Source organism: Antedon bifida, chromosome 11 (assembly GCF_963402885.1).
Source record: "Antedon bifida chromosome 11, ecAntBifi1.1, whole genome shotgun sequence".
In the NCBI taxonomy this organism is placed as follows: Eukaryota; Metazoa; Echinodermata; class Crinoidea; order Comatulida; family Antedonidae; genus Antedon; species Antedon bifida.
The window spans coordinates 11,374,286-11,446,374 of NC_136236.1; positions in this window are offsets into that span (position 1 = coordinate 11,374,286).

Consider the following 72,089-nt stretch of genomic DNA (forward strand, 5'->3'; position numbering starts at 1 on the left):
TTTATGCACATATATTGTGGTAACATCATCTTATAGAGCCATAGTAACTAGTTGTGTAAAAAAATAAAAAGGTCTAAATTTTGCTATTTTTCGAAAATTTCACTGCGGGGGACCAAAGGAATTTTTTCGAAAAATGGCAAAAATGTCCACTTTTTAAAATTCGATAATTATGCTATAATATTGTCATTTATTCACATTTCGTTGGTTAACATCATCTTATAGAGCCATAATAACTAGTTATGTCAAAATATAAAAGGGTCAAAATTTGGCAAATTTTCGAAAATTTCACTGCGTGGGGACTGAAGGAATTTTTGCGAAAAATGTTCAAAATTGAAACTTTTTAATCTTCAATAATAATGCTATAATATTGTCATTTATGCACATATATTTTGTTAACATCATCTTATAGAGTCATAATAACAAGTTATGTCAAAAAGCAAAAGGGTCAAAATTTGGCCGTTTTTCGAAAATTACACAGCGGGGGACCGAAGGAATTTTTTTCGAAAAATGTCAAAAATTTCAACTTTTTAAATTTCGATAATTATGCTATAATATTGCCATTTATGCACATATACTGTGTTAACATCATCTTATAGAGCTGTTAGTAACTAGTTATGTCAAAAAATAAAAGGGTCGAAATTTGACCATTTTTTGAAAATTACACTGCGGGGGACCAAAGAAATTTTGTAGAAAAATGTAAAAAATGTCGACTTTTTAAATTTCAATAATTATGCTATAATATTGCAATCTATGCACATATATTGTGTTAACATCATCTTATGGAGCCATAAAAACTAATTATGTCAAAAAATAAATGGGTCAGAATTTAATCATTTTTCGAAAATTTCACTGCGGGGGACCGAAGAAATTTTTTTTAAAAATGTCAAAAATTTCCAATTTTTAAACTTCAATAATTATGCTATAATATTGCCATTTATTCACATATTTTGTGGTAACATCATCTTATACAGCCATAGTAACTAGTTGTGCAAAAAAATAAAAAGGTCTAAATTTTGCTATTTTTCGAAAATTTCAACTTTTTAAATTTCGATAATTATGCTATAATATTGCCATTTATGCACATATATTGTGTTAACATCATCTTATAGAGCTGTAGTAACTAGTTATGTCAAAAAATAAAAGGTTCGAAATTTGACAATTTTTTGAAAATTACACTGCAGGGGACCAAAGAAATTTTGTAGAAAAATGTCAAAAATGTCGACTTTTTAAACTTCAATAATTATGCTATAATATTGTCATTTATGCACATATATTTTGTTAACATCATCTTATAGAGCCATAATAACTAGTTATGTCAAAAAATAGGGTCAAAATTTGGCAATTTTTCGAAAATTACACTGCGGGGGACCAAAGGAATTTTTTCGAAAAATGTCAAAAATTTCCACTTTTTTAATTTCGATAATTATGCTATAATATTGCCATTTATGCACATATATTGTGGTAACATCATCTTATAGAGCCATAGTAACTAGTTGTGTAAAAAAATAAAAAGGTCTAAATTTTGCTATTTTTCGAAAATTTCACTGCGGGGGACCAAAAGAATTTTTTCAAAAAATGGCAAAAATTTCCACTTTTTAAAATTCGATAATTATGCTATAATATTGTCATTTATTCACATTTATTCACATTTATTCACATTTATTTGGTTAACATCATCTTATAGAGCCATAATAACTAGTTATGTCAAAAAATAAAAGAGTCGAAATTTGGCAAATTTTCGAAAATATCACTAAGGAATTTTTTCGAAAAATGTTCAAAATTTCCCTTTTTAAACTTCAATAATTATGCTATAATATTGTCATTTATGCACATATATTTTGTTAACATCATCTTATAGAGCCATAATAACTAGTTATGTCAAAAAATAAAAGGGTCAAAATTTGGCAATTTTTCGAAAATTACACTACGGGGGACCAAAGGAATTTTTTCGAAAAATGTCAAAAATTTCCACTTTTTTAATTTCGATAATTATGCTATAATATTGCCATTTATGCACATATATACTGTTAACATCATCTTATAGAGCTGTAGTAACTAGTTATGTCAAAAAATAAATGGGTCAGAATTTGATCATTTTCTAAAATTTCACTGCGGGGGACCGAAGAAAATTTTTTTTTAAATGTCAAAAATTTCCACTTTTTAAACTTCAATAATTATGCTATAATATTGCCATTTATGCACATATATTGTGGTAACATCATCTTATAGAGCCATAGTAACTAGTTGTGTAAAAAAATAAAAAGGTCTAAATTTTGCTATTTTTCGAAAATTTCACTGCGGGGGACCAAAAGAATTTTTTCAAAAAATGGCAAAAATGACCACTTTTTAAAATTCGATAATTATGCTATAATATTGTCATTTATTCACATTTATTTGGTTAACATCATCTTATAGAGCCATAATAACTAGTTATATCAAAAAATAAAAGGGTCGAAATTTGGCAAATTTTCGAAAATTTTACTGCGGGGGGACTGAAGGAATTTTTGCGAAAAATGTTCAAAATTTAAACTTTTTAAACTTCAATAATAATGCTATAATATTGTCATTTATGCACATACATTTTGTTAACGTCATCTTATAGAGCCATAATAACTAGTTATGTCAAAAAATAAAAGGGTCGAAATTTGGCCATTTTTCGAAAATTACACTGCGGGGGACCGAAACAATTTTTTCGAAAAGTGTCAACAATTTTCACTTTTTAAATTTCGATTATTATGCTATAATATTGCCATTTATGCACATATATTGTGTTAACATCATCTTATAGAGCTGTAGTAACTAGTTATGTCAAAAAATGAAAGGGTCGAAATTTGACCATTTTTTGAAAATTACACTGCGAGGAACCAAAGAAATTTTGTAGAAAAATTGCAAAAATGTCGACTTTTTAAAATTCAATAATTATGTTATAATATTGCAATTTATGCACATATATTGTATTAACATCATCTTATGGAGCCATAATAACTAGTCGAAATTTGGGCATTTTTCGAAAATTACACTGCAGGGGACCGAAGGAATTTTTTCGAAAAATGTCAAAAATTTCCACTTTTTAAACTTTAATAATTGTGCTATAATATTACCATGTATGCACATATATTGTGGTAACATCATCTTATAGAGCCATAGTAACTAGTTGTGTAAAAAAAATAAAAAGGTCTAAATTTTGCTATTTTTCTAAAATTTCACTGCGGGGGACCAAAGGAATTTTTTCGAAAAATGGCAAAAATGTCCACTTTTTAAAATTCGATAATTATGCTATAATATTGTCATTTATTCACATTTCGTTGGTTAACATCATCTTATAGAGCCATAATAACTAGTTATGTCAAAATATAAAAGGGTCAAAATTTGGCAAATTTTCGAAAATTACACTGCGGGGGACCAAAGGAATTTTTTCGAAAAATGTCAAAAATTTCCACTTTTTTAATTTCGATAATTATGCTATAATATTGTCATTTATTCACATTTATTTGGTTAACATCATCTTATAGAGCCATAATAACTAGTTATGTTAAAAAATAAAAGGGTCGAAAATTGGCCATTTTTCGAAAATTGAACTGCGGGGGACCGAAGAAATTTTTTTTTAAAATGTCAAAAAATTTCACTTTTTAAACTTCAATAATTATGCTATAATATTGCCATTTATGCACATAAATTGTGTTAACATAATCTTATGAAGCCATAAAAACTAGTTATGTCAAAAAATAAAAGGGTCAGAATTTGACCATTTTTCGAAAATTTCACTGCGGGGGACAGAAGGAATTTTTTCCAAAAATGTCAAAAAATTTCCACTTTTTGAACTTCAATAATTATGCTATAATATTGCCATTTATGCACATAAATTGTAGTAACATCATCTTATAGAGCCATAGTAGTAACTAGTTGTGTAAAAAAATAAAAAGGTCTAAATTTTGACATTTTTCGAAAATTTCACTGCGGGGGAGAAAAGGAATTTTTTCGAAAAATGTCAAAAATTTCCACTTTATAAAATTCAATAATTATGCTATAATATTGCAATTCATGCACATATATTGTGTTAACATAATCTTATGAAGCCATAAAAACTAGTTATGTTAAAAAATAAAAGGGTCAGAATTTGACCATTTTTCGAAAATTTCACTGCGGGGGACCAAAGGAATTTTTTCAAAAAATGTCAAAAATTTCCACTTTTAAAAATTCCATAATTATGCTATAATTTTGTCATTTATGCATATTTATTTGGTTAATATCATCTTATAGAGCCATAAAAACTAGTTATGTCAAAAAATAAAAGGGTCGAAATTTGGCAATTTTTAGAAAATTTCACAAAAATTTCCACTTTTTTAATTTCGATAATTATGCTATAATATTGCCATTTATGCACATATATACTGTTAACATCATCTTATAGACCGAAGGAATTTTTTCGAAAAACGTCCAAAATTTCCACTTTTTAAACTTCAATAATTATTCTATAATATTGTCATTTATGCACATATATTGTCGTAACGTGTAAATATCATCTTATAGAACCAGAGTAACTAGTTATGTTAAAAAATAAATGGGTCGACATTTGTTCTATTTTTCGAAAATTTCACTGCGGGGGACCAAAGGAATTTTTTCAAAAAATGTCAAAAATTTCCACTTTTAAAAATTCCATAATTATGCCATAATTTTGTCATTTATGCATATTTATTTGGTTAATATCATCTTATAGAGCCATAAAAACTAGTTATGTCAAAAAATAAAGGGGTCGAAATTTGGCAATTTTTAGAAAATTTCACTGCCGGTGGGACCGAAGGAATTTTTTCGAAAAACGTCCAAAATTTCCACTTTTTAAACTTCAATAATTATTCTATAATATTGTCATTTATGCACATATATTGTCGTAACGTGTAAATATCATCTTATAGAACCAGAGTAACTAGTTATGTTAAAAAATAAATGGGTCGACATTTGTTCTATTTTTCGAAAATTTCACGGCAGGAGACCCTAGGAATTGTTCAAAAAATTTCCAAGATTTCCACTTTTTAAACTTCAAGAATTATGCTATAATATTGCAATTTATGCACATATATTGTGGTAACATCATCTTATAGAGCCATTGTAACTAGTTATTACAAAAAATAAAAGGGTCGAAATTTGGCCATTTTACGAAAATTTTACTGCGGGGGACCAAAGGAATTTTTTCGAAAAATGTAAAAAATTTCCACTTTTTTAATTTCGATAATTATGCTATAATATTGCCATTTATGCACATATATACTGTTAACATCATCTTATAGACCCGTAGTAACTAGTTATGTCAAAAAATAAATGGGTCAGAATTTGATCATTTTGTAAAATTTCACTGCGGGGGACCGAAGAAAATTTTTTTTTAAATGTCAAAAATTTCCACTTTTTAAACTTCAATAATTATGCTATAATATTGCCATTTATGCACATAAATTGTAGTAACATCATCTTATAGAGCCATAGTAGTAACTAGTTGTGTAAAAAAATAAAAAGGTCTAAATTTTGACATTTTTCGAAAATTTCACTGTGGGGGAAAAAAGGAATTTTTTCGAAAAATGTCAAAAATTTCCACTTTTTAAATTTCAATAATTATGCTATAATATTGCAATTCATGCACATATATTGTGTTAACATAATCTTATGAAGCCATAAAAACTAGTTATGTTATAAAATAAAAGGGTCAGAATTTGACCATTTTTCGAAAATTTTACTGCGGGGGACCGAAGGAATTTTTTCAAAAAATGTCAACAATTTCCACTTTTAAAAATTCCATAATTATGCTATAATTTTTTCATTGATGCATATTTATTTGGTTAATATCATCTTATAGAGCCATAAAAACTAGTTATGTCAAAAAATAAAAGGGTCGAAATTTGGCAATTTTTAGAAAATTTCACTGCCGGTGGGACCGAAGGAATTTTTTCGAAAAACGTCCAAAATTTCCACTTTTTAAACTTCAATAATTATTCTATAATATTGTCATTTATGCACATATATTGTCGTAACGTGTAAATATCATCTTATAGAACCAGAGTAACTAGTTATGTTAAAAAATAAATGGGTCTACATTTGTTCAATTTTTCGAAAATTTCAAGGCAGGAAACCCTAGGAATTGTTCAAAAAATGTCCAAAATTTCCACTTTTTAAACTTCAAGAATTATGCTATAATATTGCCATTTATGCACATATATTGTGGTAACATCATCTTATAGAGCCATATTAACTAGTTATTACAAAAAATAAAAGGGTCGAAATTTGGCCATTTTACGAAAATTTTACTGCGGGGGACCAAAGGAATTTTTTCGAAAAATGTCAAAAATTTCCACTTTTTTAATTTCGATAATTATGCTATAATATTGCCATTTATGCACATATATACTGTTAACATCATCTTATAGAGCCGTAGTAACTAGTTATGTCAAAAAATAAATGGGTCAGAATTTGATCATTTTGTAAAATTTCACTGCGGGGGACCGAAGAAAATTTTTTTTTAAATGTCAAAAATTTTCACTTTTTAAACTTCAATAATTATGCTATAATATTGCCATTTATGCACATATATTGTGGTAACATCATCTTATAGAGCCATAGTAACTAGTTGTGTAAAAAAATAAAAAGGTCTAAATTTTGCTATTTTTCGAAAATTTCACTGCGGGGGACCAAAGGAATTTTTTCGAAAAATGGCAAAAATGTCCACTTTTTTAAATTCGATAATTATGCTATAATATCGTCATTTACTCACATTTATTTGGTTAACATCATCTTATAGAGCCATAATAACTAGTTATGTTAAAAAATAAAAGGGTCGAAATTTGGCCATTTTTCGAAAATTAAACTGCGGGGGACCGAAGAAATTTTTTTTTAAAATGTCAAACAATTTCACTTTTTAAACTTCAATAATTATGCTATAATATTGCCATTTATGCACATAAATTGTGTTAACATAATCTTATGAAGCCATAAAAACTAGTTATGTCAAAAAATAAAAGGGTCAGAATTTGACCATTTTTCGAAAATTTCACTGCGGGGGACAGAAGGAATTTTTTCCAAAAATGTCAAAAATTTCCACTTTTTAAATTTCGATAATTATGCTATAGTATTGCCATTTATGCACATATATACTGTTAAAATCATCTTATAGAGCCGTAGTAACTAGTTATGTCAAAAAATAAAAGGGTCGAAATTTAACCATTTTAAAAAAAAAATTACACTGCGGGGGACCAAAGAAATTTTGTAGAAAAATTGCAAAAATGTCCACTTTTCAAAATTCAATAATTATGCTATAATATTGCAATTTATGCACATATATTGTGTTAACATCATCTTATGGAGCCATAAAAACTAGTTATGTCAAAAAATAAATGGGTCAGAATTTGATCATTTTTCAAAAATTTCACTGCGGGGGACCGAAGAAATTTTTTAAAAAAATGTCAAAAATTTCCACTTTTTAAACTTCAATAATTATGCTATAATATTGCCATTTATGCACATATATTGTGGTAACATCATCTTATAGAGCCATAGTAACTAGTTGTGTAAAAAAATAAAAAGGTCTAAATTTTGCTATTTTTCGAAAATTTCACTGCGGGGGACCAAAGGAATTTTTTCGAAAAATGGCAAAAATGTCCACTTTTTAAAATTCGATAATTATGCTATAATATTGTCATTTATTCACATTTCGTTGGTTAACATCATCTTATAGAGCCATAATAACTAGTTATGTCAAAATATAAAAGGGTCAAAATTTGGCAAATTTTCGAAAATTTCACTGCGTGGGGACTGAAGGAATTTTTGCGAAAAATGTTCAAAATTGAAACTTTTTAATCTTCAATAATAATGCTATAATATTGTCATTTATGCACATATATTTTGTTAACATCATCTTATAGAGTCATAATAACAAGTTATGTCAAAAAGCAAAAGGGTCAAAATTTGGCCGTTTTTCGAAAATTACACAGCGGGGGACCGAAGGAATTTTTTTCGAAAAATGTCAAAAATTTCAACTTTTTAAATTTCGATAATTATGCTATAATATTGCCATTTATGCACATATACTGTGTTAACATCATCTTATAGAGCTGTTAGTAACTAGTTATGTCAAAAAATAAAAGGGTCGAAATTTGACCATTTTTTGAAAATTACACTGCGGGGGACCAAAGAAATTTTGTAGAAAAATGTAAAAAATGTCGACTTTTTAAATTTCAATAATTATGCTATAATATTGCAATCTATGCACATATATTGTGTTAACATCATCTTATGGAGCCATAAAAACTAATTATGTCAAAAAATAAATGGGTCAGAATTTAATCATTTTTCGAAAATTTCACTGCGGGGGACCGAAGAAATTTTTTTTAAAAATGTCAAAAATTTCCAATTTTTAAACTTCAATAATTATGCTATAATATTGCCATTTATTCACATATTTTGTGGTAACATCATCTTATACAGCCATAGTAACTAGTTGTGCAAAAAAATAAAAAGGTCTAAATTTTGCTATTTTTCGAAAATTTCAACTTTTTAAATTTCGATAATTATGCTATAATATTGCCATTTATGCACATATATTGTGTTAACATCATCTTATAGAGCTGTAGTAACTAGTTATGTCAAAAAATAAAAGGTTCGAAATTTGACAATTTTTTGAAAATTACACTGCAGGGGACCAAAGAAATTTTGTAGAAAAATGTCAAAAATGTCGACTTTTTAAACTTCAATAATTATGCTATAATATTGTCATTTATGCACATATATTTTGTTAACATCATCTTATAGAGCCATAATAACTAGTTATGTCAAAAAATAGGGTCAAAATTTGGCAATTTTTCGAAAATTACACTGCGGGGGACCAAAGGAATTTTTTCGAAAAATGTCAAAAATTTCCACTTTTTTAATTTCGATAATTATGCTATAATATTGCCATTTATGCACATATATTGTGGTAACATCATCTTATAGAGCCATAGTAACTAGTTGTGTAAAAAAATAAAAAGGTCTAAATTTTGCTATTTTTCGAAAATTTCACTGCGGGGGACCAAAAGAATTTTTTCAAAAAATGGCAAAAATTTCCACTTTTTAAAATTCGATAATTATGCTATAATATTGTCATTTATTCACATTTATTCACATTTATTCACATTTATTTGGTTAACATCATCTTATAGAGCCATAATAACTAGTTATGTCAAAAAATAAAAGAGTCGAAATTTGGCAAATTTTCGAAAATATCACTAAGGAATTTTTTCGAAAAATGTTCAAAATTTCCCTTTTTAAACTTCAATAATTATGCTATAATATTGTCATTTATGCACATATATTTTGTTAACATCATCTTATAGAGCCATAATAACTAGTTATGTCAAAAAATAAAAGGGTCAAAATTTGGCAATTTTTCGAAAATTACACTACGGGGGACCAAAGGAATTTTTTCGAAAAATGTCAAAAATTTCCACTTTTTTAATTTCGATAATTATGCTATAATATTGCCATTTATGCACATATATACTGTTAACATCATCTTATAGAGCTGTAGTAACTAGTTATGTCAAAAAATAAATGGGTCAGAATTTGATCATTTTCTAAAATTTCACTGCGGGGGACCGAAGAAAATTTTTTTTTAAATGTCAAAAATTTCCACTTTTTAAACTTCAATAATTATGCTATAATATTGCCATTTATGCACATATATTGTGGTAACATCATCTTATAGAGCCATAGTAACTAGTTGTGTAAAAAAATAAAAAGGTCTAAATTTTGCTATTTTTCGAAAATTTCACTGCGGGGGACCAAAAGAATTTTTTCAAAAAATGGCAAAAATGACCACTTTTTAAAATTCGATAATTATGCTATAATATTGTCATTTATTCACATTTATTTGGTTAACATCATCTTATAGAGCCATAATAACTAGTTATATCAAAAAATAAAAGGGTCGAAATTTGGCAAATTTTCGAAAATTTTACTGCGGGGGGACTGAAGGAATTTTTGCGAAAAATGTTCAAAATTTAAACTTTTTAAACTTCAATAATAATGCTATAATATTGTCATTTATGCACATACATTTTGTTAACGTCATCTTATAGAGCCGTAATAACTAGTTATGTCAAAAAATAAAAGGGTCGAAATTTGGCCATTTTTCGAAAATTACACTGCGGGGGACCGAAACAATTTTTTCGAAAAGTGTCAACAATTTTCACTTTTTAAATTTCGATTATTATGCTATAATATTGCCATTTATGCACATATATTGTGTTAACATCATCTTATAGAGCTGTAGTAACTAGTTATGTCAAAAAATGAAAGGGTCGAAATTTGACCATTTTTTGAAAATTACACTGCGAGGAACCAAAGAAATTTTGTAGAAAAATTGCAAAAATGTCGACTTTTTAAAATTCAATAATTATGTTATAATATTGCAATTTATGCACATATATTGTATTAACATCATCTTATGGAGCCATAATAACTAGTCGAAATTTGGGCATTTTTCGAAAATTACACTGCAGGGGACCGAACGAATTTTTTCGAAAAATGTCAAAAATTTCCACTTTTTAAACTTTAATAATTGTGCTATAATATTACCATGTATGCACATATATTGTGGTAACATCATCTTATAGAGCCATAGTAACTAGTTGTGTAAAAAAAATAAAAAGGTCTAAATTTTGCTATTTTTCTAAAATTTCACTGCGGGGGACCAAAGGAATTTTTTCGAAAAATGGCAAAAATGTCCACTTTTTAAAATTCGATAATTATGCTATAATATTGTCATTTATTCACATTTCGTTGGTTAACATCATCTTATAGAGCCATAATAACTAGTTATGTCAAAATATAAAAGGGTCAAAATTTGGCAAATTTTCGAAAATTACACTGCGGGGGACCAAAGGAATTTTTTCGAAAAATGTCAAAAATTTCCACTTTTTTAATTTCGATAATTATGCTATAATATTGCCATTTATGCACATATATACTGTTAACATCATCTTATAGAGCTGTAGTAACTAGTTATGTCAAAAAATAAATGGGTCAGAATTTGATCATTTTCTAAAATTTCACTGCGGGGGACCGAAGAAAATTTTTTTTAAATGTCAAAAATTTCCACTTTTTAAACTTCAATAATTATGCTATAATATTACCATTTATGCACATATATTGTGGTAACATCATCTTATAGAGCCATAGTAACTAGTTGTGTAAAAAAATAAAAAGGTCTAAATTTTGCTATTTTTCGAAAATTTCACTGCGGGGGACCAAAAGAATTTTTTCAAAAAATGGCAAAAATGTCCACTTTTTAAAATCTTATGGAGCCATAAAAACTAATTATGTCAAAAAATAAATGGGTCAGAATTTAATCATTTTTCGAAAATTTCACTGCGGGGGACCGAAGAAATTTTTTTTTAAAATGTCAAAAATTTCCAATTTTTAAACTTCAATAATTATGCTATAATATTGCCATTTATTCACATATTTTGTGGTAACATCATCTTATAGAGCAATAGTAACTAGTTGTGCAAAAAAATAAAAGGTCTAAATTTTGCTATTTTTCGAAAATTTCAACTTTTTAAATTTCGATAATTATGCTATAATATTGTCATTTATTCACATTTATTTGGTTAACATCATCTTATAGAGCCATAATAACTAGTTATATCAAAAAATAAAAGGGTCGAAATTTGGCAAATTTTCGAAAATTTTACTGCGGGGGGACTGAAGGAATTTTTGCGAAAAATGTTTAAAATTTAAACTTTTTAAACTTCAATAATTATGCTATAATATTGCCATTTATGCACATATATTGTGGTAACATCATCTTATAGAGCCATAGTAACTAGTTGTGTAAAAAAATAAAAAGGTCTAAATTTTGCTGTTTTTCGAAAATTTCACTGCGGGGGACCAAAAGAATTTTTTCGAAAAATGGCAAAAATGACCACTTTTTAAAATTCGATAATTATGCTATAATATTGTCATTTATGCACATTTATTTGGTTAACATCATCTTATAGAGCCATAATAACTAGTTATGTCAAAAAATAAAAGAGTCGAAATTTGGCAAATTTTCGAAAATATCACTAAGGAATTTTTTCGAAAAATGTTCAAAATTTCCTATTTTAAACTTCAATAATTATGCTATAATATTGTCATTTATGCACATATATTTTGTTAACATCATCTTATAGAGCCATAATAACTAGTTATGTCAAAAAATAAAAGGGTCAAAATTTGGCAATTTTTCGAAAATTACACTGCGGGGGACCAAAGGAATTTTTTCGAAAAATGTCAAAAATTTCCACTTTTTTAATTTCGATAATTATGCTATAATATTGCCATTTATGCACATATAATAACTGTTAACATCATCTTATAGAGCTGTAGTAACTAGTTATGTCAAAAAATAAATGGGTCAGAATTTGATCATTTTCTAAAATTTCACTGCGGGGGACCGAAGAAAATTTTTTTTTAAATGTCAAAAATTTCCACTTTTTAAACTTCAATAATTATGCTATAATATTGCCATTTATGCACATATATTGTGGTAACATCATCTTATAGAGCCATAGTAACTAGTTGTGTAAAAAAATAAAAAGGTCTAAATTTTGCTATTTTTCTAAAATTTCACTGCGGGGGACCAAAAGAATTTTTTCGAAAAATGGCAAAAATGTCCACTTTTTAAAATTCGATAATTATAATATAATATTGTCATTTATTCACATTTATTTGGTTAACATTATCTTATAGAGCCATAATAACTAGTTATGTCAAAAAATAAAAGGGTCGAAATTTGGCCATTTTTCGAAAATTACACTGCAGGGGACCGAAGGAATTTTTTCGAAAAATGTCAAAAATTTCCACTTTTTAAACTTTAATAATTGTGCTATAATATTGCCATTTATGCACATATATTGTGGTAACATCATCTTATAGAGCCATAGTAACTAGTTGTGTAAAAAAAATAAAAAGGTTTAAATTTTGCTATTTTTCTAAAATTTCACTGCGGGGGACCAAAGGAATTTTTTCGAAAAATGGCAAAAATGTCCACTTTTTAAAATTCTATAATTATGCTATAATATTGTCATTTATTCACATTTCGTTGGTTAACATCATCTTATAGAGCCATAATAACTAGTTATGTTAAAATATAAAAGGGTCAAAATTTGGCAAATTTTCGAAAATTTCACTGCGTGGGGACTGAAGGAAATTTTGCGAAAATTGTTCAAAATTGAAACTTTTTAATCTTCAATAATAATGCTATAATATTGTCATTTATGTACATATATTGTGTTAACATCATCTTATAGAGTCATAATAACAAGTTATGTCAAAAAGCAAATGGGTCAAAAATTGGCCGTTTTTCGAAAATTACACAGCGGGGGACCGAAGGAATTTTTTCGAAAAATTTCAAAAATTTCAACTTTTTAAATTTCGATAATTATGCTATAATATTGCCATTTATGCACATATATTGTGTTAACATCATCTTATAGAGCTGTAGTAACTAGTTATGTCAAAAAATAAAAGGGTCGAAATTTGACCATTTTTTGAAAATTACACTGCGGGGGACCAAAGAAATTTTGTAGAAAAATGTCAAAAATGTAGACTTTTTAAAATTCAATAATTATGCTATAATATTGCAATTTATGCACATATATTGTGTTAACATCATCTTATGGAGCCATAAAAACTAATTATGTCAAAAAATAAATGGGTCAGAATTTAATCATTTTTCGAAAATTTCACTGCGTGGGACCGAAGAAATTTTTTTTTAAATGTCAAAAATTTCCAATTTTTAAACTACAATAATTATGCTATAATATTGCCATTTATTCACATATATTGTGGTAAAATCATCTTATAGAGCCATAGTAACTAGTTGTGTAAAAAAATAAAAAGGTCTAAATTTTGGTATTTTTCGAAAATTTCAACTTTTTAAATTTCGATAATTATGCTATAATATTGCCATTTATGCACATATATTGTGTTAACATCATCTTATAGAGCTGTAGTAACTAGTTCTGTCAAAAAATAAAAGGTTCGAAATTTGACCATTTTTTGAAAATTACACTGCGGGGGACCAAAGAAATTTTGTAGAAAAATGTCAAAAATGTCGACTTTTTAAAATTCAATAATTATGCTATAATATTGCAATTTATGCACATATATTGTGTTAACATCATCTTATGGAGCCATAAAAATTAATTATGTCAAAAAATAAATGGGTCAGAATTTAATCATTTTTCGAAAATTTCACTGCGGGGGACCGAAAAATTTTTTTTTTTTAAATTTCAAAAATTTCCACTTTTTAAACTTCAATAATTATGCTATAATATTGCCATTTATGCTTATATATTGTGGTAACATCATCTTATAGAGCCATAGTAACTAGTTGTGTAAAAAAATAAAAAGGTCTAAATTTTGCTGTTTTTCGAAAATTTCACTGCGGGGGACCAAAGGGATTTTTTCGAAAAATGGCAAAAATGACCACTTTTTAAAATTCGATAATTATGCTATAATATTGTCATTTATGCACATTTATTTGGTTAACATCATCTTATAGAGCCATAATAACTAGTTATGTCAAAAAATAAAAGAGTCGAAATTTGGCAAATTTTCGAAAATATCACTAAGGAATTTTTTCGAAAAATGTTCAAAATTTCCCTTTTTGAACTTCAATAATTATGCTATAATATTGTCATTTATGCACATATATTTTGTTAACATCATCTGATAGAGCCATAATAACTAGTTATGTCAAAAAATAAAAGGGTCAAAATTTGGCCATTTATCGAAAATTACACTGCGCGGGACCGAAGGAATTTTTTCGAAAAATATCAAAAATGTCCACTTTTTTAAATTTCGATAATTATGCTATAATATTGCCATTTATGCACATATATACTGTTAAAATCATCTTATAGAGCCGTAGTAACTAGTTATGTCAAAAAATAAAATGGTCAAAACTTGACCATTTTTTTGAAAATTACACTGCGGGTGGCTAAAGAAATTTTGTAGAAAAATTGCAAAAATGTCCACTTTTTAAAATTCAATAATTATGCTATAATATTGCAATTTATGCACATATGTGACCCGATCTGGCAAAACTCTACATTTGTCGGAAATTTTAATTTTGTATTTTTTTTATATATATTTGAATCATAAGCTTTGTAGTGGTTTTTATTTCATAAAAATTGAGTAAATATTTAAAAAGTTATTACATTTTAAAAACTTACAAATCATTCAATTAGTTTACGAGAAAATCGCGTTTGAAGTTTGCAATGAAATTCTTTTTGATACGCGCTGAAAACTCACTCCGTTGCAACGCGGTATTTTTGTCTAAGGCACAATGACGTCATACCAGGAAGTGTGTGCGGTATAATAGCAGCGTGCACATCATAGTCAATTTGACCGATTTCAGACGCCGTTTTAACCTATTTAGTCACTCGAATTAACTGTTTTGCAATATTGAAAAGCAGCATTATAACGTCAAGCTTATTTTAACTGGTTTCGGAGGTGTTTACGATATTAACAGCGAAAAACCAAGCAGGCCTAGGCCTAGCTAGGCCTATTCAGATTTTCGCCGTCATCGCCTGTAAGACCTACTGTCACTGATGCCATGGGTGTTCATCTGTTCATCAGGCCGTGTATGGCAGCGGTGCATCGACATTGGGGCTGGCGTTAGTAGTCAACTAGCCTAGACAAGTTTGGCGCCTTGCAGAGTCACAGCTTGCTAGCTACTAACATTGTATTGACGATTTAATACATTTGTTTTTTTTTTATAACGTGGAAGATTCGCTGTAATGTTTGGACTTGAATCCAATGAGTTTAAAAAACATTTAAGATGAAAGGACTGGACAATAAATTAAATAAATAATTAAGAGTCGATTGGATATATAAAATGTATAAAGAAAACTATTTATTGACAATAAAGCTAGGCCCAGTAGTAGTAGGCCTACAACCATAATAAAATTAAGACCTAGCCCAAAAAATTATAGAAAATACAATTGAATTTATGACGTGAATTGTTTTTGACTTTTACTATGGAATAAACAAATACAGGCTACAGCTATTGCAGAACACGCCGAACACTTTACTTTGAATATTAAAATTGTTTTTATTCCAATTTACGACATGCTGTGTGTAAAATGAAAATAACTTTTTACTTCCGCGCGTAGAGCGTATAACATCTAGCGCGTTGACCAATAACGTTTGTTATTGCGATGATGCGCCATAGCAACACACGCAGTTCGCTGTTCCAGAAACTTCGAAGAACCGAATTTTCTGAAATTATGTCATAGTAAATCAAAGTTTTCATTGGTTCCTTCTTTAAACTCCGCCCTAAAACTTCCATATTTGGAATGTCAAATGGATGAGCTTTATTTTGATGTGTGACCTTTCAACATTGTGCAGCGAACTGGCGATCAAAATGTCGTCAAACTCGGCAACTTTCAACTGAATTTACGCAAAATTTTAGCGTAGATCGATAAATTGTTAGGCTTGAGGAAAATAAATATTTTTAAAACACTCTTTTATCATAATTTTAATTAAATTTCGGGAGTTTAAATCAGGTAGACGTATTCTTAAATACTGAAATATTTCGAAAATGCAAAAACATGTAATCTGCCAGGGTTTTGGACGTATTTTGACTGATTACGTGAATTTTGAATTTCCGACAAAGAGAGGGTTTTGCGAGATGGGGTCACATATATTGTGTTAACATCATCTTATGGAGCCATAAAAACTAGTTATGTAAAAAAATAAATGGGTCAGAATTTAATCATTTTTCGAAAATTTCACTGTGGGGGCCCAAAGAAATTTTTCGAAAAATGGCAATTTATATATTATGTTAACATAATCTTATGAAGCCATAAAAACTAGTTATGCCAAAAAAAAAAGGGTCAGAATTTGACCATTTTTCGAAAATTTTACTGCGGGGGGACTGAAGGAATTTTTTCAAAAAATGTCAAAAATTTCCACCTTTTAAACTTCAATAATTATGCTATAATATTGCAATTTATGCACATATATTGTGTTAACATAATCTTATGAAGCCATAAAAACTAGTTATGTCAAAAAATAAAAGGGTCGAAATTTTGACATTTTTCGAAAATTACACTGCGGGGGACCAAAGATTTTTTTTAGAAAAATTGCAAAAATTTCCACTTTTTAAAATTCAATAATTATGCTATAATATTGCGAATGATGCACATATATAGTGTTAACATCATCTTATAGAGCCATAGTAACTAGTTACTTCAAAAAATTTCCACTTTTTATTATACTATAATATTGCCATTTATGCACATAAATTTTAGTAACATCATCTTATAGAGCATTAGTTACTACTTGTGTAAAAAAATAAAAAGGTCTAAATTTTGACATTTTTCGAAAAATTCACTGCGGGGGACCAAAGAAATTTTTTTTAAAAATGGCAAAGATTTCCACTTTTTAAAATTCAATAATTATGCTATAATATTGCAATTTATGCACATATATTGTGTTAACATAATCTTATAAAGCCATAGTAACTAGTTGTGTAAAAAAATAAAAAGGTCTAAATTTTGAGATTTTTCGAAAAATTCACTGCGGGGGACCAAGAGAATTTTTTAGAAAAATGGCAAAAATTTCCACTTTTTAAAATTCAATAATTATGCTATAATATTGCAATTTATGCACATATATTGTATTAACATAATCTTATGAAGCCATAAAAACTAGTTATGTCAAAAAATAAAAGGGTCGAAATTTTGACATTTTTCGAAAATTACACTGCAGGAGACCGAAGGAATTTATTCGAAAAATGTCCAAAATTTCAGCTTTTTAAAATTCGATAATTATACTATAATATTACCATTTATGCACATATATTGTGTTAATATCATCTTATAGAGCCAGAGTAACTAGTTGTGTAAAAAAAGAAAAAGGTCTAAATTTTGACATTTTTCGAAAAATTCACTGCGGGGGACCAAAGGAATTTTTTCAAAAAATGTCAAAAATTTCCACCTTTTAAACTTCAATAATTATGCTATAATATTGCAATTTATGTACATATATTGTGTTAACATAATCTTATGAAGCCATAAAAACTAGTTATATCAAAAAATAAAAGGGTCAACATTTTGACATTTTTCGAAAATTACACTGCAGGGGACCGAATGAATTTTTTCGAAAAATGTCCAAAATTTCCCCTTTTTAAAATTCGATAATTATGGTATAATATTACCATTTATGCACATATATTGTGTTAATATCATATTATAGAGCCAGAGTAACTAGTTATGTCAAAAAATAAAAGGGTCGAAATTTTGACATTTTTCGAAAATTACACTGCAGGGGACCGAAGGAATTTTTTCGAAAAATGTCCAAAATTTCAGCTTTTTAAAATTCGATAATTATACTATAATATTACCATTTATGCACATATATTGGGTTAATATCATATTATAGAGCCAGAGTAACTAGTTATGTTAAAAAATAAAATGGTCGAAATTTGACCATTTTTTGAAAATTACACTGCGAGGGACCAAAGAATTTTTTTAGAAAAATGGCAAAAATTTCCACTTTTTAACTTTCGATAATTATGCTATAATATTGCGAATGATGCACATATATAGTGTTAACATCATCTTATAGAGCCATAGTAACTAGTTATGTCAAAAAATAAAAGGGTCGAAATTTGGCCATTTTACGAAAATTTTTCGGCGGGGGACCAAAGAAATTTTGTAGAAATATTACAAAAATGTCCACTTTTTAAAATTCAATAATTAAGCTATAATATTGCAATTTATGCACATATATTGTGTTGACATTCTCTTAAGGAGCCATAAAAACTAGTTATGTCAAAAAATAAAAGGGTCAGAATTTGACCATTTTTCGAAAATTTCACTGCGGGGGACCGAAGGAATTTTTTTTTTAAATGTCAAAAATTTCCACTTTTTAAACTTCAATAATTATGCTATAATATTGCCATTTATGCACATAAATTGTAGTAACATCATCTCATAGAGTCATAGTAACTAGTTGTGTAAAAAAATAAAAAGGTCTAAATTTTGACATTTTTCGAAAAATTCACTGCGGGGGACCAATGAAATTTTTTCAAAAAATGTCAAAAATTTCCACTTTTTAAAATTCAATAATTATGCTATAATATTGCAATTTATGCACATATATTGTGTTAACATAATCTTATTAACCCATAATACCTAGTTGTGTAAAAAAATAAAAAGGTCTAATTTTTGACATTTTTCGAAAAATTCACTGCGGGGGACCAAAGGAATTTTTTAGAAAAATGGCAAAAATTTCCACTTTTTAAAATTCAATAATTATGCTATAATATTGCAATTTATGCACATATATTGTGTTAACATTCTCTTATGTAGCCATAAAAACTAGTTATGTCAAAAAATAAAAGGGTCAGAATTTGACCATTTTTCGAAAATTTCACTGCGGGGGACAGAAGGAATTTTTTCCAAAAATGTCAAAAATTCCACTTTTTAAACTTCAATAATTATGCTATAATATTGTTATTTATGCACATAAATTGTAGTAACATTATCTTATAGAGCCATAGTAACTAGTTGTGTAAAAAAATAAAAAGGTCTAAATTTTGACATTTTTCGAAAAATTCACTGCGGGGGACCAAAGGAACTTTTTCGAAAAATGGCAAAAATTTCCACTTTTTAAAATTCAATGATTATGCTATAATATTGCAATTTATGCACATATATTGTGTTAACATAATCTTATAAAGCCATAAAAACTAGTTATGTCAAAAAATATAATGGTCAGAATTTGACCATTTTTCGAAAATTTCACTGCGGGGGACCCAAGGAATTTTTTCAAAAAATTTCAAAAATTTTCACTTTTAAAACTTCAATAATTATGCTATAATATTGCCATTTATGCACATAAATTGTAGTAACGTCTTCTTATAGAGCCATAGTAAGTAGTTGTGTAATAAAAAAAAAAGGTCTAAATTTTGACATTTTTCGAAAAATTCACTGCGGTGGACCAAAGGAATTTTTTCAAAAAATGGAAAAAATGTCCAATTTTTAAAATTCGATAATTATGCTATAATATTGCCATTTATTTGGTTAACATTATCTTATAGAGCCATAATAACTAGTTATGTCAAAAAATCAAAGGGTCGAAATTTTGACATTCTTCGAAAATTACACTGCAGGGGACCGAAGGAATTTTTTTCGAAAAATGTCCAAAATTTCCCCTTTTTAAACTTCAATAATTATGCTATAATATTGCCATTTATGCACATATATTGTGGTAACATCATCTTATAGAGCCATAGTAACTAGTTGTGTAAAAAAATAAAAAGGTCTAAATTTTGCTATTTTTCGAAAATTTCACTACGGGGGACCAAAGGAATTTTTTCGAAAAATGGCAAAAATGTCCACTTTTTAAAATTCTTATCTTTTAGAGCCATAATAACTAGCTATGTTAAAAAATAAAAGGGTCGAAATTTGGCTATTTTTCGAAAATTACACTGCGGGGGACCGAAGAAATTTTTTTTAAAAATGTCAAAAAATTTCACTTTTTAAACTTCAATAATAATGCTATAATATTGTCATTTATGCACATATATTTTGTTAACGTCATCTTTTAGAGCCATAATAACTAGTTATGTAAAAAAATAAAAGGGTCGAAATTTGGCCATTTTAGAAAAATTACACTGCGGGGGACCGAAGGAATTTTTCCGAAAAATGTCAAAAATTTCCACTTTTTAAATTTCGATAATTATGCTATAATATTGCCATTTATGCACATATATTGTGTTAACATCATCTTATAGAGGTGTAGTAACTAGTTATGTCAAAAAATGAAAGGGTCGAAATTTGACCATTTTTTGAAAATTACACTGCGAGGAACCAAAGAAATTTTGTAGAAAAATTGCAAAAATGTCGACTTTTTAAAATTCAATAATTATGCTATAATATTGCAATTTATGCACATATATTGTGTTAACATCATCTTATGGAGCCATAAAAACTAATTATGTCAAAAAATAAATGGGTCAGAATTTGATCATTTTTCGAAAATTTCACTGCGGGGGACAGAAGGAATTTTTTAAAATAATGTCAAAAATTTCCACTTTTTAAACTTTAATAATTATGCTATAATATTGCCATTTATGCACATATATTGTGGTAACATCATCTTATAGAGCCATAGTAACTAGTTGTGTAAACAAATAAAAAGGTCTAAATTTTGCTATTTTTCGAAAAATGGCAAAAAATCCACTTTTTAAAATTCGATAATTATAATATAATATTGTCATTTATTCACATTTATTTGGTTAACATCATCTTATAGAGCCATAATAACTAGTTATGTCAAAAAATAAAAGGGTCGAAATTTGGCCATTTTTCGAAAATTACACTTCGGGGGGACCGAAGAAATTTTTTTTTTAAATGTCTAAAATTTCCACTTTTTAAACTAAAATAATTATGCTATAATATTGCCATTTATGCACATAAATTGTAGTAACATCATCTTATAGAGCCATAGTAACTAGTTATGTCAAAAAATAAAAGGGTCGAAATTTGGCCATTTTACGAAAATTTTTCGGCGGAGGACAAAAGAAATTTTGTAGAAATATTTCAAAAATGTCCAATTTTTAAAATTCAATAATTATGCTATAATATTGCAATTTATGCACATATATTGTGTTAACATAATCTTATGAAGCCATAAAAACTAGTAATGTCAAAAAATAAAAGGGTCGAAATTTGGCCATTTTACGAAAATTTTTCGGCGGGGGACCAAAGAAATTTTGTAGAAATATTTCAAAAATGTCCACTTCTTAAATATCAATAATTATGCTATAATATTGCAATTTATGCACATATATTGTTTTAACATAATCTTATGAAGCCATAAAAACTAGTAATGTCAAAAAATATAAAGGTTGACCATTTTTCGAAAATTTCACTGCGGGGGACCGAAGGAATTTTTACAAAAAATGTCAAAAATGTCCACTTTTTAAACTTCAATAATTATGCTATAATATTGCCATTTATGCACATAAATTGTAGTAACATCATCTAATAGAGCCATAGTAACTAGTTGTGTAAAAAAATAAAATGGTCTAAATTTAGCTATTTTTCGAAAATTTCACTACGGGGGACCAAAGAAATTTTGTAGAAATATTTCAAAAAAGGCCAATTTTTAAAATTCAATAATTATGCTATAATATTGCAATTTATGCACATATATTGTGTTAACATAATCTTATGAAGCCATAAAAACTAGTAATGTCAAAAAATATAAAGGTTGACCATTTTTCGAAAATTTCACTGCGGGGGACCGAAGGAATTTTTTCAAAAAACGTCCAAAATTTCCACTTTTTAAACTTCAATAATTATTCTATAATATTGTCATTTATGCACATATATTGTCGTAACGTGTAGATATCATCTTATAGAAACAGAGTAACTAGTTATGTTAAAAAATAAATCGATCGACATTTTTTCTATTTTTCGAAAATTTCACGGCAGGAGACCCAAGGAATTGTTCAAAAAATGTCCAAAATGTCCAATTTTTAAACTTCAAGATTTATGCTATAATATTGCCATTTATGCACATATATTGTGGTAACATCATCTTATAGAGCCATAGTAACTAGTTATTACAAAAAATAAAAGGGTCGAAAATTGGCCATTTTACGAAAATTTTACTGCGGGGACCAAAGGAATTTTTTCGAAAAATGTCAAAAATTTCCACTTTTTAAATTTCGATAATTATGCTATAATATTGCCATTTATGGACATATATACTGTTAACATCATCTTATAGAGCCGTAGTAACTAGTTATGTCAAAAAATAAATGGGTCAGAATTTGATCATTTTCGAAAATTTCACTGCGGGGGACCGAAGAAAATTTTTTTTTAAATGTCAAAAATTTCAACTTTTTAAACTTCAATAATTATGCTATAATATTGCCATTTATGCACATATATTGTGGTAACATTATCTTATAGAGCCATAGTAACTAGTTGTGTAAAAAAATAAAAAGGTCTAAATTTTGCTATTTTTCGAAAATTTCACTACGGGGGACCAAAGGAATTTTTTCGAAAAATGGCAAAAATGTCCACTTTTTAAAATTCTTATCTTTTAGAGCCATAATAACTAGCTATGTTAAAAAATAAAAGGGTCGAAATTTGGCTATTTTTCGAAAATTACACTGCGGGGGACCGAAGAAATTTTTTTTTTAAATGTCTAAAATTTCCACTTTTTAAACTAAAATAATTATGCTATAATATTGCCATTTATGCACATAAATTGTAGTAACATCATCTTATAGAGCCATAGTAACTAGTTATGTCAAAAAATAAAAGGGTCGAAATTTGGCCATTTTACGAAAAATTTTCGGCGGGGGACAAAAGAAATTTTGTAGAAATATTTCAAAAATGTCCAATTTTTAAAATTCAATAATTATGCTATAATATTGCAATTTATGCACATATATTGTGTTAACATAATCTTATGAAGCCATAAAAACTAGTAATGTCAAAAAATAAAAGGGTCGAAATTTGGCCATTTTACGAAAATTTTTCGGCGGGGGACCAAAGAAATTTTGTAGAAATATTTCAAAAATGTCCACTTCTTAAATATCAATAATTATGCTATAATATTGCAATTTATGCACATATATTGTTTTAACATAATCTTATGAAGCCATAAAAACTAGTAATGTCAAAAAATATAAAGGTTGACCATTTTTCGAAAATTTCACTGCGGGGGACCGAAGGAATTTTTTCGAAAAACGTCCAAAATTTCCACTTTTTAAACTTCAATAATTATTCTATAATATTGTCATTTATGCACATATATTGTCGTAACGTGTAAATATCATCTTATAGAACCAGAGTAACTAGTTATGTTAAAAAATAAATGGGTCGACATTTTTTCTATTTTTCGAAAAATTCACGGCAGGAGACCCAAGGAATTGTTCAAAAAATATCAAAAATTTCCACTATTTAAACTTCAAGAATTATGCTATAATATTGCCATTTATGCACATATATCGTGGTAACATCATCTTATAGAGCCATAGTAACTAGTTATTACAAAAAATAAAAGGGTCAAAATTTTGCCATTTTACGAAAATTTTACTGCGGGGGACCAAAGGAATTTTTCCGAAAAATGTCAAAAATTTCCACTTTTTAGACTTCAATAATAATGCTATAATATTGTCATTTATGCACATATATTTTGTTAACGTCATCTTATAGAGCCATAATAACTAGTTATGTAAAAAAATAAAAGGGTCGAAATTTGGCCATTTTAGAAAAATTACACTGCGGGGGACCGAAGGAAATTTTTTTTTAAATGTCAAAAATGTCCACTTTTTAAACTTCAATAATTATGCTATAATATTGCCATTTATGCACATATATTGTGGTAACAGCATCTTATAGAGCCATAGTAACTAGTTGTGTAAAAAAATAAAAAGGTCTCAATTTTGCTACTTTTCGATCGGTCGAAATTTGACCATTTTTTGAAAATTACACTGCGAGGAAACAAAGAAATTTTGTAGAAAAATTGCAAAAATGTCGACTTTTTAAAATTCAATAATTATGCTATAATATTGCAATTTATGCACATATATTGTGTTAACATCATCTTATGGAGCCATAAAAACTAATTTTGTCAAAAAATAAATGGGTCAGAATTTGATCATTTTTCGAAAATTTTTCGGAATTTTTTAAAATAATGTCAAAAATTTCCACTTTTTAAACTTTAATAATTATGCTATAATATTGCCATTTATGCACATATATTGTGGTAACATCATCTTATAGAGCCATAGTAACTAGTTGTGTAAAAAATTAAAAAGGTCTAAATTTTGCTATTTTTCGAAAAATGGCAAAAATGTCCACTTTTTAAAATTCGATAATTATAATATAATATTGTCATTTATTCACATTTATTTGGTTAACATCATCTTATAGAGCCATCATAACTAGTTATGTCAAAAAATAAAAGGGTCGAAATTTGGCCATTTTTCGAAAATTACACTGCGGGGGCACCGAAGAAATTTTTTTTTTAAATGTCAAAAATTTCCACTTTTTAAACTAAAATAATTATGCTATAATATTGCCATTTATGCACATAAATTGTAGTAACATCATCTTATAGAGCCATAGTAACTAGTTATGTCAAAAAATAAAAGGGTCGAAATTTGGCCATTTTACGAAAATTTTTCGGCGGGGGACCAAAAAAATTTTGTAGAAATATTTCAAAAATGTCCAATTTTTAAAATTCAATAATTATGCTATAATATTGCAATTTATGCACATATATTGTGTTAACATAATCTTATGAAGCCATAAAAACTAGTAATGTCAAAAAATAAAAGGGTCGAAATTTGGCCATTTTACGAAAATTTTTCGGCGGGGGACCAACGAAATTTTGTAGAAATATTTCAAAATGTCCACTTCTTAAAATTCAATAATTATGCTATAATATTGTGTTAACATAATCTTATGAAGCCATAAAAACTGACCATTTTTCGAAAATTTCACTTCGGGGGACCGAAGGAATTTTTACAAAAAATGTCAAAAATTTTCACTTTTTATACTTCAATAATTATGCTATAATATTGCCATTTATGCACATAAATTGTAGTAACATCATCTTATAGAGCCATAGTAACTAGTTGTGTAAAAAGAAAAGGTCTAAATTTTGACATTTTTCGAAAAATTTACTGCGGGGGACCAAAGGAATTTTTTCGAAAAATGGCAAAAATGTCCAATTTTTAAAATTCGATAATTATGCTATAATATTGTCATTTATGCACATTTATTTGGTTAACATCATCTTATAGAGCCATAATAACTAGTTATGTCAAAAAATAAAAGGGTTGAAATTTTGACATTTTTTGAAAATTACACTGCAGGGGACCGAAGGAATTTTTTTCGAAAAATTTCAAAAATTTCCTCTTTTTAAAATTCGATAATTATGCTATAATATTACCATTTATGCACATATATTGTGTTAATATCATCTTATAGAGCCAGAGTAACTAGTTATGTTAAAAAATAAAAGGGTCGAAATTTGACCATTTTTTGAAAATTACACTGCGGGGGACCAAAGATTTTTTTTCGAAAAATGGCAAAAATTTCCACTTTTCAACTTTCGATATTTATGCTATAATATTGCGATTGATGCACATATATAGTGTTAACATCATCATATAGAGCCATAGTAACTAGTTATGTCAAAAAATTAAACGGTCGAAATTTGGCAATTTTTCGAAAATTTCACTGCGGGGGACCGAAGTAATTTTTCGAAAAATGGCAAAAATTTCCAATTTTTAAAATTCCATAATTATGCTATAATATTGCCATTTATGCACATATATTGTGGTAACATCATCTTGTAGAGCCATAGTAACTAGTTGGGTAAAAAAATAAAAAGGTCTAAATTTGGCAATTTTTTGAAAATTTCACTGCGGGGAACCAAAAGAATTTTTTCGAAAAATGGCAAAAATTTCCACTTTTTAAAATTCCATAATTATGCTATAATATTGTCATTTATGCATATTTATTATTATATTGTGGTAACATCATCTTGTAGAGCCATAGTAACTAGTTGGGTAAAAAAATAAAAGGGTCAGAATTTGACCATTTTTCGAAAATTTCACTGCGGGGGACCGAAGGAATTTTTTCAAAAAATGTCAAAAATTTCCACTTCATAAACTTTAATAATTATGCTATAATATTGCCATTTATGCACATAAATTATGTTAACATAATCTTATGAAGCCATAAAAACTAGTTATGTCAAAAATAAAAGGGTCAGAATTTGACAATTTTTCGAAAATTTCACTGCGGGGGACAGAAGGAATTTTTTCCAAAAATGTCAAAAATTTCCACTTTTTAAACTTCAATAATTATGCTATAATATTGCCATTTATGAACATAAATTGTAGTAACATCATCTTATAGAGCCATAGTAGTAACTAGTTGTGTAAAAAAATAAAAAGGTCTAAATTTTGACATTTTTCGAAAATTTCACTGCGGGGGAAAAAAGGAATTTTTTCGAAAAATGTCAAAAATTTCCACTTTTTAAAATTCAATAATTATGCTATAATATTGCAATTCATGCACATTTATTGTGTTAACATAATCTTATGAAGCCATAAAAACTAGTTATGTTAAAAAATAAAAGGGTCAGAATTTGACCATTTTTCGAAAATTTTACTGCGGGGGACCGAAGGAATTTTTTCAAAAAATGTCAACAATTTCCACTTTTAAAAATTCCATAATTATGCTATAATTTTGTCATTTATGCATATTTATTTGGTTAATATCATCTTATAGAGCCATAAAAACTAGTTATGTCAAAAAATAAAAGGGTCGAAATTTGGCAATTTTTAGAAAATTTCACTGCCGGTGGGACCGAAGGAATTTTTTCGAAAAACTTCTAAAATTTCCACTTTTTAAACTTCAATAATTATTCTATAATATTGTCATTTATGCACATATATTGTCGTAACGTGTAAATATCATCTTATAGAACCAGAGTAACTAGTTATGTTAAAAAATAAATGGGTCGACATTTGTTCTATTTTTCGAAAATTTCAAGGCAGGAGACCCTAGGAATTGTTCAAAAAATGTCCAAAATTTCCACTTTTTAAACTTCAAGAATTATGCTATAATATTGCCATTTATGCACATATATTGTGGTAACATCATCTTATAGAGCCATAGTAACTAGTTATTACAAAAAATAAGATGGTCGAAATTTGGCCATTTTATGAAAATTTTACTGCGGGGGACAAAAGGAATTTTTTCGAAAAATGTCAAAAATTTCCACTTTTTTAATTTCGATAATTATGCTATAATATTGCCATTTATGCACATATATACTGTTAACATCATCTTATAGAGCCGTAGTAACTAGTTATGTCAAAAAATAAATGGGTCAGAATTTGATCATTTTCTAAAATTTCTCTGCGGGGGACCGAAGAAAATTTTTTTTTAAATGTCAAAAATTTCCACTTTTTAAACTTCAATAATTATGCTATAATATTGCCATTTATGCACATATATTGTGGTAACATCATCTTATAGAGCCATAGTAACTAGTTGTGTAAAAAAATAAAAAGGTCTAAATTTTGCTATTTTTCGAAAATTTCACTGCGGGGGACCAAAGGAATTTTTTCTAAAAATGGCAAAAATGTCCACTTTTTAAAATTCGATAATTATGCTATAATATTGTCATTTATTCACATTTATTTGGTTAACATCATCTTATAGAGCCATAATAACTAGTTATGTTAAAAAATAAAAGGGTCGAAAATTGGCCATTTTTCGAAAATTGAACTGCGGGGGACCGAAGAAATTTTTTTTTAAAATGTCAAAAAATTTCACTTTTTAAACTTCAATAATTATGCTATAATATTGCCATTTATGCACATAAATTGTGTTAACATAATCTTATGAAGCCATAAAAACTAGTTATGTCAAAAAATAAAAGGGTCAGAATTTGACCATTTTTCGAAAATTTCACTGCGGGGGACCAAAGTAATTTTTTCAAAAAATGTCAAAAATTTCCACTTTTAAAAATTCCATAATTATGCTATAATTTTGTCATTTATGCATATTTATTTGGTTAATATCATCTTATAGAGCCATAAAAACTAGTCATGTCAAAAAATAAAAGGGTCGAAATTTGGCAATTTTTAGAAAATTTCACAAAAATTTCCACTTTTTTAATTTCGATAATTATGCTATAATATTGCCATTTATGCACATATATACTGTTAACATCATCTTATAGACCGAAGGAATTTTTTCGAAAAACGTCCAAAATTTCCACTTTTTAAACTTCAATAATTATTCTATAATATTGTCATTTATGCACATATATTGTCGTAACGTGTAAATATCATCTTATAGAACCAGAGTAACTAGTTATGTTAAAAAATAAATGGGTCGACATTTGTTCTATTTTTCGAAAATTTCACTGCGGGGGACCAAAGGAATTTTTTCAAAAAATGTCAAAAATGTCCACTTTTAAAAATTCCATAATTATGCTATAATTTTGTCATTTATGCATATTTATTTGGTTAATATCATCTTATAGAGCCATAAAAACTAGTTATGTCAAAAAATAAAGGGGTCGAAATTTGGCAATTTTTAGAAAATTTCACTGCCGGTGGAACCGAAGGAATTTTTTCGGAAAACGTCCAAAATTTCCACTTTTTAAACTTCAATAATTATTCTATAATATTGTCATTTATGCACATATATTGTCGTAACGTGTAAATATCATCTTATAGAACCAGAGTAACTAGTTATGTTAAAAAATAAATGGGTCGACATTTGTTCTATTTTTCGAAAATTTCACGGCAGGAGACCCTAGGAATTGTTCAAAAAATTTCCAAGATTTCCACTTTTTAAACTTCAAGAATTATGCTATAATATTGCAATTTATGCACATATATTGTGGTAACATCATCTTATAGAGCCATTGTAACTAGTTATTACAAAAAATAAAAGGGTCGAAATTTGGCCATTTTACGAAAATTTTACTGCGGGGGACCAAAGGAATTTTTTCGAAAAATGTCAAAAATTTCCACTTTTTTAATTTCGATAATTATGCTATAATATTGCCATTTATGCACATATATACTGTTAACATCATCTTATAGACCCGTAGTAACTAGTTATGTCAAAAAATAAATGGGTCAGAATTTGATCATTTTGTAAAATTTCACTGCGGGGGACCGATGAAAATTTTTTTTTAAATGTCAAAAATTTCCACTTTTTAAACTTCAATAATTATGCTATAATATTGCCATTTATGCACATAAATTGTAGTAACATCATCTTATAGAGCCATAGTAGTAACTAGTTGTGTAAAAAAATAAAAAGGTCTAAATTTTGACATTTTTCGAAAATTTCACTGTGGGGGAAAAAAGGAATTTTTTCAAAAAATGTCAAAAATTTCCACTTTTTAAATTTCAATAATTATGCTATAATATTGCAATTCATGCACATATATTGTGTTAACATAATCTTATGAAGCCATAAAAACTAGTTATGTTATAAAATAAAAGGGTCAGAATTTGACCATTTTTCGAAAATTTCACTGCGGGGGACCGAAGGAATTTTTTCAAAAAATGTCAAAAATTTCCACTTTTAAAAATTCCATAATTATGCTATAATTTTTTCATTGATGCATATTTATTTGGTTAATATCATCTTATAGAGCCATAAAAACTAGTTATGTCAAAAAAACAAAGGGTCGAAATTTGGCAATTTTTAGAAAATTTCACTGCCGGTGGGACCGAAGGAATTTTTTCGAAAAACGTCCAAAATTTCCACTTTTTAAACTTCAATAATTATTCTATAATATTGTCATTTATGCACATATATTGTCGTAACGTGTAAATATCATCTTATAGAACCAGAGTAACTAGTTATGTTAAAAAATAAATGGGTCGACATTTGTTCAATTTTTCGAAAATTTCAAGGCAGGAAACCCTAGGAATTGTTCAAAAAATGTCCAAAATTTCCACTTTTTAAACTTCAAGAATTATGCTATAATATTGCCATTTATGCACATATATTGTGGTAACATCATCTTATAGAGCCATATTAACTAGTTATTACAAAAAATAAAAGGGTCGAAATTTGGCAATTTTACGAAAATTTTACTGCGGGGGACCAAAGGAATTTTTTCGAAAAATGTCAAAAATTTCCACTTTTTTAATTTCGATAATTATGCTATAATATTGCCATTTATGCACATATATACTGTTAACATCATCTTATAGAGCCGTAGTAACTAGTTATGTCAAAAAATAAATGGGTCAGAATTTGATCATTTTGTAAAATTTCACTGCGGGGGACCGAAGAAAATTTTTTTTTAAATGTCAAAAAATTTCACTTTTTAAACTTCAATAATTATGCTATAATATTGCCATTTATGCACATATATTGTGGTAACATCATCTTATATCGCCATAGTAACTAGTTGTGTAAAAAAATAAAAAGGGTCAAAATTTGGCAATTTTTCAAAAATTACACTACGGGGGACCAAAGGAATTTTTTCGAAAAATGTCAAAAATTTCCACTTTTTTAATTTCGATAATTATGCTATAATATTGCCATTTATGCACATATATACTGTTAACATCATCTTATAGAGCTGTAGTAACTAGTTATGTCAAAAAATAAATGGGTCAGAATTTGATCATTTTCTAAAATTTCACTGCGGGGGACCGAAGAAAATTTTTTTTTAAATGTCAAAAATTTCCACTTTTTAAACTTCAATAATTATGCTATAATATTGCCATTTATGCACATATATTGTGGTAACATCATCTTATAGAGCCATAATAACTAGTTGTGTAAAAAAATAAAAAGGTCTAAATTTTGCTATTTTTCGAAAATTTCACTGCGGGGGACCAAAAGAATTTTTTCAAAAAATGGCAAAAATGTCCACTTTTTAAAATCTTATGGAGCAATAAAAACTAATTATGTCAAAAAATAAATGGGTCAGAATTTAATCATTTTTCGAAAATTTCACTGCGGGGGACCGAAGAAATTTTTTTTTTAAATGTCAAAAATTTCCAATTTTTAAACTTCAATAATTATGCTATAATATTGCCATTTATTCACATATTTTGTGGTAACATCATCTTATAGAGCCATAGTAACTAGTTGTGCAAAAAAATAAAAGGTCTAAATTTTGCTATTTTTCGAAAATTTCAACTTTTTAAATTTCGATAATTATGCTATAATATTGTCATTTATTCACATTTATTTGGTTAACATCATCTTATAGAGCCATAATAACTAGTTATATCAAAAAATAAAAGGGTCGAAATTTGGCAAATTTTCGAAAATTTTACTGCGGGGGGACTGAAGGAATTTTTGCGAAAAATGTTCACAATTTAAACTTTTTAAACTTCAATAATTATGCTATAATATTGCCATTTATGCACATATATTGTGGTAACATCATCTTATAGAGCCATAGTAACTAGTTGTGTAAAAAAATAAAAAGGTCTAAATTTTGCTGTTTTTCGAAAATTTCACTGCGGGGGACCAAAAGAATTTTTTCGAAAAATGGCAAAAATGACCAATTTTTAAAATTCGATAATTATGCTATAATATTGTCATTTATGCACATTTATTTGGTTAACATCATCTTATAGAGCCATAATAACTAGTTATGTCAAAAAATAAAAGAGTCGAAATTTGGCAAATTTTCGAAAATATCACTAAGGAATTTTTTCGAAAAATGTTCAAAATTTCCCTTTTTAAACTTCAATAATTATGCTATAATATTGTCATTTATGCACATATATTCTGTTAACATCATCTTATAGAGCCATAATAACTAGTTATGTCAAAAAATAAAAGGGTCAAAATTTGGCAATTTTTCGAAAATTACACTGCGGGGGACCAAAGGAATTTTTTCGAAAAATGTCAAAAATTTCCACTTTTTTAATTTCGATAATTATGCTATAATATTGCCATTTATGCACATATAATAACTGTTAACATCATCTTATAGAGCTGTAGTAACTAGTTATGTCAAAAAATAAATGGGTCAGAATTTGATCATTTTCTAAAATTTCACTGCGGGGGACCGAAGAAAATTTTTTTTTAAATGTCAAAAATTTCCACTTTTTAAACTTCAATAATTATGCTATAATATTGCCATTTATGCACATATATTGTGATAACATCATCTTATAGAGCCATAGTAACTAGTTGTGTAAAAAAATAAAAAGGTCTAAATTTTTCGAAAATTTCACTGCGGGGGACCAAAAGAATTTTTTCAAAAAATGGCAAAAATGACCACTTTTTAAAATTCGATAATTATGCTATAATATTGTCATTTATTCACATTTATTTGGTTAACATCATCTTATAGAGCCATAATAACTAGTTATATCAAAAAATAAAAGAGTCGAAATCTGGCAAATTTTCGAAAATTTTACTGCGGGGGGGACTGAAGGAATTTTTGCGAAAAATGTTCAAAATTTAAACTTTTTAAACTTCAATAATAATGCTATAATATTGTCATTTATGCACATACATTTTGTTAACGTCATCTTATAGAGCCATAATAACTAGTTATGTCAAAAAATAAAAGGGTCGAAATTTGGCCATTTTTCGAAAATTACACTGCGGGGGACCGAAAGAATTTTTTCGAAAAGTGTCAACAATTTTCACTTTTTAAATTTCGATTATTATGCTATAATATTGCCATTTATGCACATATATTGTGTTAACATCATCTTATAGAGCTGTAGTAACTAGTTATGTCAAAAAATGAAAGGGTCGAAATTTGACCATTTTTTGAAAATTACACTGCGAGGAACCAAAGAAATTTTGTAGAAAAATTGCAAAAATGTCGACTTTTTAAAATTCAATAATTATGTTATAATATTGCAATTTATGCACATATATTGTATTAACATCATCTTATGGAGCCATAATAACTAGTCGAAATTTGGGCATTTTTCGAAAATTACACTGCAAGGGACCGAAGGAATTTTTTCGAAAAATGTCAAAAATTTCCACTTTTTAAACTTTAATAATTGTGCTATAATATTACCATGTATGCACATATATTGTGGTAACATCATCTTATAGAGCCATAGTAACTAGTTGTGTAAAAAAAATAAAAAGGTCTAAATTTTGCTATTTTTCTAAAATTTCACTGCGGGGGACCAAAGGAATTTTTTCGAAAAATGGCAAAAATGTCCACTTTTTAAAATTCGATAATTATGCTATAATATTGTCATTTATTCACATTTCGTTGGTTAACATCATCTTATAGAGCCATAATAACTAGTTATGTCAAAATATAAAAGGGTCAAAATTTGGCAAATTTTCGAAAATTACACTGCGGGGGACCAAAGGAATTTTTTCGAAAAATGTCAAAAATTTCCACTTTTTTAATTTCGATAATTATGCTATAATATTGCCATTTATGCACATATATACTGTTAACACCATCTTATAGAGCTGTAGTAACTAGTTATGTCAAAAAATAAATGGGTCAGAATTTGATCATTTTCTAAAATTTCACTGTGGGGGACCGAAGAAAATTTTTTTTAAATGTCAAAAATTTCCACTTTTTAAACTTCAATAATTATGCTATAATATTGCCATTTATGCACATATATTGTGGTAACATCATCTTATAGAGCCATAGTAACTAGTTGTGTAAAAAAATAAAAAGGTCTAAATTTTGCTATTTTTCGAAAATTTCACTGCGGGGGACCAAAAGAATTTTTTCAAAAAATGGCAAAAATGTCCACTTTTTAAAATTCGATAATTATGCTATAATATTGTCATTTATTCACATTTATTTGGTTAACATCATCTTATAGAGCCATAATAACTAGTTATATCAAAAAATAAAAGGGTCGAAATTTGGCAAATTTTACTGCGGGGGGACTGAAGGAATTTTTGCGAAAAATGTTCAAAATTTAAACTTTTTAAACTTCAATAATAATGCTATAATATTGTCATTTATGCACATATATTTTGTTAACATAATCTTATAGAGTCATAATAACAAGTTATGTCAAAAAGCAAAAGGGTCAAAATTTGGCCGTTTTTCGAAAATTACACAGCGGGGGACCGAAGGAATTTTTTCGAAAAATGTCAAAAATTTCAACTTTTTAAATTTCGATAATTATGCTATAATATTGCCATTTATGCACATATATTGTGTTAACATCATCTTATAGAGCTGTAGTAACTAGTTATGTCAAAAAATAAAAGGGTCGAAATTTGACCATTTTTTGAAAATTACACAGCGGGGGACCAAAGAAATTTTGTAGAAAAATGTCAAAAATGTCGACTTTTTAAAATTCAATAATTATGCTATAATATTGCAATCTATGCACATATATTGTGTTAACATCATCTTATGGAGCCATAAAAACTAATTATGTCAAAAAATAAATGGGTCAGAATTTAATCATTTTTCGAAAATTTCACTGCGGGGGACCGAAGAAATTTTTTTTAAAAATGTCAAAAATTTCCACTTTTTAAACTTCAATAATTATGCTATAATATTGCCATTTATTCACATATTTTGTGGTAACATCATCTTATAGAGCCATAGTAACTAGTTGTGTAAAAAAATAAAAAGGTCTAAATTTTGCTATTTTTCGAAAATTTCAACTTTTTAAATTTCGATAATTATGCTATAATATTGCCATTTATGCACATATATTGTGTTAACATCGTCTTATAGAGCTGTAGTAACTAGTTATGTCAAAAAATATAAGGTTCGAAATTTGACCATTTTTTGAAAATTACACTGCGGGGGACCAAAGAAATTTTGTAGAAAAATGTCAAAAATTTCGACTTTTTAAAATTCAATAATTATGCTATAATATTGCAATTTATGCACATATATTGTGTTAACATCATCTTATGGAGCCATAAAAACTAATTATGTCAAAAGATAAATGGGTCAGAATTTAATCATTTTTCGAAAATTTCACTGCGGGGGACCGAAGAAATTTTTTTTTAAAATATCAAAAATTTCCACTTTTTAAACTTCAATAATTATGCTGTAATATTGCCATTTATGCACATATATTGTGGTAACATCATCTTATAGAGCCATAGTAACTAGTTGTGTAAAAAAATAAAAAGGTCTAAATTTTGCTGTTTTTCGAAAATTTCACTGCGGGGGACCAAAGGGATTTTTTTCGAAAAATGGCAAAAATGACCACTTTTTAAAATTCGATAATTATGCTATAATATTGTCATTTATGCACATTTATTTGGTTAACATCATCTTATAGAGCCATAATAACTAGTTATGTCAAAAAATAAAATAGTCGAAATTTGGCAAATTTTCGAAAATATCACTAAGGAATTTTTTCGAAAAATGTTCAAAATTTCCCTTTTTAAACTTCAATAATTATGCTATAATATTGTCATTTATGCACATATATTTTGTTAACATCATCTTATAGAGCCATAATAACTAGTTATGTCAAAAAATAAAAGGGTCAAAATTTGGCAATTTTTCGAAAATTACACTGCGGGGGACCAAAGGAATTTTTTCGAAAAATGTCAAAAATTTCCACTTTTTTAATTTCGATAATTATGCTATAATATTGCCATTTATGCACATATATACTGTTAACATCATCTTATAGAGCTGTAGTAACTAGTTATGTCAAAAAATAAATGGGTCAGAATTTGATCATTTTCTAAAATTTCACTGCGGGGGACCGAAGAAAATTTTTTTTTAAATGTCAAAAATTTCCACTTTTTAAACTTCAATAATTATGCTATAATATTGCCATTTATGTACATATATTGTGGTAACATCATCTTATAGAGCCATAGTAACTAGTTGTGTAAAAAAATAAAAAGGTCTAAATTTTGCTATTTTTCGAAAATTTCACTGCGGGGGACCAAAAGAATTTTTTCAAAAAATGGCAAAAATGTCCACTTTTTCAAATTCGATAATTATGCTATAATATTGTCATTTATTCACATTTATTTGGTTAACATCATCTTATAGAGCCATAATAACTAGTTATATCAAAAAATAAAAGGGTCGAAATTTGGCAAATTTTCGAAAATTTTACTGCGGGGGGACTGAAGGAATTTTTGCGAAAAATGTTCAAAATTTAAACTTTTTAAACTTCAAAAATAATGCTATAATATTGTCATTTATGCACATACATTTTGTTAACGTCATCTTATAGAGCCATAATAACTAGTTATGTCAAAAAATAAAAGGGTCGAAATTTGGCCATTTTTCGAAAATTACACTGCGGGGGACCGAAAGAATTTTTTCGAAAAGTGTCAAAAATGTTCACTTTTTAAATTTCGATTATTATGCTATAATATTGCCATTTATGCACATATATTGTGTTAACATCATCTTATAGAGCTGTAGTAACTAGTTATGTCAAAAAATGAAAGGGTCGAAATTTGACCATTTTTTGAAAATTACACTGCGAGGAACCAAAGAAATTTTGTAGAAAAATTGCAAAAATGTCGACTTTTTAAAATTCAATAATTATGCTATAATATTGCAATTTATGCACATATATTGTATTAACATCATCTTATGGAGCCATAAAAACTAATTATGTCAAAAAATAAATGGGTCAGAATTTGATCATTTTTCGAAAATTTCACTGCGGGGGACAGAAGGAATTTTTTAAAATAATGTCAAAAATTTCCACTTTTTATACTTCAATAATAATGCTATAATATTGCCATTTATGCACATATATTGTTGTAACATCATCTTATAGAGCCATAGTAACTAGTTGTGTAAAAAAATAAAAAGGTCTAAATTTTGCTATTTTTCTAAAATTTCACTGCGGGGGACCAAAGGAATTTGTTCGAAAAATGGCAAAAATGTCCACTTTTTAAAATTCGATAATTATAATATAATATTGTCATTTATTCACATTTATTTGGTTAACATTATCTTATAGAGCCATAATAACTAGTTATGTCAAAAAATAAAAGGGTCGAAATTTGGCCATTTTTCGAAAATTAAACTGCAGGGGACCGAAGGAATTTTTTCGAAAAATGTCAAAAATTTCCACTTTTTAAACTTTAATAATTGTGCTATAATATTGCCATTTATGCACATATATTGTGGTAACATCATCTTATAGAGCCATAGTAACTAGTTGTGTAAAAAAAATAAAAAGGTCTAAATTTTGCTATTTTTCTAAAATTTCACTGCGGGGGACCAAAGGAATTTTTTCGAAAAATGGCAAAAATGTCCACTTTTTAAAATTCGATAATTATGCTATAATATTGTCATTTATTCACATTTCGTTGGTTAACATCATCTTATAGAGCCATAATAACTAGTTATGTCAAAATATAAAAGGGTCAAAATTTGGCAAATTTTCGAAAATTTCACTGCGTGGGGACTGAAGGAAATTTTGCGAAAATTGTTCAAAATTGAAACTTTTTAATCTTCAATAATAATGCTATAATATTGTCATTTATGTACATATATTGTGTTAACATCATCTTATAGAGTCATAATAACAAGTTATGTCAAAAAGCAAATGGGTCAAAAATTGGCCGTTTTTCGAAAATTACACAGCGGGGGACCGAAGGAATTTTTTCGAAAAATTTCAAAAATTTCAACTTTTTAAATTTCGATAATTATGCTATAATATTGCCATTTATGCACATATATTGTGTTAACATCATCTTATAGAGCTGTAGTAACTAGTTATGTCAAAAAATAAAAGGGTCGAAATTTGACCATTTTTTGAAAATTACACTGCGGGGGACCAAAGAAATTTTGTAGAAAAATGTCAAAAATGTCGACTTTTTAAAATTCAATAATTATGCTATAATATTGCAATTTATGCACATATATTGTGTTAACATCATCTTATGGAGCCATAAAAACTAATTATGTCAAAAAATAAATGGGTCAGAATTTAATCATTTTTCGAAAATTTCACTGCGTGGGACCGAAGAAATTTTTTTTTAAATGTCAAAAATTTCCAATTTTTAAACTACAATAATTATGCTATAATATTGCCATTTATTCACATATATTGTGGTAACATCATCTTATAGAGCCATAGTAATTAGTTGTGTAAAAAAATAAAAAGGTCTAAATTTTGCTATTTTTCGAAAATTTCAACTTTTTAAATTTCGATAATTATGCTATAATATTGCCATTTATGCACATATATTGTGTTAACATCATCTTATAGAGCTGTAGTAACTAGTTCTGTCAAAAAATAAAAGGTTCGAAATTTGACCATTTTTTGAAAATTACACTGCGGGGGACCAAAGAAATTTTGTAGAAAAATGTCAAAAATGTCGACTTTTTAAAATTCAATAATTATGCTATAATATTGCAATTTATGCACATATATTGTGTTAACTTCATCTTATGGAGCCATAAAAATTAATTATGTAAAAAAATAAATGGGTCAGAATTTAATCATTTTTCGAAAATTTCACTGCGGGGGACCGAAAAAATTTTTTTTTTTAAATTTCAAAAAAGCATTTATGGCTTCATAAGATTATGTTAATACAATATATGTGCATAAATTGCAATATTATAGCATAATTATTGAATTTTAAAAAGTGGAAATCTTTGCCATTTTTAAAAAAAATTTCTTTGGTCCCCCGCAGTGAATTTTTCGAAAAATGTCAAAATTTAGACCTTTTTATTTTTTTACACAAGTAGTAACTAATGCTCTATAAGATGATGTTACTAAAATTTATGTGCATAAATGGCAATATTATAGTATAATAAAAAGTGGAAATTTTTTGAAGTAACTAGTTACTATGGCTCTATAAGATGATGTTAACACTATATATGTGCATCATTCGCAATATTATAGCATAATTATTGAATTTTAAAAAGTGGAAATTTTTGCAATTTTTCTAAAAAAAAACTTTGGTCTCCCGCAGTGTAATTTTCGAAAAATGTCAAAATTTCGACCCTTTTATTTTTTGACATAACTAGTTTTTATGGCTTCATAAGATTATGTTAACACAATATATGTGCATAAATTGCAATATTATAGCATAATTATTGAAGTTTAAAAGGTGGAAATTTTTGACATTTTTTGAAAAAATTCCTTCAGTCCCCCCGCAGTAAAATTTTCGAAAAATGGTCAAATTCTGACCCTTTTTTTTTTGACATAACTAGTTTTTATGGCTTCATAAGATTATGTTAACATAATATATAAATTGCCATTTTTCGAAAAATTTCTTTGGTCCCCCGCAGTGAAATTTTCGAAAAATGATTAAATTCTGACCCATTTATTTTTTTACATAACTAGTTTTTATGGCTCCATAAGATGATGTTAACACAATATATGTGACCCGATCTCGCAAAACCCTCTCTTTGTCGGCAATTCAAAATTCACGTAATCAGTCAAAATACGTCCAAAACCCTGGCAGATTACATGTTTTTGCATTTTCGAAATATTTCAGTATTTAAGAATACGTCTACCTGATTTAAACTCCCGAAATTTAATTAAAATTATGATAAAAGAGTGTTTTAAAAATATTTATTTTCCTCAAGCCTAACAATTTATCGATCTACGCTAAAATTTTGCGTAAATTCAGTTGAAAGTTGCCGAGTTTGACGACATTTTGATCGCCAGTTCGCTGCACAATGTTGAAAGGTCACACATCAAAATAAAGCTCATCCATTTGACATTCCAAATATGGAAGTTTTAGGGCGGAGTTTAAAGAAATAAATAAATAAAAAGTTATTTTCATTTTACACACAGCATGTCGTAAATTGGAATAAAAACAATTTTAATATTCAAAGTAAAGTGTTCGGCGTGTTCTGCAATAGCTGTAGCCTGTATTTGTTTATTCCATAGTAAAAGTCAAAAACAATTCACGTCATAAATTCAATTGTATTTTCTATAATTTTTTGGGCTAGGTCTTAATTTTATTATGGTTGTAGGCCTACTATTACTGGGCCTAGCTTTATTGTCAATAAATAGTTTTCTTTATACATTTTATATATCCAATCGACTCTTAATTATTTATTTAATTTATTGTCCAGTCCTTTCATCTTAAATGTTTTTTAAACTCATTGGATTCAAGTCCAAACATTACAGCGAATCTTCCACGTTATAAAAAAAAAACAAATGTATTAAATCGTCAATACAATGTTTTAGTAGCTAGCAAGCTGTGACTCTGCAAGGCGCCAAACTTGTCTAGGCTAGTTGACTACTAACGCCAGCCCCAATGTCGATGCACCGCTGCCATACACGGCCTGATGAACAGATGAACACCCATGGCATCAGTGACAGTAGGTCTTACAGGCGATGACGGCGAAAATCTGAATAGGCCTAGCTAGGCCTAGGCCTGCTTGGTTTTTCGCTGTTAATATCGTAAACACCTCCGAAACCAGTTAAAATAAGCTTGACGTTATAATGCTGCTTTTCAATATTGCAAAACAGTTAATTCGAGTGACTAAATAGGTTAAAACGGCGTCTGAAATCGGTCAAATTGACTATGATGTGCACGCTGCTATTATACCGCACACACTTCCTGGTATGACGTCATTGTGCCTTAGACAAAAATACCGCGTTGCAACGGAGTGAGTTTTCAGCGCGTATCAAAAAGAATTTCATTGCAAACTTCAAACGCGATTTTCTCGTAAACTAATTGAATGATTTGTAAGTTTTTAAAATGTAATAACTTTTTAAATATTTACTCAATTTTTATGAAATAAAAACCACTACAAAGCTTATGATTCAAATATATATAAAAAAAATACAAAATTAAAATTTCCGACAAATGTAGAGTTTTGCCAGATCGGGTCACATATGTGCATAAATTGCAATATTATAGCATAATTATTGAATTTTAAAAAGTGGACATTTTTGCAATTTTTCTACAAAATTTCTTTAGCCACCCGCAGTGTAATTTTCAAAAAAATGGTCAAGTTTTGACCATTTTATTTTTTGACATAACTAGTTACTACGGCTCTATAAGATGATTTTAACAGTATATATGTGCATAAATGGCAATATTATAGCATAATTATCGAAATTTAAAAAAGTGGACATTTTTGATATTTTTCGAAAAAATTCCTTCGGTCCCGCGCAGTGTAATTTTCAATAATTATGCTATAATATTGCCATTTATGCTTATATATTGTGGTAACATCATCTTATAGAGCCATAGTAACTAGTTGTGTAAAAAAATAAAAAGGTCGAAATTTTGACATTTTTCGAAAATTACACTGCAGGAGACCGAAGGAATTTTTTCGAAAAATGTCCAAAATTTCAGCTTTTTAAAACTCGATAATTATACTATAATATTACCATTTATGCACATATATTGTGTTAATATCATCTTATAGAGCCAGAGTAACTAGTTGTGTAAAAAAAGAAAAAGGTCTAAATTTTGACATTTTTCGAAAAATTCACTGCGGGGGACCAAAGGAATTTTTTCAAAAAATGTCAAAAATTTCCACTTTTTAAACTTCAATAATTATGCTATAATATTGCCATTTATGCTTATATATTGTGGTAACATCATCTTATAGAGCCATAGTAACTAGTTGTGTAAAAAAATAAAAAGGTCTAAATTTTGACATTTTTCGAAAATTACACTGCAGGAGACCGAAGGAATTTTTTCGAAAAATGTCCAAAATTTCCCCTTTTTAAAATTCGATAATTATGGTATAATATTACCATTTATAAACATATATTGTGTTACTATCATATTATAGAGCCAGAGTAACTAGTTATGTCAAAAAATAAAAGGGTCGAAATTTTGACATTTTTCGAAAATTACACTGCAGGGGACCGAAGGAATTTTTTCGAAAAATGTCCAAAATTTCAGCTTTTTAAAATTCGATAATTATACTATAATATTACCATTTATGCACATATATTGTGTTAATATCATCTTATAGAGCCAGAGTAACTAGTTGTGTAAAAAAAGAAAAAGGTCTAAATTTTGACATTTTTCGAAAAATTCACTGCGGGGGACCAAAGGAATTTTTTCAAAAAATGTCAAAAATTTCCACCTTTTAAACTTCAATAATTATGCTATAATATTGCAATTTATGTACATATATTGTGTTAACATAATCTTATGAAGCCATAAAAACTAGTTATATCAAAAAATAAAAGGGTCAACATTTTGACATTTTTCGAAAATTACACTGCAGGGGACCGAATGAATTTTTTCGAAAAATGTCCAAAATTTCCCCTTTTTAAAATTCGATAATTATGGTATAATATTACCATTTATGCACATATATTGTGTTAATATCATATTATAGAGCCAGAGTAACTAGTTATGTCAAAAAATAAAAGGGTCGAAATTTTGACATTTTTCGAAAATTACACTGCAGGGGACCGAAAGAATTTTTTCGAAAAATGTCCAAAATTTCCCCTTTTTAAAATTCGATAATTATGGTATAATATTACCATTTATGCACATATATTGGGTTAATATCATATTATAGAGCCAGAGTAACTAGTTATGTTAAAAAATAAAATGGTCGAAATTTGACCATTTTTTGAAAATTACACTGCGAGGAACCAAAGAATTTTTTTAGAAAAATGGCAAAAATTTCCACTTTTTAACTTTCGATAATTATGCTATAATATTGCGAATGATGCACATATATAGTGTTAACATCATCTTATAGAGCCATAGTAACTAGTTATGTCAAAAAATAAAAGGGTCGAAATTTGGCCATTTTACGAAAATTTTTCGGCGGGGGACCAAAGAAATTTTGTAGAAATATTACAAAAATGTCCACTTTTTAAAATTCAATAATTAAGCTATAATATTGCAATTTATGCACATATATTGTGTTGACATTCTCTTAAGGAGCCATAAAAACTAGTTATGTCAAAAAATAAAAGGGTCAGAATTTGACCATTTTTCGAAAATTTCACTGCGGGGGACCGAAGGAATTTTTTTTTTAAATGTCAAAAATTTCCACTTTTTAAACTTCAATAATTATGCTATAATATTGCCATTTATGCACATAAATTGTAGTAACATCATCTCATAGAGTCATAGTAACTAGTTGTGTAAAAAAATAAAAAGGTCTAAATTTTGACATTTTTCGAAAAATTCACTGCGGGGGACCAATGAAATTTTTTCAAAAAATGTCAAAAATTTCCACTTTTTAAAATTCAATAATTATGCTATAATATTGCAATTTATGCACATATATTGTGTTAACATAATCTTATAAACCCATAATACCTAGTTGTGTAAAAAAATAAAAAGGTCTAAATTTTGACATTTTTCGAAAAATTCACTGCGGGGGACCAAAGGAATTTTTTAGAAAAATGGCAAAAATTTCCACTTTTTAAAATTCAATAATTATGCTATAATATTGCAATTTATGCACATATATTGTGTTAACATTCTCTTATGGAGCCATAAAAACTAGTTATGTCAAAAAATAAAAGGGTCAGAATTTGACCATTTTTCGAAAATTTCACTGCGGGGGACCGAAGGAATTTCTTTTAAAAATGTCAAAAATTTCCACTTTTTAAACTTCAATAATTATGCTATAATATTGCCATTTATGCACATAAATTGTAGTAACATCATCTCATAGAGTCATAGTAACTAGTTGTGTAAAAAAATAAAAAGGTCTAAATTTTGACATTTTTCGAAAAATTCACTGCGGGGGACCAAAGGAATTTTTTCGAAAAATGGCAAAAATTTCCACTTTTTAAAATTCAATAATTATGCTATAATTTTGCAATTTATTCACATATATTGTGTTAACATAATCTTATGAAGCCATAAAAACTATTTATGTCAAAAAATAAAAGGGTTAGAATTTGACAATTTTTTGAAAATTTGACTGCGGGGGACCGAAGGAATTTTTTCAAAAAATGTCAAAAATTTCCACTTTTTAAACATCAATAATTATACTATAATATTGCCATTTATGCACATAAATTTTAGTAACATCATCTTATAGAGCAATAGTTACTAGTTGTGTAAAAAAATAAAAATGTCAAAATTTTGAAATTTTTCGAAAAATTCACTGCGAGGGACATAAGGATTTTTTTCGAAAAATGGCAAAAATGTCCAATTTTTAAAATTCAATAATTATGCTATAATATTGCAATTTATGCACATATATTGTGTTAACATAATCTTATGAAGCCATAAAAACTAGTTATGTCAAAAAATAAAAGGGTCGAAATTTTGACATTTTTCGAAAATTACACTGCAGGAGACCGAAGGAATTTTTTCGAAAAATGTCCAAAATTTCAGCTTTTTAAAATTCGATAATTATACTATAATATTACCATTTATGCACATATATTGTGTTAATATCATCTTATAGAGCCAGAGTAACTAGTTATGTTAAAAAATAAAATGGTCGAAATTTGACCATTTTTTGAAAATTACACTGCTGGGGACCAAAGAATTTTTTTTAGAAAAATGGCAAAAATTTCCAATTTTTAACTTTCAATAATTATGCTATAATATTGCGATTGATGCACATATATAGTGTTAACATCATCTTATAGAGCCATAGTAACCAGTTTTGTAAAAAAATAAAAAGGCCTAAATGTTGACATTTTTCCGAAAAATTCACTGCGAGGGACCAAAGGAATTTTTTCAAAAAATGGCAAAAATTTCCACTTTTTAAAATTCAATAATTATGCTATAATATTGCAATTTATACACATATATTGTGTTAACATAATCTTATGAAGCCATAAAAACTAGTTATGTCAAAAAATAAAAGGGTCAGAATTTGACAATTTTTCGAAAATTTCACTGCGGGGGACAGAAGGAATTTTTTCCAAAAATGTCAAAAATTCCACTTTTTAAACTTCAATAATTATGCTATAATATTGTTATTTATGCACATAAATTGTAGTAACATTATCTTATAGAGCCAAAGTAACTAGTTGTGTAAAAAAATAAAAAGGTCTAAATTTTGACATTTTTCGAAAAATTCACTGCGGGGGACCAAAGGAACTTTTTCGAAAAATGGCAAAAATTTCCACTTTTTAAAATTCAATGATTATGCTATAATATTGCAATTTATGCACATATATTGTGTTAACATAATCTTATAAAGCCATAAAAACTAGTTATGTCAAAAAATAAAATGGTCAGAATTTGACCATTTTTCGAAAATTTCACTGCGGGGGACCCAAGGAATTTTTTCAAAAAATTTCAAAAATTTTCACTTTTAAAACTTCAATAATTATGCTATAATATTGCCATTTATGCACATAAATTGTAGTAACGTCTTCTTATAGAGCCATAGTAAGTAGTTGTGTAATAAAAAAAAAAGGTCTAAATTTTGACATTTTTCGAAAAATTCACTGCGGTGGACCAAAGGAATTTTTTCAAAAAATGGAAAAAATGTCCAATTTTTAAAATTCGATAATTATGCTATAATATTGCCATTTATTTGGTTAACATTATCTTATAGAGCCATAATAACTAGTTATGTCAAAAAATCAAAGGGTCGAAATTTTGACATTCTTCGAAAATTACACTGCAGGGGACCGAAGGAATTTTTTTCGAAAAATGTCCAAAATTTCCCCTTTTTAAACTTCAATAATTATGCTATAATATTGCCATTTATGCACATATATTGTGGTAACATCATCTTATAGAGCCATAGTAACTAGTTGTGTAAAAAAATAAAAAGGTCTAAATTTTGCTATTTTTCGAAAATTTCACTACGGGGGACCAAAGGAATTTTTTCGAAAAATGGCAAAAATGTCCACTTTTTAAAATTCTTATCTTTTAGAGCCATAATAACTAGCTATGTTAAAAAATAAAAGGGTCGAAATTTGGCTATTTTTCGAAAATTACACTGCGGGGGACCAAAGAAATTTTTTTTAAAAATGTCAAAAAATTTCACTTTTTAAACTTCAATAATAATGCTATAATATTGTCATTTATGCACATATATTTTGTTAACGTCATCTTATAGAGCCATAATAACTAGTTATGTAAAAAAATAAAAGGGTCGAAATTTGGCCATTTTAGAAAAATTACACTGCGGGGGACCGAAGGAATTTTTCCGAAAAATGTCAAAAATTTCCACTTTTTAAATTTCGATAATTAGGCTATAATATTGCCATTTATGCACATATATTGTGTTAACATCATCTTATAGAGGTGTAGTAACTAGTTATGTCAAAAAATGAAAGGGTCGAAATTTGACCATTTTTTGAAAATTACACTGCGAGGAACCAAAGAAATTTTGTAGAAAAATTGCAAAAATGTCGACTTTTTAAAATTCAATAATTATGCTATAATATTGCAATTTATGCACATATATTGTGTTAACATCATCTTATGGAGCCATAAAAACTAATTATGTCAAAAAATAAATGGGTCAGAATTTGATCATTTTTCGAAAATTTCACTGCGGGGGACAGAAGGAATTTTTTAAAATAATGTCAAAAATTTCCACTTTTTAAACTTTAATAATTATGCTATAATATTGCCATTTATGCACATATATTGTGGTAACATCATCTTATAGAGCCATAGTAACTAGTTGTGTAAACAAATAAAAAGGTCTAAATTTTGCTATTTTTCGAAAAATGGCAAAAAAATCCACTTTTTAAAATTCGATAATTATAATATAATATTGTCATTTATTCACATTTATTTGGTTAACATCATCTTATAGAGCCATAATAACTAGTTATGTCAAAAAATAAAAGGGTCGAAATTTGGCCATTTTTCGAAAATTACACTGCGGGGGACCGAAGAAATTTTTTTTTTAAATGTCTAAAATTTCCACTTTTTAAACTAAAATAATTATGCTATAATATTGCCATTTATGCACATAAATTGTAGTAACATCATCTTATAGAGCCATAGTAACTAGTTATGTCAAAAAATAAAAGGGTCGAAATTTGGCCATTTTACGAAAATTTTTCGGCGGAGGACAAAAGAAATTTTGTAGAAATATTTCAAAAATGTCCAATTTTTAAAATTCAATAATTATGCTATAATATTGCAATTTATGCACATATATTGTGTTAACATAATCTTATGAAGCCATAAAAACTAGTAATGTCAAAAAATAAAAGGGTCGAAATTTGGCCATTTTACGAAAATTTTTCGGCGGGGGACCAAAGAAATTTTGTAGAAATATTTCAAAAATGTCCACTTCTTAAATATCAATAATTATGCTATAATATTGCAATTTATGCACATATATTGTTTTAACATAATCTTATGAAGCCATAAAAACTAGTAATGTCAAAAAATATAAAGGTTGACCATTTTTCGAAAATTTCACTGCGGGGGACCGAAGGAATTTTTTCAAAAAATGTCAAAAATTTCCACTTTTTAAACTTCAATAATTATGCTATAATATTGCCATTTATGCACATAAATTGTAGTAACATCATCTAATAGAGCCATAGTAACTAGTTGTGTAAAAAAATAAAATGGTCTAAATTTAGCTATTTTTCGAAAATTTCACTACGGGGGACCAAAGAAATTTTGTAGAAATATTTCAAAAAAGGCCAATTTTTAAAATTCAATAATTATGCTATAATATTGCAATTTATGCACATATATTGTGTTAACATAATCTTATGAAGCCATAAAAACTAGTAATGTCAAAAAATATAAAGGTTGACCATTTTTCGAAAATTTCACTGCGGGGGACCGAAGGAATTTTTTCAAAAAACGTCCAAAATTTCCACTTTTTAAACTTCAATAATTATTCTATAATATTGTCATTTATGCACATATATTGTCGTAACGTGTAGATATCATCTTATAGAAACAGAGTAACTAGTTATGTTAAAAAATAAATCGATCGACATTTTTTCTATTTTTCGAAAATTTCACGGCAGGAGACCCAAGGAATTGTTCAAAAAATGTCCAAAATTTTCAATTTTTAAACTTCAAGATTTATGCTATAATATTGCCATTTATGCACATATATTGTGGTAACATCATCTTATAGAGCCATAGTAACTAGTTATTACAAAAAATAAAAGGGTCGAAAATTGGCCATTTTACGAAAATTTTACTGCGGGGACCAAAGGAATTTTTTCGAAAAATGTCAAAAATTTCCACTTTTTAGACTTCAATAATAATGCTATAATATTGTCATTTATGCACATATATTTTGTTAACGTCATCTTATAGAGCCATAAAAACTAATTTTGTCAAAAAATAAATGGGTCGAAATTTGGCCATTTTAGGAAAATTACACTGCGGGGGACCGAAGGAAATTTTTTTTTAAATGTCAAAAATGTCCACTTTTTAAACTTCAATAATTATGCTATAATATTGCCATTTATGCACATATATTGTGGTAACAGCATCTTATAGAGCCATAGTAACTAGTTGTGTAAAAAAATAAAAAGGTCTCAATTTTGCTACTTTTCGATCGGTCGAAATTTGACCATTTTTTGAAAATTACACTGCGAGGAAACAAAGAAATTTTGTAGAAAAATTGCAAAAATGTCGACTTTTTAAAATTCAATAATTATGCTATAATATTGCAATTTATGCACATGTGTTAACATCATCTTATGGAGCCATAAAAACTAATTTTGTCAAAAAATAAATGGGTCAGAATTTGATCATTTTTCGAAAATTTCACTGCGAGGGACAGAAGGAATTTTTTAAAATAATGTCAAAAATTTCCACTTTTTAAACTTTAATAATTATGCTATAATATTGCCATTTATGCACATATATTGTGGTAACATCATCTTATAGAGCCATAGTAACTAGTTGTGTAAAAAATTAAAAAGGTCGAAATTTTGCTATTTTTCGAAAAATGGCAAAAATGTCCACTTTTTAAAATTCGATAATTATAATATAATATTGTCATTTATTCACATTTATTTGGTTAACATCATCTTATAGAGCCATAATAACTAGTTATGTCAAAAAATAAAAGGGTCGAAATTTGGCCATTTTTTGAAAATTACACTGCGGGGGCACCGAAGAAATTTTTTTTTTAAATGTCAAAAATTTCCACTTTTTAAACTAAAATAATTATGCTATAATATTGCCATTTATGCACATAAATTGTAGTAACATCATCTTATAGAGCCATAGTAACTAGTTATGTCAAAAAATAAAAGGGTCGAAATTTGGCCATTTTACGAAAATTTTTCGGCGGGGGACCAAAGAAATTTTGTAGAAATATTTCAAAAATGTCCAATTTTTAAAATTCAATAATTATGCTATAATATTGCAATTTATGCACATATATTGTGTTAACATAATCTTATGAAGCCATAAAAACTAGTAATGTCAAAAAATAAAAGGGTCGAAATTTGGCCATTTTACGAAAATTTTTCGGCGGGGGACCAACGAAATTTTGTAGAAATATTTCAAAATGTCCACTTCTTAAAATTCAATAATTATGCTATAATATTGTGTTAACATAATCTTATGAAGCCATAAAAACTGACCATTTTTCGAAAATTTCACTTCGGGGGACCGAAAGAATTTTTACAAAAAATGTCAAAAATTTTCACTTTTTATACTTCAATAATTATGCTATAATATTGCCATTTATGCACATAAATTGTAGTAACATCATCTTATAGAGCCATAGTAACTAGTTGTGTAAAAAGAAAAGGTCTAAATTTTGACATTTTTCGAAAAATTTACTGCGGGGGACCAAAGGAATTTTTTCGAAAAATGGCAAAAATGTCCAATTTTTAAAATTCGATAATTATGCTATAATATTGTCATTTATGCACATTTATTTGGTTAACATCATCTTATAGAGCCATAATAACTAGTTATGTCAAAAAATAAAAGGGTTGAAATTTTGACATTTTTTGAAAATTACACTGCAGGGGACCGAAGGAATTTTTTTCGAAAAATTTCAAAAATTTCCTCTTTTTAAAATTCGATAATTATGCTATAATATTACCATTTATGCACATATATTGTGTTAATATCATCTTATAGAGCCAGAGTAACTAGTTATGTTAAAAAATAAAAGGGTCGAAATTTGACCATTTTTTGAAAATTACACTGCGGGGGACCAAAGAATTTTTTTCGAAAAATGGCAAAAATTTCCACTTTTCAACTTTCGATATTTATGCTATAATATTGCGATTGATGCACATATATAGTGTTAACATCATCATATAGAGCCATAGTAACTAGTTATGTCAAAAAATTAAACGGTCGAAATTTGGCAATTTTTCCAAAATTTCACTGCGGGGGACCGAAGTAATTTTTCGAAAAATGGCAAAAATTTCCAATTTTTAAAATTCCATAATTATGCTATAATATTGCCATTTATGCACATATATTGTGGTAACATCATCTTGTAGAGCCATAGTAACTAGTTGGGTAAAAAAATAAAAAGGTCTAAATTTGGCAATTTTTTGAAAATTTCACTGCGGGGAACCAAAAGAATTTTTTCGAAAAATGGCAAAAATTTCCACTTTTTAAAATTCCATAATTATGCTATAATATTGTCATTTATGCATATTTATTATTATATTGTGGTAACATCATCTTGTAGAGCCATAGTAACTAGTTGGGTAAAAAAATAAAAGGGTCAGAATTTGACCATTTTTCGAAAATTTCACTGCGGGGGACCGAAGGAATTTTTTCAAAAAATGTCAAAAATTTCCACTTCATAAACTTTAATAATTATGCTATAATATTGCCATTTATGCACATAAATTATGTTAACATAATCTTATGAAGCCATAAAAACTAGTTATGTCAAAAATAAAAGGGTCAGAATTTGACCATTTTTCGAAAATTTCACTGCGGGGGACAGAAGGAATTTTTTCCAAAAATGTCAAAAATTTCCACTTTTTAAACTTCAATAATTATGCTATAATATTGCCATTTATGAATATAAATTGTAGTAACATCATCTTATAGAGCCATAGTAGTAACTAGTTGTGTAAAAAAATAAAAAGGTCTAAATTTTGACATTTTTCGAAAATTTCACTGCGGGGGAAAAAAGGAATTTTTTCGAAAAATGTCAAAAATTTCCACTTTTTAAAATTCAATAATTATGCTATAATATTGCAATTCATGCACATATATTGTGTTAACATAATCTTATGAAGCCATAAAAACTAGTTATGTTAAAAAATAAAAGGGTCAGAATTTGACCATTTTTCGAAAATTTCACTGCGGGGGACCGAAGGAATTTTTTCAAAAAATGTCAACAATTTCCACTTTTAAAAATTCCATAATTATGCTATAATTTTGTCATTTATGCATATTTATTTGGTTAATATCATCTTATAGAGCCATAAAAACTAGTTATGTCAAAAAATTTGGCAATTTTTAGAAAATTTCACTGCCGGTGGGACCGAAGGAATTTTTTCGAAAAACTTCCAAAATTTCCACTTTTTAAACTTCAATAATTATTCTATAATATTGTCATTTATGCACATATATTGTCGTAACGTGTAAATATCATCTTATAGAACCAGAGTAACTAGTTATGTTAAAAAATAAATGGGTCGACATTTGTTCTATTTTTCGAAAATTTCAAGGCAGGAGACCCTAGGAATTGTTAAAAAAATGTCCAAAATTTCCACTTTTTAAACTTCAAGAATTATGCTATAATATTGCCATTAATGCACATATATTGTGGTAACATCATCTTATAGAGCCATAGTAACTAGTTATTACAAAAAATAAGATGGTCGAAATTTGGCCATTTTATGAAAATTTTACTGCGGGGGACAAAAGGAATTTTTTCGAAAAATGTCAAAAATTTCCACTTTTTTAATTTCGATAATTATGCTATAATATTGCCATTTATGCACATATATACTGTTAACATCATCTTATAGAGCCGTAGTAACTAGTTATGTCAAAAAATAAATGGGTCAGAATTTGATCATTTTCTAAAATTTCACTGCGGGGGACCGAAGAAAATTTTTTTTTAAATGTCAAAAATTTCCACTTTTTAAACTTCAATAATTATGCTATAATATTGCCATTTATGCACATATATTGTGGTAACATCATCTTATAGAGCCATAGTAACTAGTTGTGTAAAAAAATAAAAAGGTCTAAATTTTGCTATTTTTCGAAAATTTCACTGCGGGGGACCAAAGGAATTTTTTCGAAAAATGGCAAAAATGTCCACTTTTTAAAATTCGATAATTATGCTATAATATTGTCATTTATTCACATTTATTTGGTTAACATCATCTTATAGAGCCATAATAACTAGTTATGTTAAAAAATAAAAGGGTCGAAAATTGGCCATTTTTCGAAAATTGAACTGCGGGGGACCGAAGAAATTTTTTTTTTAAATGTCAAAAAATTTCACTTTTTAAACTTCAATAATTATGCTATAATATTGCCATTTATGGACATAAATTGTGTTAACATAATCTTATGAAGCCATAAAAACTAGTTATGTCAAAAAATAAAAGGGTCAGAATTTGACCATTTTTCGAAAATTTCACTGCGGGGGACAGAAGGAATTTTTTCCAAAAATGTCAAAAAATTTCCACTTTTTGAACTTCAATAATTATGGTATAATATTGCCATTTATGCACATAAATTGTAGTAACATCATCTTATAGAGCCATAGTAGTAACTAGTTGTGTAAAAAAATAAAAAGGTCTAAATTTTGACATTTTTCGAAAATTTCACTGCCGGGGAAAAAAGGAATTTTTTCGAAAAATGTCAAAAATTTCCACTTTATAAAATTCAATAATTATGCTATAATATTGCAATTCATGCACATATATTGTGTTAACATAATCTTATGAAGCCATAAAAACTAGTTATGTTAAAAAATAAAAGGGTCAGAATTTGACCATTTTTCGAAAATTTCACTGCGGGGGACCAAAGGAATTTTTTCAAAAAATGTCAAAAATTTCCACTTTTAAAAATTCCATAATTATGCTATAATTTTGTCATTTATGCATATTTATTTGGTTAATATCATCTTATAGAGCCATAAAAACTAGTTATGTCAAAAAATAAAAGGGTCGAAATTTGGCAATTTTTAGAAAATTTCACAAAAATTTCCACTTTTTTAATTTCGATAATTATGCTATAATATTGCCATTTATGCACATATATACTGTTAACATCATCTTATAGACCGAAGGAATTTTTTCGAAAAACGTCCAAAATTTCCACTTTTTAAACTTCAATAATTATTCTATAATATTGTCATTTATGCACATATATTGTCGTAACGTGTAAATATCATCTTATAGAACCAGAGTAACTAGTTATGTTAAAAAATAAATGGGTCGACATTTGTTCTATTTTTCGAAAATGTCACTGCGGGGGACCAAAGGAATTTTTTCAAAAAATGTCAAAAATTTCCACTTTTAAAAATTCCATAATTATGCCATAATTTTGTCATTTATGCATATTTATTTGGTTAATATCATCTTATAGAGCCATAAAAACTAGTTATGTCAAAAAATAAAGGGGTCGAAATTTGGCAATTTTTAGAAAATTTCACTGCCGGTGGGACCGAAGGAATTTTTTCGAAAAACGTCCAAAATTTCCACTTTTTAAACTTCAATAATTATTCTATAATATTGTCATTTATGCACATATATTGTCGTAACGTGTAAATATAATCTTATAGAACCAGAGTAACTAGTTATGTTAAAAAATAAATGGGTCGACATTTGTTCTATTTTTCGAAAATTTCACGGCAGGAGACCCTAGGAATTGTTAAAAAAATTTCCAAGATTTCCACTTTTTAAACTTCAATAATTATGCTATAATATTGCAATTTATGCACATATATTGTGGTAACATCATCTTATAGAGCCATTGTAACTAGTTATTACAAAAAATAAAAGGGTCGAAATTTGGCCATTTTACGAAAATTTCACTGCGGGGGACCAAAGGAATTTTTTCGAAAAATGGCAAAAATGTCCACTTTTTAAAATTCGATAATTATGCTATAATATTGTTATTTATTCACATTTCGTTGGTTAACATCATCTTATAGAGCCATAATAACTAGTTATGTCAAAATATAAAAGGGTCAAAATTTGGCAAATTTTCGAAAATTTCACTGCGTGGGGACTGAAGGAATTTTTGCGAAAAATGTTCAAAATTGAAACTTTTTAATCTTCAATAATAATGCTATAATATTGTCATTTATGCACATATATCTTGTTAACATCATCTTATAGAGTCATAATAACAAGTTATGTCAAAAAGCAAAAGGGTCAAAATTTGGCCGTTTTTCGAAAATTACACAGCGGGGGACCGAAGGAATTTTTTTCGAAAAATGTCAAAAATTTCAACTTTTTAAATTTCGATAATTATGCTATAATATTGCCATTTATGCACATATATTGTGTTAACATCATCTTATAGAGCTGTTAGTAACTAGTTATGTCAAAAAATAAAAGGGTCGAAATTTGACCATTTTTTGAAAATTACACTGCGGGGGACCAAAGAAATTTTGTAGAAAAATGTCAAAAATGTCGACTTTTTAAATTTCAATAATTATGCTATAATAATGCAATCTATGCACATATATTGTGTTAACATCATCTTATGGAGCCATAAAAACTAATTATGTCAAAAAATAAATGGGTCAGAATTTAATCATTTTTCGAAAATTTCACTGCGGGGGACCGAAGAAATTTTTTTTAAAAATGTCAAAAATTTCCAATTTTTAAACTTCAATAATTATGCTATAATATTGCCATTTATTCACATATTTTGTGGTAACATCATCTTATAGAGCCATAGTAACTAGTTGTGCAAAAAAATAAAAAGGTCTAAATTTTGCTATTTTTCGAAAATTTCAACTTTTTAAATTTCGATAATTATGCTATAATATTGCCATTTATGCACATATATTGTGTTAACATCATCTTATAGAGCTGTAGTAACTAGTTATGTCAAAAAATAAAAGGTTCGAAATTTGACAAATTTTTGAAAATTACACTGCAGGGGACCAAAGAAATTTTGTAGAAAAATGTCAAAAATGTCGACTTTTTAAACTTCAATAATTATGCTATATTGTCATTTATGCACATATATTTTGTTAACATCATCTTATAGAGCCATAATAACTAGTTATGTCAAAAAATAGGGTCAAAATTTGGCAATTTTTCGAAAATTACACTGCGGGGGACCAAAGGAATTTTTTCGAAAAATGTCAAAAATTTCCACTTTTTTAATTTCGATAATTATGCTATAATATTGCCATTTATGCACATATATTGTGGTAACATCATCTTATAGAGCCATAGTAACTAGTTGTGTAAAAAAATAAAAAGGTCTAAATTTTGCTATTTTTCGAAAATTTCACTGCGGGGGACCAAAAGAATTTTTTCAAAAAATGGCAAAATGTCCACTTTTTAAAATTCGATAATTATGCTATAATATTGTCATTTATTCACATTTATTCACATTTATTTGGTTAACATCATCTTATAGAGCCATAATAACTAGTTATGTCAAAAAATAAAAGAGTCGAAATTTGGCAAATTTTCGAAAATATCACTAAGGAATTTTTTCGAAAAATGTTCAAAATTTCCCTTTTTAAACTTCAATAATTATGCTATAATATTGTCATTTATGCACATATATTTTGTTAACATCTTCTTATAGAGCCATAATAACTAGTTATGTCAAAAAATAAAAGGGTCAAAATTTGGCAATTTTTCGAAAATTAAACTACGGGGGACCAAAGGAAATTTTTCGAAAAATGTCAAAAATTTCCACTTTTTTAATTTCGATAATTATGCTATAATATTGCTATTAATGCACATATATACTGTTAACATCATCTTATAGAGCTGTAGTAACTAGTTATGTCAAAAAATAAATGGGTCAGAATTTGATCATTTTCTAAAATTTCACTGCGGGGGACCGAAGAAAATTTTTTTTTAAATGTCAAAAATTTCCACTTTTTAAACTTCAATAATTATGCTATAATATTGCCATTTATGCACATATATTGTGGTAACATCATCTTATAGAGCCATAGTAACTAGTTGTGTAAAAAAATAAAAAGGTATAAATTTTGCTATTTTTCGAAAATTTCACTGCGGGGGACCAAAAGAATTTTTTCAAAAAATGGCAAAATGTCCACTTTTTAAAATTCGATAATTATGCTATAATATTGTCATTTATTCACATTTATTCACTTCGATAAAAAATACTTCAATAATTATGCTATAATATTGCCATTTATGCACATATATTGTGGTAACATCATCTTATAGAGCCATAGTAACTAGTTGTGTAAAAAAATAAAAAGGTATAAATTTTGCTATTTTTCGAAAATTTCACTGCGGGGGACCAAAAGAATTTTTTCAAAAAATGGCAAAAATGTCCACTTTTTAAAATCTTATGGAGCCATAAAAACTAATTATGTCAAAAAATAAATGGGTCAGAATTTAATCATTTTTCGAAAATTTCACTGCGGGGGACCGAAGAAATTTTTTTTTAAATGTCAAAAATTTCCAATTTTTAAACTTCAATAATTATGCTATAATATTGCCATTTATTCACATATTTTGTGGTAACATCATCTTATAGAGCCATAGTAACTAGTTGTGCAAAAAAATAAAAGGTCTAAATTTTGCTATTTTTCGAAAATTTCAACTTTTTAAATTTCGATAATTATGCTATAATATTGTCATTTATTCACATTTATTTGGTTAACATCATCTTATAGAGCTATAATAACTAGTTATATCAAAAAATAAAAGGGTCGAAATTTGGCAAATTTTCGAAAATTTTACTGCGGGGGGACTGAAGGAATTTTTGCGAAAAATGTTCAAAATTTAAACTTTTTAAACTTCAATAATTATGCTATAATATTGCCATTTATGCACATATATTGTGGTAACATCATCTTATAGAGCCATAGTAACTAGTTGTGTAAAAAAATAAAAAGGTCTAAATTTTGCTGTTTTTCGAAAATTTCACTGCGGGGGACCAAAAGAATTTTTTCGAAAAATGGCAAAAATGACCACTTTTTAAAATTCGATAATTATGCTATAATATTGTCATTTATGCACATTTATTTGGTTAACATCATCTTATAGAGCCATAATAACTAGTTATGTCAAAAAATAAAAGAGTCGAAATTTGGCAAATTTTCGAAAATATCACTAAGGAATTTTTTCGAAAAATGTTCAAAATTTCCCTTTTTAAACTTCAATAATTATGCTATAATATTGTCATTTATGCACATATATTTTGTTAACATCATCTTATAGAGCCATAATAACTAGTTATGTCAAAAAATAAAAGGGTCAAAATTTGGCAATTTTTCGAAAATTACACTGCGGGGGACCAAAGGAATTTTTTCGAAAAATGTCAAAAATTTTCACTTTTTTAATTTCGATAATTATGCTATAATATTGCCATTTATGCACATATAATAACTGTTAACATCATCTTATAGAGCTGTAGTAACTAGTTATGTCAAAAAATAAATGGGTCAGAATTTGATCATTTTCTAAAATTTCACTGCGGGGGACCGAAGAAAATTTTTTTTTAAATGTCAAAAATTTCCACTTTTTAAACTTCAATAATTATGCTATAATATTGCCATTTATGCACATATATTGTGGTAACATCATCTTATAGAGCCATAGTAACTAGTTGTGTAAAAAAATAAAAAGGTCTAAATTTTGCTATTTTTCGAAAATTTCACTGCGGGGGACCAAAAGAATTTTTTCAAAAAATGGCAAAAATGACCACTTTTTAAAATTCGATAATTATGCTATAATATTGTCATTTATTCACATTTATTTGGTTAACATCATCTTATAGAGCCATAATAACTAGTTATATCAAACAATAAAAGGGTCGAAATTTGGCAAATTTTCGAAAATTTTACTGCGGGGGGACTGAAGGAATTTTTGCGAAAAATGTTCAAAATTTAAACTTTTTAAACTTCAATAATAATGCTATAATATTGTCATTTATGCACATACATTTTGTTAACGTCATCTTATAGAGCCATAATAACTAGTTATGTCAAAAAATAAAAGGGTCGAAATTTGGCCATTTTTCGAAAATTACACTGCGGGGGACCGAAAGAATTTAAACTTTTTAAACTTCAATAATTATGCTATAATATTGCCATTTATGCACATATATTGTGGTAACATCATCTTATAGAGCCATAGTAACTAGTTGTGTAAAAAAAATAAAAAGGTCTAAATTTTGCTGTTTTTCGAAAATTTCACTGCGGGGGACCAAAAGAATTTTTTCGAAAAATGGCAAAAATGACCACTTTTTAAAATTCGATAATTATGCTATAATATTGTCATTTATGCACATTTATTTGGTTAACATCATCTTATAGAGCCATAATAACTAGTTATGTCAAAAAATAAAAGAGTCGAAATTTGGCAAATTTTCGAAAATATCACTAAGGAATTTTTTCGAAAAATGTTCAAAATTTCCCTTTTTAAACTTCAATAATTATGCTATAATATTGTCATTTATGCACATATATTTTGTTAACATCATCTTATAGAGCCATAATAACTAGTTATGTCAAAAAATAAAAGGGTCAAAATTTGGCAATTTTTCGAAAATTACACTGCGGGGGACCAAAGGAATTTTTTCGAAAAATGTCAAAAATTTCCACTTTTTTAATTTCGATAATTATGCTATAATATTGCCATTTATGCACATATAATAACTGTTAACATCATCTTATAGAGCTGTAGTAACTAGTTATGTCAAAAAATAAATGGGTCAGAATTTGATAATTTTCTAAAATTTCACTGCGGGGGACCGAAGAAAATTTTTTTTTAAATGTCAAAAATTTCCACTTTTTAAACTTCAATAATTATGCTATAATATTGCCATTTATGCACATATATTGTGGTAACATCATCTTATAGAGCCATAGTAACTAGTTGTGTAAAAAAATAAAAAGGTCTAAATTTTGCTATTTTTCGAAAATTTCACTGCGGGGGACCAAAAGAATTTTTTCAAAAAATGGCAAAAATGACCACTTTTTTAAATTCGATAATTATGCTATAATATTGTCATTTATTCACATTTATTTGGTTAACATCATCTTATAGAGCCATAATAACTAGTTATATCAAAAAATAAAAGGGTCGAAATTTGGCAAATTTTCGAAAATTTTACTGCGGGGGGACTGAAGGAATTTTTGCGAAAAATGTTCAAAATTTAAACTTTTTAAACTTCAATAATAATGCTATAATATTGTCATTTATGCACATACATTTTGTTAACGTCATCTTATAGAGCCATAATAACTAGTTATGTCAAAAAATAAAAGGGTCGAAATTTGGCCATTTTTCGAAAATTACACTGCGGGGGACCGAAAAAATTTTTTCGAAAAGTGTCAACAATTTTCACTTTTTAAATTTCGATTATTATGCTATAATATTGCCATTTATGCACATATATTGTGTTAACATCATCTTATAGAGCTGTAGTAACTAGTTATGTCAAAAAATGAAAGGGTCGAAATTTGACCATTTTTTGAAAATTACACTGCGAGGAACCAAAGAAATTTTGTAGAAAAATTGCAAAAATGTCGACTTTTTAAAATTCAATAATTATGTTATAATATTGCAATTTATGCACATATATTGTATTAACATCATAACTAGTCGAAATGTGGGCATTTTTCGAAAATTACACTGCAGGGGACCGAAGGAATTTTTTCGAAAAATGTCAAAAATTTCCACTTTTTAAACTTTAATAATTGTGCTATAATATTACCATGTATGCACATATATTGTGGTAACATCATCTTATAGAGCCATAGTAACTAGTTGTGTAAAAAAAATAAAAAGGTCTAAATTTTGCTATTTTTCTAAAATTTCACTGCGGGGGACCAAAGGAATTTTTTTGAAAAATGGCAAAAATGTCCACTTTTTAAAATTCGATAATTATGCTATAATATTGTCATTTATTCACATTTCGTTGGTTAACATCATCTTATAGAGCCATAATAACTAGTTATGTCAAAATATAAAAGGGTCAAAATTTGGCAAATTTTCGAAAATTACACTGCGGGGGACCAAAGGAATTTTTTCGAAAAATGTCAACAATTTCCACTTTTTTAATTTCGATAATTATGCTATAATATTGCCATTTATGCACATATATACTGTTAACATCATCTTATAGAGCTGTAGTAACTAGTTATGTCAAAAAATAAATGGGTCAGAATTTGATCATTTTCTAAAATTTCACTGCGGGGGACCGAAGAAAATTTTTTTTAAATGTCAAAAATTTCCACTTTTTAAACTTCAATAATTATGCTATAATATTGCCATTTATGCACATATATTGTGGTAACATCATCTTATAGAGCCATAGTAACTAGTTGTGTAAAAAAATAAAAAGGTCTAAATTTTGCTATTTTTCGAAAATTTCACTGCGGGGGACCAAAAGAATTTTTTCAAAAAATGGCAAAAATGTCCACTTTTTAAAATTCGATAATTATGCTATAATTTTGTCATTTATTCACATTTATTTGGTTAACATCATCTTATAGAGCCATAATAACTAGTTATATCAAAAAATAAAAGGGTCGAAATTTGGCAAATTTTACTGCGGGGGGACTGAAGGAATTTTTGCGAAAAATGTTCAAAATTTAAACTTTTTAAACCTCAATAATAATGCTATAATATTGTCATTTATGCACATATATTTTGTTAACATCATCTTATAGAGTCGTAATAACAAGTTATGTCAAAAAGCAAAAGGGTCGAAATTTGGCCGTTTTTCGAAAATTACACAGCGGGGGACCGAAGGAATTTTTTCGAAAAATGTCAAAAATTTCAACTTTTTAAATTTCGATAATTATGCTATAATATTGCCATTTATGCACATATATTGTGTTAACATCATCTTATAGAGCTGTAGTAACTAGTTATGTCAAAAAATAAAAGGGTCGAAATTTGACCATTTTTTGAAAATTACACTGCGGGGGACCAAAGAAATTTTGTAGAAAAATGTCAAAAATGTCGACTTTTTAAAATTCAATAATTATGCTATAATATTGCAATCTATGCACATATATTGTGTTAACATCATCTTATGGAGCCATAAAAACTAATTATGTCAAAAAATAAATGGGTCAGAATTTAATCATTTTTCGAAAATTTCACTGCGGGGGACCGAAGAAATTTTTTTTAAAAATGTCAAAAATTTCCACTTTTTAAACTTCAATAATTATGCTATAATATTGCCATTTATTCACATATTTTGTGGTAACATCATCTTATAGAGCCATAGTAACTAGTTGTGCAAAAAAATAAAAAGGTCTAAATTTTGCTATTTTTCGAAAATTTCAACTTTTTAAATTTCGATAATTATGCTATAATATTGCCATTTATGCACATATATTGTGTTAACATCGTCTTATAGAGCTGTAGTAACTAGTTATGTCAAAAAATATAAGGTTCGAAATTTGACCATTTTTTGAAAATTACACTGCGGGGGACCAAAGAAATTTTGTAGAAAAATGTCAAAAATGTCGACTTTTTAAAATTCAATAATTATGCTATAATATTGCAATTTATGCACATATATTGTGTTAACATCATCTTATGGAGCCATAAAAACTAATTATGTCAAAAGATAAATGGGTCAGAATTTAATAATTTTTCGAAAATTTCACTGCGGGGGACCGAAGAAATTTTTTTTAAAAATGTCAAAAATTTCCACTTTTTAAACTTCAATAATTATGCTATAATATTGCCATTTATGCACATATATTGTGGTAACATCATCTTATAGAGCCATAGTAACTAGTTGTGTAAAAAAATAAAAAGGTCTAAATTTTGCTGTTTTTCGAAAATTTCACTGCGGGGGACCAAAGGCATTTTTTCGAAAAATGGCAAAAATGACCACTTTTTAAAATTCGATAATTATGCTATAATATTGTCATTTATGCACATTTATTTGGTTAACATCATCTTATAGAGCCATAATAACTAGTTATGTCAAAAAATAAAAGAGTCGAAATTTGGCAAATTTTCGAAAATATCACTAAGGAATTTTTTCGAAAAATGTTCAAAATTTCCCTTTTTAAACTTCAATAATTATGCTATAATATTGTCATTTATGCACATATATTTTGTTAACATCATCTTATAGAGCCATAATAACTAGTTATGTAAAAAAATAAAAAGGTCTAAATTTGGCAGTTTTTCGAAAATTTCACTGCGGTGGACCAAAAGAATTTTTTCAAAAAATGGCAAAAATTTCCACTTTTTAAAATTCGATAATTATGCTATAATATTGTCATTTATTCACATTTATTTGGTTAACATCATCTTATAGAGCCATAATAACTAGTTATATCAAAAAATAAAAGGGTCGAAATTTGGCAAATTTTCGAAAATTTTACTGAAGGAATTTTTGCGAAAAATGTTCAAAATTTAAACTTTTTAAACTTCAATAATAATGCTATAATATTGTCATTTATGCACATACATTTTGTTAACGTCATCTTATAGAGCCATAATAACTAGTTATGTCAAAAAATAAAAGGGTCGAAATTTGGCCATTTTTCGAAAATTACACTGCGGGGGACCGAAAGAATTTTTTCGAAAAGTGTCAAAAATTTTCACTTTTTAAATTTCGATTATTATGCTATAATATTGCCATTTATGCACATATATTGTGTTAACATCATCTTATAGAGCTGTAGTAACTAGTTATGTCAAAAAATGAAAGGGTCGAAATTTGACCATTTTTTGAAAATTACACTGCGAGGAACCAAAGAAATTTTGTAGAAAAATTGCAAAAATGTCGACTTTTTAAAATTCAATAATTATGCTATAATATTGCAATTTATGCACATATATTGTATTAACATCATCTTATGGAGCCATAAAAACTAATTATGTCAAAAAATAAATGGGTCAGAATTTGATCATTTTTCGAAAATTTCACTGCGGGGGACAGAAGGAATTTTTTAAAATAATGTCAAAAATTTCCACTTTTTATACTTCAATAATAATGCTATAATATTGCCATTTATGCACATATATTGTGGTAACATTATCTTATAGAGCCATAGTAACTAGTTGTGTAAAAAAATAAAAAGGTCTAAATTTTGCTATTTTTCTAAAATTTCACTGCGGGGGACCAAAGGAATTTTTTCGAAAAATGGCAAAAATGTCCACTTTTTAAAATTCGATATTTATAATATAATATTGTCATTTATTCACATTTATTTGGTTAACATTATCTTATAGAGCCATAATAACTAGTTATGTCAAAAAATAAAAGGGTCGAAATTTGGCCATTTTTCGAAAATTACACTGCAGGGGACCGAAGGAATTTTTTCGAAAAATGTCAAAAATTTCCACTTTTTAAACTTTAATAATTGTGCTATAATATTGCCATTTATGCACATATATTGTGGTAACATCATCTTATAGAGCCATAGTAACTAGTTGTGTAAAAAAAATAAAAAGGTCTAAATTTTGCTATTTTTCTAAAATTTCACTGCGGGGGACCAAAGGAATTTTTTCGAAAAATGGCAAAAATGTCCACTTTTTAAAATTCGATAATTATGCTATAATATTGTCATTTATTCACATTTCGTTGGTTAACATCATCTTATAGAGCCATAATAACTAGTTATGTCAAAATATAAAAGGGTCAAAATTTGGCAAATTTTCGAAAATTTCACTGCGTGGGGACTGAAGGAAATTTTGCGAAAATTGTTCAAAATTGAAACTTTTTAATCTTCAATAATAATGCTATAATATTGTCATTTATGTACATATATTGTGTTAACATCATCTTATAGAGTCATAATAACAAGTTATGTCAAAAAGCAAATGGGTCAAAAATTGGCCGTTTTTCGAAAATTACACAGCGGGGGACCGAAGGAATTTTTTCGAAAAATTTCAAAAATTTCAACTTTTTAAATTTCGATAATTATGCTATAATATTGCCATTTATGCACATATATTGTGTTAACATCATCTTATAGAGCTGTAGTAACTAGTTATGTCAAAAAATAAAAGGGTCGAAATTTGACCATTTTTTGAAAATTACACTGCGGGGGACCAAAGAAATTTTGTAGAAAAATGTCAAAAATGTCGACTTTTTAAAATTCAATAATTATGCTATAATATTGCAATTTATGCACATATATTGTGTTAACATCATCTTATGGAGCCATAAAAACTAATTATGTCAAAAAATAAATGGGTCAGAATTTAATCATTTTTCGAAAATTTCACTGCGTGGGACCGAAGAAATTTTTTTTTAAATGTCAAAAATTTCCAATTTTTAAACTACAATAATTATGCTATAATATTGCCATTTATTCACATATATTGTGGTAACATCATCTTATAGAGCCATAGTAACTAGTTGTGTAAAAAAATAAAAAGGTCTAAATTTTGCTATTTTTCGAAAATTTCAACTTTTTAAATTTCGATAATTATGCTATAATATTGCCATTTATGCACATATATTGTGTTAACATCATCTTATAGAGCTGTAGTAACTAGTTCTGTCAAAAAATAAAAGGTTCGAAATTTGACCATTTTTTGAAAATTACACTGCGGGGGACCAAAGAAATTTTGTAGAAAAATGTCAAAAATGTCGACTTTTTAAAATTCAATAATTATGCTATAATATTGCAATTTATGCACATATATTGTGTTAACATCATCTTATGGAGCCATAAAAATTAATTATGTCAAAAAATAAATGGGTCAGAATTTAATCATTTTTCGAAAATTTCACTGCGGGGGACCGAAAAATTTTTTTTTTTTAAATTTCTAAAATTTCCACTTTTTAAACTTCAATAATTATGCTATAATATTGCCATTTATGCTTATATATTGTGGTAACATCATCTTATAGAGCCATAGTAACTAGTTGTGTAAAAAAATAAAAAGGTCTAAATTTTGCTGTTTTTCGAAAATTTCACTGCGGGGGACCAAAGGAATTTTTTCGAAAAATGGCAAAAATGACCACTTTTTAAAATTCAATAATTATGCTATAATATTGTCATTTATGCACATTTATTTGGTTAACATCATCTTATAGAGCCATAATAACTAGTTATGTCAAAAAATAAAAGAGTCGAAATTTGGCAAATTTTCGAAAATATCACTAAGGAATTTTTTCGAAAAATGTTCAAAATTTCCCTTTTTAAACTTCAATAATTATGCTATAATATTGTCATTTATGCACATATATTTTGTTAACATCATCTGATAGAGCCATAATAACTAGTTATGTCAAAAAATAAAAGGGTCAAAATTTGGCCATTTTTCGAAAATTACACTGCGCGGGACCGAAGGAATTTTTTCGAAAAATATCAAAAATGTCCACTTTTTTAAATTTCGATAATTATGCTATAATATTGCCATTTATGCACATATATACTGTTAAAATCATCTTATAGAGCCGTAGTAACTAGTTATGTCAAAAAATAAAATGGTCAAAACTTGACCATTTTTTTGAAAATTACACTGCGGGTGGCTAAAGAAATTTTGTAGAAAAATTGCAAAAATGTCCACTTTTTAAAATTCAATAATTATGCTATAATATTGCAATTTATGCACATATGTGACCCGATCTGGCAAAACTCTACATTTGTCGGAAATTTTAATTTTGTATTTTTTTTATATATATTTGAATCATAAGCTTTGTAGTGGTTTTTATTTCATAAAAATTGAGTAAATATTTAAAAAGTTATTACATTTTAAAAACTTACAAATCATTCAATTAGTTTACGAGAAAATCGCGTTTGAAGTTTGCAATGAAATTCTTTTTGATACGCGCTGAAAACTCACTCCGTTGCAACGCGGTATTTTTGTCTAAGGCACAATGACGTCATACCAGGAAGTGTGTGCGGTATAATAGCAGCGTGCACATCATAGTCAATTTGACCGATTTCAGACGCCGTTTTAACCTATTTAGTCACTCGAATTAACTGTTTTGCAATATTGAAAAGCAGCATTATAACGTCAAGCTTATTTTAACTGGTTTCGGAGGTGTTTACGATATTAACAGCGAAAAACCAAGCAGGCCTAGGCCTAGCTAGGCCTATTCAGATTTTCGCCGTCATCGCCTGTAAGACCTACTGTCACTGATGCCATGGGTGTTCATCTGTTCATCAGGCCGTGTATGGCAGCGGTGCATCGACATTGGGGCTGGCGTTAGTAGTCAACTAGCCTAGACAAGTTTGGCGCCTTGCAGAGTCACAGCTTGCTAGCTACTAACATTGTATTGACGATTTAATACATTTGTTTTTTTTTTATAACGTGGAAGATTCGCTGTAATGTTTGGACTTGAATCCAATGAGTTTAAAAAACATTTAAGATGAAAGGACTGGACAATAAATTAAATAAATAATTAAGAGTCGATTGGATATATAAAATGTATAAAGAAAACTATTTATTGACAATAAAGCTAGGCCCAGTAGTAGTAGGCCTACAACCATAATAAAATTAAGACCTAGCCCAAAAAATTATAGAAAATACAATTGAATTTATGACGTGAATTGTTTTTGACTTTTACTATGGAATAAACAAATACAGGCTACAGCTATTGCAGAACACGCCGAACACTTTACTTTGAATATTAAAATTGTTTTTATTCCAATTTACGACATGCTGTGTGTAAAATGAAAATAACTTTTTACTTCCGCGCGTAGAGCGTATAACATCTAGCGCGTTGACCAATAACGTTTGTTATTGCGATGATGCGCCATAGCAACACACGCAGTTCGCTGTTCCAGAAACTTCGAAGAACCGAATTTTCTGAAATTATGTCATAGTAAATCAAAGTTTTCATTGGTTCCTTCTTTAAACTCCGCCCTAAAACTTCCATATTTGGAATGTCAAATGGATGAGCTTTATTTTGATGTGTGACCTTTCAACATTGTGCAGCGAACTGGCGATCAAAATGTCGTCAAACTCGGCAACTTTCAACTGAATTTACGCAAAATTTTAGCGTAGATCGATAAATTGTTAGGCTTGAGGAAAATAAATATTTTTAAAACACTCTTTTATCATAATTTTAATTAAATTTCGGGAGTTTAAATCAGGTAGACGTATTCTTAAATACTGAAATATTTCGAAAATGCAAAAACATGTAATCTGCCAGGGTTTTGGACGTATTTTGACTGATTACGTGAATTTTGAATTTCCGACAAAGAGAGGGTTTTGCGAGATGGGGTCACATATATTGTGTTAACATCATCTTATGGAGCCATAAAAACTAGTTATGTAAAAAAATAAATGGGTCAGAATTTAATCATTTTTCGAAAATTTCACTGCGGGGGACCAAAGAAATTTTTCGAAAAATGGCAATTTATATATTATGTTAACATAATCTTATGAAGCCATAAAAACTAGTCATGTCAAAAAAAAAAGGGTCAGAATTTGACCATTTTTCGAAAATTTTACTGCGGGGGGACTGAAGGAATTTTTTCAAAAAATGTCAAAAATTTCCACCTTTTAAACTTCAATAATTATGCTATAATATTGCAATTTATGCACATATATTGTGTTAACATAATCTTATGAAGCCATAAAAACTAGTTATGTCAAAAAATAAAAGGGTCGAAATTTTGACATTTTTCGAAAATTACACTGCGGGGGACCAAAGATTTTTTTTAGAAAAATTGCAAAAATTTCCACTTTTTAAAATTCAATAATTATGCTATAATATTGCGAATGATGCACATATATAGTGTTAACATCATCTTATAGAGCCATAGTAACTAGTTACTTCAAAAAATTTCCACTTTTTATTATACTATAATATTGCCATTTATGCACATAAATTTTAGTAACATCATCTTATAGAGCATTAGTTACTACTTGTGTAAAAAAATAAAAAGGTCTAAATTTTGACATTTTTCGAAAAATTCACTGCGGGGGACCAAAGGAATTTTTTCGAAAAATGGCAAAAATTTCCACTTTTTAAAATTCAATAATTATGCTATAATTTTGCAATTTATTCACATATATTGTGTTAACATAATCTTATGAAGCCATAAAAACTATTTATGTCAAAAAATAAAAGGGTTAGAATTTGACAATTTTTTGAAAATTTGACTGCGGGGGACCGAAGGAATTTTTTCAAAAAATGTCAAAAATTTCCACTTTTTAAACATCAATAATTATACTATAATATTGCCATTTATGCACATAAATTTTAGTAACATCATCTTATAGAGCAATAGTTACTAGTTGTGTAAAAAAATAAAAAGGTCTAAATTTTGACATTTTTCGAAAAATTCACTGCGAGGGACATAAGGATTTTTTTCGAAAAATGGCAAAAATGTCCAATTTTTAAAATTCAATAATTATGCTATAATATTGCAATTTATGCACATATATTGTGTTAACATAATCTTATGAAGCCATAAAAACTAGTTATGTCAAAAAATAAAAGGGTCGAAATTTTGACATTTTTCGAAAATTACACTGCAGGAGACCGAAGGAATTTTTTCGAAAAATGTCCAAAATTTCAGCTTTTTAAAATTCGATAATTATACTATAATATTACCATTTATGCACATATATTGTGTTAATATCATCTTATAGAGCCAGAGTAACTAGTTGTGTAAAAAAATAAAAAGGTCTAAATTTTGCTATTTTTCGAAAATTTCACTACGGGGGACCAAAGGAATTTTTTCGAAAAATGGCAAAAATGTCCACTTTTTAAAATTCTTATCTTTTAGAGCCATAATAACTAGCTATGTTAAAAAATAAAAGGGTCGAAATTTGGCTATTTTTCGAAAATTACACTGCGGGGGACCGAAGAAATTTTTTTTAAAAATGTCAAAAAATTTCACTTTTTAAACTTCAATAATAATGCTATAATATTGTCATTTATGCACATATATTTTGTTAACGTCATCTTATAGAGCCATAATAACTAGTTATGTAAAAAAATAAAAGGGTCGAAATTTGGCCATTTTAGAAAAATTACACTGCGGGGGACCGAAGGAATTTTTCCGAAAAATGTCAAAAATTTCCACTTTTTTAAATTTCGATAATTATGCTATAATATTGCCATTTATGCACATATATTGTGTTAACATCATCTTATAGAGGTGTAGTAACTAGTTATGTCAAAAAATGAAAGGGTCGAAATTTGACCATTTTTTGAAAATTACACTGCGAGGAACCAAAGAAATTTTGTAGAAAAATTGCAAAAATGTCGACTTTTTAAAATTCAATAATTATGCTATAATATTGCAATTTATGCACATATATTGTGTTAACATCATCTTATGGAGCCATAAAAACTAATTATGTCAAAAAATAAATGGGTCAGAATTTGATCATTTTTCGAAAATTTCACTGCGGGGGACAGAAGGAATTTTTTAAAATAATGTCAAAAATTTCCACTTTTTAAACTTTAATAATTATGCTATAATATTGCCATTTATGCACATATATTGTGGTAACATCATCTTATAGAGCCATAGTAACTAGTTGTGTAAACAAATAAAAAGGTCTAAATTTTGCTATTTTTCGAAAAATGGCAAAAAAATCCACTTTTTAAAATTCGATAATTATAATATAATATTGTCATTTATTCACATTTATTTGGTTAACATCATCTTATAGAGCCATAATAACTAGTTATGTCAAAAAATAAAAGGGTCGAAATTTGGCCATTTTTCGAAAATTACACTTCGGGGGGACCGAAGAAATTTTTTTTTTAAATGTCTAAAATTTCCACTTTTTAAACTAAAATAATTATGCTATAATATTGCCATTTATGCACATAAATTGTAGTAACATCATCTTATAGAGCCATAGTAACTAGTTATGTCAAAAAATAAAAGGGTCGAAATTTGGCCATTTTACGAAAATTTTTCGGCGGAGGACAAAAGAAATTTTGTAGAAATATTTCAAAAATGTCCAATTTTTAAAATTCAATAATTATGCTATAATATTGCAATTTATGCACATATATTGTGTTAACATAATCTTATGAAGCCATAAAAACTAGTAATGTCAAAAAATAAAAGGGTCGAAATTTGGCCATTTTACGAAAATTTTTCGGCGGGGGACCAAAGAAATTTTGTAGAAATATTTCAAAAATGTCCACTTCTTAAATATCAATAATTATGCTATAATATTGCAATTTATGCACATATATTGTTTTAACATAATCTTATGAAGCCATAAAAACTAGTAATGTCAAAAAATATAAAGGTTGACCATTTTTCGAAAATTTCACTGCGGGGGACCGAAGGAATTTTTTCGAAAAACGTCCAAAATTTCCACTTTTTAAACTTTAATACTTATTCTATAATATTGTCATTTATGCACATATATTGTCGTAACGTGTAAATATCATCTTATAGAACCAGAGTAACTAGTTATGTTAAAAAATAAATGGGTCGACATTTTTTCTATTTTTCGAAAATTTCACGGCAGGAGACCCAAGGAATTGTTCAAAAAATATCAAAAATTTCCACTATTTAAACTTCAAGAATTATGCTATAATATTGCCATTTATGCACATATATCGTGGTAACATCATCTTATAGAGCCATAGTAACTAGTTATTACAAAAAATAAAAGGGTCGAAATTTGGCCATTTTACGAAAATTTTACTGCGGGGGACCAAAGAAATTTTTCCGAAAAATGTCAAAAATTTCCACTTTTTAGACTTCAATAATAATGCTATAATATTGTCATTTATGCACATATATTTTGTTAACGTCATCTTATAGAGCCATAATAACTAGTTATGTAAAAAAATAAAAGGGTCGAAATTTGGCCATTTTAGGAAAATTACACTGCGGGGGACCGAAGGAAATTTTTTTTAAAATGTCAAAAATGTCCACTTTTTAAACTTCAATAATTATGCTATAATATTGCCATTTATGCACATATATTGTGGTAACAGCATCTTATAGAGCCATAGTAACTAGTTGTGTAAAAAAATAAAAAGGTCTCAATTTTGCTACTTTTCGATCGGTCGAAATTTGACCATTTTTTGAAAATTACACTGCGAGGAAACAAAGAAATTTTGTAGAAAAATTGCAAAAATGTCGACTTTTTAAAATTCAATAATTATGCTATAATATTGCAATTTATGCACATATATTGTGTTAACATCATCTTATGGAGCCATAAAAACTAATTTTGTCAAAAAATAAATGGGTCAGAATTTGATCATTTTTCGAAAATTTCACTGCGAGGGACAGAAGGAATTTTTTAAAATAATGTCAAAAATTTCCACTTTTTAAACTTTAATAATTATGCTATAATATTGCCATTCATGCACATATATTGTGGTAACATCATCTTATAGAGCCATAGTAACTAGTTGTGTAAAAAATTAAAAAGGTCTAAATTTTGCTATTTTTCGAAAAATGGCAAAAATGTCCACTTTTTAAAATTCGATAATTATAATATAATATTGTCGTTTATTCACATTTATTTGGTTAACATCATCTTATAGAGCCATAATAACTAGTTATGTCAAAAAATAAAAGGGTCGAAATTTGGCCATTTTTCGAAAATTACACTGCGGGGGCACCGAAGAAATTTTTTTTTTAAATGTCAAAAATTTCCACTTTTTAAACTAAAATAATTATGCTATAATATTGCCATTTATCGACATAAATTGTAGTAACATCAT